The following is a 72089-nucleotide window of genomic DNA, read 5'->3' as shown; positions in this document are numbered from 1 at the left end:
GAGGTTGAAGTGATGCTTCTGTAGATCAGGAAATGCCTAGGTAACCAGAAGCTGGGGAAGCCAGGAAGGATTCTACCCTGAAGGCTTTGGAGGGAGCAGGCCCCTGCCAACATCTTAATTTCTGACTTCTAGCCTCCCCACCTGTGAGACAATAATTTCTGTTGTCTCAAGCCACCTAGTTTGTGGTACTTTGTTACAGTAGCCCTAGCAAACTATGCATTAGCACAGTCCAACCGTACATGAGAGCATCCTTTGCTACCCTTGCCAACACTATTTGGTTCATCTTTGCCAGTATGGCAATCCTTTGTCCATCTTTTCATTAAGGCATTTGGTAATTTCTGATTCATTTATAAAAACTATTCAAACCTACTATTGCTACTTTGTTATATATGATACTAATACTTTTTCAGTTGTCTCTCATTTTTATGGCAGAGGTTCTTTGGAAGGGGTGCTGTATGGCCATACTAAAGGTTTTAATTTTTAGGTGGACAAACTTAGTAGTCTCTTTATTTAAGAATCTGGATTTTTTACCCTAGCTAGGAAAAAAAAAATTCTAGTGTCTGGATGATTTCATTTTTTACATTTTACATTTATTTGTTTTATCCATCTGCAATTTATTAATAGAGTGATGTACAAATACCTTTTTTGCCCCAATGGTTGGTTTTCAATGACATTTATTTGATAAGCCATTTCCTTCCTACAGTTTTGTACTGGCACCTTTATTATATACCAAATTCCCATTATACTTTAGTCTTTTCCTAGCTTATTTTTATTCCATTAATCTCATTTCCCCCTGCACCTGTGACAGAGTGTAGTATGGTAACTTTATGACACATTTTAATATTTGTAAGGGACTTTTTCACCTAATTATTTTCTCCAATTGTCTTCTGGATTAAAATTTTCATGGTTATTCTTGACATTTATTCTTTCCAAATGAAGTTTAGAATACTTTTGTCAAGTTACAAACGCACCTACACATACTCATGAAAATATAGTCAGAAATTCTATTAGTATTAAATTTATAAGTCAATTTAGGAAAAAGTGGCATTTTTACAGTATTGGATCTTCTGTATGAAACTGCACTGCCTCTTTATTTATTGAAAACTTATTTCATGTTCCTTAGAGAATTTATAAGTTTTCTTCATGTGGGTCCTGTGCATTTTTAATTAAATATTACCCAAAGTATTTTATGGGAGTTTATAGTTACTATCAAATAAGAAAAATTGGGCAGCCCCTCTGGCACAGCGGTTTAGTGCTGCCTGCAGCCCAGGGTGTGATCCTGGAGACCCGGGATCTAGTCCCACATCAGGCTCCCTGCATGGGCCTGCTTATCCCTCTGCCTGTGTCTCTGCATGTCTCTCTCTCTCTCTCTGTCTCTCATAAATAAATAAATAAAATCTTTAAAAAAATAAAATAAAATAAGAAAAATTAAATAAAACTAAGGAAATAATAAAATTAGTTAATAACTGACTAATTATACCCACCAATTAATTATAAAAAGCTCATCAATAGGCTTTTAAAAACACTTTATGATTTTTTGATATAATTAATATGTCAAAAAATTCACCCCTTATTTTTTTTTAGTTTTATTGAGATACAATTGGTATATACCATCATATAAGTTTAAGGTATATGATAAAATGATTTGATACATGTTGATATTGTTAAATATTCACCATAATAAGTTTGGTTAACATCCATCACCTCATATAGTTACATATTTTTTCTTGTGATGAGAACATTTAAGATCTATTGTCTTAGCAACTTTCAAATATACAATACAGCATTGCAAATTATAGTTATCATGCTGTACGTTGCATCCCCAGGACTTATTTATCTTATAACTGAAAGTTGGAAACTGTTAAAAGACAAATAAAAACCTTATTTCTGACTTTCAGTTTCTTCTCAGGATCTGGAGACCTAAAAACGGTAGAATTTCCACCCTTATAAGAACAGCAGCAACAGAAAGCTAGACAGACTGCAAGTTTGCAAAGTTTTTTGTGTTGAGGTCACAGGGCAACCTACTAGCCCTAAGTCTAAGAAGACATGGTCATCTACAAGTGAGATGAGGACTAGTATTTGCTTACCTGGGATAGAAGCAGCTGGATACCAGAAAGAATTCAGCAAGGACAGTTAGTGATTTGATGGAGACTGAATACTGGCTGGCAAGAGACTGTGGAGCTCAGTGAGGCAGTAGATACAGGGGGAGTTCCCACCCCCTTGCAGACTTCTCCGTGAACCCCACCAAGAGTTTCACAGAAGGGACTGGTGACTCTCCAGAGAAAACATAATGCAGGCCTTCCTTACAGAGAGCAGCTACCACAGGAGGAGCATGAAACCCTACTCAGACTCCTTTCTCCCCAGTGGAATAAAAGCTTTAATCTGTAGGAGAAAAGAAAATAACATTGCCCTTAAGGTACAGGTGAAAACCCATTGCTGCTGGGGGAAGGGAAATGAAACTATCCTCTGCTCATATGAGAGGCACAGGAACAAGGACTGGGCTCAGAACTATAGCTGGGGTCAGGAGGGGAGGGGGGCAGGAGTCCCAAGAAGGCCGCATCCCAAGACCCAGGAACACAGTATCTGCCTAAGAATAAGGCTTAACCAGAACAGCAAAGAACACCTCCCACCATAAGGTAATAAGCTCTGAGTAATGAGTAACAGTAGAATACTGCTGGGAGAATCGCAAGTGCATTCTTAGGAGGTGCATTACACAGGAAAGACTTAAAGTTGAGGATGGAACAGGAATTGAAAACACCCTCTGGAAAACCGGCTGCTACCCTACAAGGTACTGTTACATTACAAGGTATTGTAAGAGGAATCTGAAGCCTGTGGTGTACTGAGGGTAACCATAGCAACAACAAACCTCAACCCCAGGCCCACTCTGGACGGTCTTAACACTAACTTCCATACAAAAAGGTCTACTAGAAGAAAAAACACATCAACTCCCAGTCACAAAAACTATTTCCTCCAGTTTCTACTATTGTACACAAGATGTTCAGCATTCAACAAAAAGTTATGAAGCATATATAAGGACAATTTTTAAAAATTAGTACGCAGCCAAGAGACAAAGCAATCAACAGAAAAAGACTCAGGTATGGCACAGATGTTGGAACTATATGATGGGAAATTTTAAACTATGATTAATATATTAAAGTCTAAAGGGAATACAGACAATATGTAATATCAAATAGATAATGTCAGCACAGAGATGGAAACCATAAGAAAGAATCAAATGGAAATGCTAGAAATGAGAAATGTAGAAATAGAGATGAAGACCCCCCTTTGATGGATGCATCAGTAGACTTGACACAATCAAGAAAAGAATCAATGAACTTGATGACAGGCCGATAGAAATTAGCCATTTAAAGTAAAACACAAAGAAAAAATAGAGCAGAAAAAAAATGAACAAAACAGAATATCCAAGAGCTGTCTGACAATGTCCAATAAGAAATGTGTACCTGGAATCACAGAAACAGAAGAGGAGAGAACAGGGCAGAAGAAATATTGAAGAAATAATGGCTAAGAATTTCCCAAAGTTGATGCTAGACATCAAACTGTAGATTTAAGAAGCTCAGAGAACATTGGGCAGGATAAATACCAAAATCAAACAAAAGAACACATAAAAACCTCAGTATTATACTCAAACTCCTGGGCAAAAAAAAAAAAAAAGAGAAAATTTTGAAGGCAGCCACAGGGGAAAAAAAAACATACTGCAGAGGAATAAGAATAAAAATTACAGCATTCCTTGTTAGAAACAATGCAAGCAGTAAGGCAATGGAGTAACACCTTTAAAATGTTGAAAACAAAAAAAAATCTAACAAACAAAAATTCTGTACCTAGCAAAAATATCTTGATAAATTAAAGAGAAATAAGCATTCTCCAACAAAAACTGAGAATTCAAAGGTTTTATTGTACTGAGAATAACCCTACCAACAACAAACCCCAAAGCCAGCCCATCTAATGACAAGATTAACATTAACCCTTACACTAAAGTCTACCAGAAGGAAAAGCTTTGGAAATATTAAAGGAATATAGCATCAGACAGAAACTCAGACCTGCACAAAGAAATGAGGAGTTCTGGGAATACAATAAGTAAAGATAACATAAAATTTGATTTTTTTTAAAAGAAAACTACCTGAAAAATAATAGCAATGTATTGTATATGTATAGTGTAGGTAAAAATAAAATGTATAATAATAATAGCACAAAAGAAAGAAGGCAGGAGTTAGGCATATACAATTATAAGATCTTTTTGTTTTTGTTTTTGTTTTGTTTTGTTTTTCAATTATAAGATCTTTAAACTACATAGGACATAGTAAAATATTTGATGGTGGATGTATGTTAATTAAAGATGTATATTGGAGAAACTAAGGCAAGCAAGCACTACAAAATATTTGGAAAAGCAGCATAAATAATAATAGTGAGGACAAAGATGTCATAATAAAAATATGCCGTATTAATCGGCAAGAGAAGATGAAAAAAGAGGAAAAGAGGGAAAAAAGAATATACAAAATAAAATGGAAAACATATCAGAATGGTAAGTTTTAATTGGATCATATAGAAAATCACACTGTGAATGACAGGAGCACACCAATTGAGAAAGAGACTAGCAGATTGGACAAAAAGCAAGTCCAACTATTTGCTATCTACAAGAAACCCATTTTATTTTCTTAATTTTTTAAAGGTTTTTATTTAAATTCCAGTTAGTTAACATACAGTGTACAATACAAGGATTCAATATTTCATGTAACACCCGGTGCTCAACACAGCAAGTGCACTCCTTAATACCCATCCCTTATTTCCCCATCCTCCCCGCCCACAAAATACTAATTCAAAGGGACACATGCTACCTGTTGTTTACAGCAGCACTATCTACAACAGGCAAACTATGGAAACAGCCCAAGCGCCCACTGACTGACAAATGGATAAAGAAGATGTGGTATATACACACACACACACACACACACACACACACACACACACACAAAGTAACCCACTTTGAATGAAAAGACAAAAGTAAAAGGATGGGAAAATACATACCACATAGAAACTAACCAAAAGAAATCCAAAATAGCTACACTAATTTAGACAAGACTTTGGAATATGGAATATTATCAGAATTAAGGAGGGCCAATAAATATATAATGAAAAAAGGGTCAGTTCTTCAGGAGACATAAAAATATATTTGCACTTAACAATACAGCTTCAAAATACAGGATGGGAATGGATTTATGGGACCAAAATGATAAATAAACAGATCCACAGTTACAGTTGGAGACTTGAACATTCCTCTCTCAAATAGAAAATAAGTTAAGATATAGAAGATTTGAACTACAAAAAGGACATAATTGACATTTGAAGTACATACTCATGGTTTCCAGTGTCTGATTTCTGTATCTAGCATGGCAAGGTGTCTGGCACAAAAGACTCTTAAAACAGTTTTCTGAAGTTTAAACTGTAGTAATCATATACCTTAGATTTTCTGGAACAACCCCAATTCACGAAATGTGATTATTTTTTAAGATGATTCTTTAAATGATAACTTCACTTTGTTTTTTAAAGCATTTTATAATATTACATTTAGAAATCACTTTCAGGGGCACCTGGGTGGCTCAGTGGTTGAGTGTCTGCTTTTGGCTCAGGTTGTGATCCCGGGGTCCTGAGATCAAGTCCTGCGTTGGGCTCCCTGCAAGGATCCTGCTTCTCCCTCTGCCTATGTCTCTGCCTCTCTGTCTCTCATGAATAAATAAATAAAATATTTAAAAAAAGAAATATTTCATAGTTGGCCACACAATCTGCTTTTGGTTTTGGTTTTGGTTCAAAAAGGCTGGCTGGTTGCATTGGTTGTATTCTGTTTGGTCCCCAAAGCCCCTTTAATGCCCTTCTCTAGCCTGCTCTGTGCCACTGGAGGCTGACCCTTTGGACTGTATCTCCCTCAATACCTTTCTGGTGGGAGTCCATTGGACTTGTCAATGGGATCCATTGACAGGGGGTCAGATTCCATTAGAGGGCAGGAGAAAAAGAGAGCAGAGTATTTCTTGCCCCATCTTTCCCTGCTGCATGTCTCTGGCAGTGGCTCTATCCCTCCCTGACTACAATCCCCATGGCCCAGGGGCTTCTTCAAGCATCTGAGTCTCACTGGGCTCTGGTCACATTGTCCATCAAGCCTAGAGATGGTAATAGCTTCCTTCCAATGCTAATCCATTTAAATAGCACTCCATTTAAAGCTTTATCATACGAAACAAATGGGGTGTATTCTCTTTCCTACCCAGACCTTGACTGAATTAGCAACTTAACCTTAATAGGTGCAACTTACCAGCTAGGTCACTTCTTTAGGTAAGTGGCTCTTCGTCTTTGCTCAACATTAGAATCCCCTGGGGAAATTTAGAACCAAGTGCTGCTGACTCTCACCCCCAGAATTTCTGATATAATTAGTCCAGGTAGTGGCTTGGACATCAAGATTTTAAAAATCTCTCCAGGTCGTTCTGTTGTGCAGCCAAGGTTGAGCATTGCTCTGGCTCAGAGGCTTCCCCTCTGAGCCAGAGAGATTTTTAGCACGTAATGAAAACTCAACCATAAATGCCCCACTGTGATTTTTCTTTTTTCTATTTCTTTCATATTTTAATAAATTACTGCAGCCTTTAATTTCAAGCAATGTTATTTTTCTACTCTTCCGTTCGTGACAGCACTTTTTAAACAAAATAGAAAAAATTTAAATGTATTTATATCATCGTTTCCTCAGGAGGTTAAAAACAAAGAACAGATGTTTCTGGAAAGCATAGAAACCTGTTATATGTACTTATTTTTTATTACGTGTGTGTGCAGGGGTGAGATTTCCAAGAGAGTAGAAAGGGAATCAAAAAAGCCATCAGGGTACTCCACAAGAGAAACAATTTCAGAATCATTATCTGTGTTGAAACACTATTCTCTTTGAAATATAATAATAGAGGTACTAGTACTACATAATTATCTCATGTCGGATGCATTGATTGATCTGGTCTTGACAGTCCGCTCTGAGAAGGAACCATATTAAAGCAATCATTCATATCCTTTGGCACGTTAAAATAAGCAGTGGCTACTGGCTTCATGAGAACCTTTGAAGTTTTCAATGTTTAAAATGCCTTCACCATTTGGCAGGCTTTAAAATACTAAGGAACCACAACCACACTCTCCTATGTTAAAAGACACTCACTTTTTAAACACTACCCATTGTTAGTGGTGATCAGACTTAATATTTTTAAGAGGGTATACTGATTCTACCAAGCCTTTCATTTCATTTTGAGATTTCCCAAGATGTCTCATCTAAATAAATACTGTGCCTAAATCACTTAGCTATGGCTACATTAATCTCAGTGGCTTGCAACAAAAACCATTTATTTCTCACTAGGATAGGTCAGCTGAGGTAGCTGTATGAGTCCATTTGGGCTGCTATAACAAAATATCATCAACTAGGTAGTACATAAGCAAGAATTATTTATTTCTCAAAGTTCTGGAGGACATAATTCCAAGATCATGGCACCAGCAGATTAGGTATCTGGTAACAGCTTCCTGGTTCAGATGGCTGTCTTTGTGTCCTCAAAGGCAGAAGGGGCTTGGGGGCTCTGTGGGTCCTGTTTTATGAGAGCACTAATCGTAATCATGAGGGCTTTGCTTTCCAAATGCCCCACCTGCTAATAATCACTTCAAGGATTAGGATCTCAATATATGAATCTGGGGACACACAAACATTCAGACTATAGCAGTAGATCTCTTCCCCATGTCTCTCACCCTCCTCCTGGGAGCAGTGGGCAGTTCAGGCTTATGTCTGCTACCATCCTAGTGGCTGAAGCAAGTCATATGGCCAAGCTCACCATCAAAGGCTGAGAAATACATTCCATCCTTGGTAGGAGAGACTACAAAGCTGCACAGGTAAGGGTGTGGATACATACAGAAAGAGATAAAGAATTAGAGACAATAAATACCACAGTTACCACAATGACTAAAGAATAAGTCAGTTAAATGGCACATTTCAAGACTGTATTTACAGGCAGAATTTCTGGCTGTAGAGTGGCAGCCACTTACCTGTTCTACAACTCTGTATGTAGCAAAGTGTCCAGTCTTACGGGTAATACGCATCTGTAGGTTGTCTCCCACAAGGCAATAGATTTGGGGTTGGCTTTTCTTGGTCCTCCTGCCCTTGGAACACCAAAATCATTTCCAAAACAAGTAATGAGAGGTTTGGGAAGGGCAAGGAAGGGTTGAATAGGTGAAGCCTAGGTGATGTTTCCAGGTGGTGAAACTATTCTGTATTATACTGTAATGACACTATGCTTTTGTTGAAGTTCATAGAACTTCACAGAACCAAGAGTAAACTTTCTAAACATTAAAAAAATCATTTAAGAGGGAAGTCAGGGATCCCATTTGGGACTCCCAGAGTGTGGAGCCTGCTCCTTTTGGAGATAGGTAGAAAGCTTAAGATGTATCTACAATGTGGTGTGCAGTAGCTGAGAAACCTAGTCCTTGACAAAGCTTTATCAGCACAGTTTGAAGAGGAGGATCAGCCTTCAACCAAGCCATGGTCATGGGTGATCCATAACTTGAATCAACAGAAATGTATTAAGTAATCTGGAGCACAGAAACAAAAACAAGAGTCTATGCTATGAGGAATCAGTGGCACTCAGGCCATGCATGACCTGAGCCCTGCCCCCTCAGCCTCCTTTTCTATGACTGTCCCTCTGCCCTGTGCCCAGCCAACTCCCCATACTTTAGTCACTCTGCATTCTGCCAGTTTCTAGAACACTTCAAGGTTTTTCCTATCTTCATCTCCTTGCCTTGCTATTTCCCAAGCCTGGAAAGCTATTGCCTCATCTCTTCACCTTGCTTGCTAGTTCTCCTCTTTTTAAAGATTTATTATTTTAGAGAGATAGAGATTGGGACAGGAGCAGAGGGACAAAGAGAGAATCTCAGGCAGACTCTGCAATGAGCACAGAGCCCGGTGTGGGGCTTGATCTCACATTCCTGAGATCCTAACCTGAGCGGAAATCAAGAGTCTGACACTTCATCAACTGAGGCAACCAGGTGCCCCACTTTTTCTCCTCTTAAAGGCTCAGCATAAATGATCCTTCCTCATCGAAGCCTCTCACTCTTCTCTATCACAGCACAATTTATATTGTGTGTAGCATTTATATTCCAGAATTATAATGTTCATTTTTACTTGTTTATGATCTGTCCCTCCCTCTATAATGTATGCTCCATATCTTTCTTTTCATCACTAATGTATTCCTATTACCTAAAGCACTGCTTGGCATATAATAGATGCTCAAAAAATATTAACTGAAGTGGCTACCCATTGTTTAGTATTTGACTCAAGATCCCAATGGAGTGTGGGCCATGCCTTGGACTGAGTCATGAGGATAGTAGGGAAGTCCCACACTGCACACCCTAAACTAAGTGAGAACCTCTAAAGAGCTTCAGACACACTCTAATGCCTCACTACAACCAAACTGCACACTACTGAGAGGGGCCTAGGCTATGTATGAAGCTCCAAATTCTTCAGAGATTTGGGGTAGGTATATATCTTTATTTTCCTTGAACCCTATGCCATGATAGAGCAGTAGGCACAGAGCCATGGGAGAAGGCACTCTGCTGGAGCCAATGGTGAGGATCTGAGACTTCAAGTTTCTCAGATAGGCCCTAGATGGATAGATATGGGATTATGCCTTCTAGAATGGCCATACCTGTCCCCTTGCTCTTATGGTTCTTAGACAAGCTGCCCAAGCCTGATAACCATATAAAACCTGGAAGGGTTTGTAGCAGTGGGATAAATATTTCCCAGCCTGTGCAGGTGAGAAAGAGCTGTCTATCCCCTTCTTGGAGGACCCCAGAGGGAGCAGGGGACACTTGTGTGCACGTCAGCAACAAGTGAACCCCATCTCTGTTAGCTCCTTCACAGCTCATCCAGGAATCATATATTGACCAGCCTTCCCATTGACCAGCTCATTTTTCTTGGCTAAGAGGCCTCAGTGGACTGACCTAACCTGAGGGTACAGACAACCCATGATATCCTCTTTGAGCACTCCATATGTTAAGGGAGAAGACCAGACCCAATGATTAGAAAAGGTTGTTCCAGTGAATACAGAGTCAATGGAGAAGGGAAGGATAATTTTAACAAAATAGAAGTAAATTCTCAAGGAAATTCAATCATAGAGGAAAAAAAGGACTTTCTAAGATTTATGATAAAATAAAATTTGATGCCTCGATATTAAAATAGGATAAACAGACCATTTATTGCTAAGAACCAAACTGATATTCTGAGTGGACAAAAGGAAGAAATATACAACAGAGTCAAAACATTTTTTTTGAGTCAAAACATTTTTTAAAATGGAAACTATATACAAAAAGTAAAAGAGACTCCAAGAACAGATCCAGGAGGCCTCTGCTGCAAATATTATATTCAGAAGGAGAAAAAGTCTCATAGAGAGTAACATAGTGAAGAAAGGCCATAATAAAAAATATGAAATAAAAGAAATTACCTGAAGTTAAAGAAAATGAAACAGCATAGCCTCGAAAAGTTACTGAAATATTCCAAAGGTAAAGAAACAATCTTATAAGCTTCCAGAAAAGCAAAACCAAAAACTCAGATAACTTATGGCAGTAATTGAACCAGACTAATATCTGACTTACAAATTATACTCTCAACCAAAAGACAATGGAATGACTGTGGACTATTGAGAAAATCAAAGTTCCAAGAATTCTACACACACACAAGATATCATTTAATGCAAAAGAATGACATTTGGGGACAAGTAAGGATTCAATGTGTTGCCACCCTTGCAACCCATGTGAGGAAATACATAGAAACTATTCTATCCAAATAAAAATCAGATCATGGATCTGATCATTTGGGAAAACAAGAAATGCATGAACAAGTGATAGTTAAGTATAAATGGATGATACTAACATAAATATGTGACCCAAAGTTTATATCTTAAGTCTTCTTTAAATAGGACAAGAAATTGTAAGGAAATCCCTAAGAAAAGCTTGAAGCAAAAATTTCCAAACTATCTGAGCCATGAAGTGAATATGAATGTATGTGTCCATGAGTGTGCAGGGATGGAGTAGGATGTACAATATGGGATGGAAAATTAAAGATCTCCTCTCAGCAAAGAAGGGAGGGACTATGAAGGTAAATATACTGGAAGCATAGGAACTGTGTAATCTTTATATATTAATAGAAAAATCCAAATTTAGCAATGGTCATATGTGATTTTTTAAAAATTGCTAGTATAGAAATAGAATAATTTAAAAATTGACAGTGTAAGGGCCATCTCAGTGGCTTAGTCAGCTACGCATCTAACTCTTGATTTTGGTTCAGGTCATGATCTCAGGGTCATGTAATTGAGCCCCAAGTTGGGCTCTACACTCAGCAGGGAGTTTGTTTGAGATTCTCTCCCTCTGTCCCTCCCCCCACTCACATTCTTGTGCTTGCTGTCTCTCTCTCTCGCTCAAAAAAAAAAAAAAATTAACAGTGTAAGAAAAAATAAGGAAAATTAGGAAAGAGTAAAAAGAACAACAAAGAATAACCAAAAAATGTAAATCATAAAAACAAGTATGTCAAGCACTGTAATTATTGAGTACAGGCTAAATTCTCATATCAGTTATAATATAAAACCCAAAAATAATATATTTCTGGAAGCACACTGAAAGAAAGTTACAAAAAAAGATTGGAAATTAAGGGAAGGCAAATATATACCAAGGAAAGATAAGGAGGAGCACCTAGGTGGCTCAGTGGTTGAGCATCTGCCTTTGGCTCAGATCATCATCCTGGGGACCTGGGATCAAGTCCCACATTAGGCTTGCCATAGGGAGCCTGCTTCTCCCTCTGCCTATGTCTCTGCCTCTCTCTGTGTCTCTTAATTATTTATGAATAAATAAATAAAATATTTTTTTAATAAAGAAAAGGTAAAGAAAAAAACCCAGTATGAATGGCAACCTTAATTAAAATCAGTTAAAACGTAATTCTTGGTCAAAATTATTAATGAAGCCAGAGAGAAATAGCACATAATGAGGAAAAATTAATCAGTGATAAAGCTCTATGTGAATCATAAGCATTGATAAACATAGCAGCCATATATATTATATATATTTACATATATAGATATAAATATATACATAATATATATTGTATAAATACATATGAAATCCTCAAAATACAGAAAAAATTGGTGAAAACATTTTTACTGTGGGATGTTTTTAATATTATGCTTTCAGAATTTGACAGTTCAAGTATACAATTAAAGTGAAGTATCATATAAGAGATTTGAGAAATAGCATAAACTATATATTTTTTTCCCTTCTTTTTTTTTTTAGAATCAACTATTTAATTTTTTTTTTAATTTTTTTTTTATTTTTTATTTTTTATTTTTTTTATTTTTTTTTTAATTTTAATTAATTTTTATTGGTGTTCAATTTACCAACATACAGAAAAACACCCAGTGCTCATCCCGTCAAGTGTCCACCTCAGTGCCCCTCACCCATTCCCCTCCAACACCCGCCCTCCTCCCCCCTTCCACCACCCCTAGTTCGTTTCCCTGAGTTAGGAGTCTTTATGTTCTGTCTCCCTTCCTGATATTTCCCAACATTTCTTCTCCCTTCCTTTATATTCCCTTTCACTATTATTTATATTCCCCAAATGAATGAGAACATACACTGCTTGTCCTTCTCCAATTGACTTATTTCACTCAGCATAATACCCTCCAGTTCCATCCACGTTGAAGCAAATGGTGGGTATTTGTCATTTCTAATGGCTGAGTAATATTCCATTGTATACATAAACCACATCTTCTTTATCCATTCATCTTTCGATGGACACCGAGGCTCCTTCCACAGTTTGGCTATTGTGGCCATTGCTGATAGAAACATCGGGGTGCAGGTGTCCCGACGTTTCATTGCATCTGAATCTTTGGGGTAAATCCCCAACAGTGCAATTGCTTCTTGTATTCATGTAATATACAAATTAATCACACACTTGCATAAAAGAAAACTTTGCTAAATATCCCAAAACAAAGATTTGTTTTAAAACTTTTGAACAGAAGATCAATAATAAAAAGTTCTTTAAAAATCTTCTAATTATTGGAAAATTAAGAAGCCTTTTCCACATAATTTCTGGGTCAAAGAAGAAATCAATATTGAAACTATAAATCAAGTATCCAGAGAATAGGAAAAAACATTATAGCAAAGCCTATTGGATACATTGGGGGTGAGAGGGGAAGGATTTATGGCCTTAAATGATTTTATTGTTTAAAAACAAAAAAAAGCAAAACAAGATTAAACAAACCCAGGAATAGATTATTTGGAACAATTTAGATTTTTTTTTTCATTATTGAGAAAATGATCCAGTGTTTTCACCGATTTTCAATTTTCTTCATTTCAACAGTTTCCTTTATTTTTCTGCTCCAAACCAAAGTCACAGTGAGAGCGGATAAAGCGATCAAGAATTTGTCTGTCTGAAAAACAGGATGAAATTTTCCATTTAACTATCTAAGTACTAAATAGAGAAATTCTAGAAAGGAGGCAAGTATCAGATAATAGTACTCTATATACAAATTTGATGAGACAAAAATAATCAATGGGCATATGTCTAACACATAAAATGCACAATTGTGTAATTATTGATTTAAAACAGTAAACTTAGTATTCAAAGGATCAGCAGGGCTTCTTGGAAAGAGCAGAGCGTTTTGAATGAAACTGACTTAGCTTTTCCATTCTGCACTGGCAAGCTTTAGCAAGTCATGTGACCTCTCCATTTCCTCATTTCCTCCTCTTTGAATATATTCAAGAGGACTTACCTTGCACACCTACTGGATTGGATTAGGAATGCTATGTGTTAAGCACATAGATAGGACCTGGTCCATAAGAGACAATAAATAGGACAGCATTACTCTTTATTATTGAGAACACAGTCATAAATAGTGATGACCAAAAAACAACACAGGCTATCTTTCCCAGGGCTTCATCGAAGCTGGCGCTGTTTTGCTGCTCACCAATGTTGGTGTGCTTTGCTATCTTTGACTGATAACTGACCATAAGAGGGCCCTTCAACTCCCTGGCCTCCATTTCCTCATCTGGAAAGTAAAGGAAGCTTGTCTGGTTCTGAATATCTACAGGTCCCTGATTCTCATGACGTATATGTACTAACATTACAGAGTGAAGCTGTAGAATTTTTCTCACTCTTAGAATTGTCATCTGTGCAGCAAAAACCATAAGAGAGGAAGAATGCAAGTGGTACCTTGTTATCATGTTCAATGTCTGTGTTACCATACTCAGTGTTACAAATGTCAGCTGAGGTCTAAAGATCAGGAGTGTGTGTGTGTGTGTGTGTGTGTGTGTGTGTGTGTGCGTGGTCTTGGTTTACTCTCCAGTCCTTCGTGGTTCTTTGTTTTTGTGACCTAACATCCCCTCCCTACTCTATATCTTTTATAACCTCTGCATTTTTAAAAATTGAGGTATATTTTTCATGAAGTGAAACACACTGATCTTTCATGTGCGGTTCAATGGCTTACACTTCCATGCATGTAACCCATACCCATATAATAAGATCATTGCCACCACTCCAGAAAAACCTATCCTGCTCCTTCCCAGTCAACATCTCCTACCTCAAGAAAGTCAGTGTTCTGGGATCCCTGGGTGGCGCAGCGGTTTGGCGCCTGCCTTTGGCCCGGGGCCCGATCCTGGAGACCCGGGATCGACTCCCACGTCAGGCTCCCTGCATGGAGCCTGCTTCTCCCTCTGCCTGTGTCTCTGCCTCTCTGTCTCTCTGTGTGACTATCATGAATAAATAAAATCTTAAAAAAACCAAACCTTTAAAAAAAAAAAAAAAAAAAAAAAGAAAGTCAGTGTTCTGATTCCCTTCATCACAGAGATGTGTTGCTTGTTGTAGCCCTTTGAATAAATGCAACCACACAAAATGTAAGATTTTATGTCTGGCTTCTTACACTTAGCATGTTTTTGAAGTTCATGTTGTTGAATGCAACAATAGCTGGTTCTTTTTTATTACCTAGTAGTATTTCATTTTGTGAATAAACCAGGTTGTTTATATTCTGCTGGAAAGTCAGGTAGTATCCAGTTTGGGACTCCTAAGAAAACAATGGCTGTGGACATTTTTGTATAAGTCCTTCAGTGGACACATGTTTTCTTTTCTCCTGGTAAATACCCAGAAATAGAATTTTTGGGTCATGGAGTAGGTATAGGTTTAACTTTATGGGAAACTGCCAGAAATGTTACAGTGATACTACTACTATTTGATACGCCTACCAGCAACATATTGTTTCATATTCTCAACATTTAAATCTTACAACAAAGAGTTAATTTTAAATAAGCAAGTAAACAAATTTAAAAAATCCTTCTTATGCCAAAGATAAGCATACAAGATGAATCAAGTAGGGAGATGACAGTCTATAGCAATAGATAACAGAGGCACAAAGAGTAAGCTGTTGGTTGGACTGAATCACTCAGAGATTAAAACAGTTACAAAAACAGAATGGCCACCAAAAACATTTAGTTCAAATACCTCATGTTATAATGGAGGAACTCAATACCAAATAGTGATACACAGAACTATTAGAAACAAAAGGTTTGTCTTCAGTTGCTCCTCCTTTCTTACTTCCCCAGCTTCATTTTGTCTTCCTGGAGTCTTCTCTATCCCACATCACTCCACCATCTCCCTAGCCATCTGGCTCAGGCCATGATGTTCATCTTTCCTCTTCCTCTCTCTCTTTCAAAATGTACCTGTTCTGGGCCCCAGGACTGTCTAAGATGGATAACCTAGTAAAATACTTTAAGCAAGATGGTAATAATTCATTCAGCCTAGTATATCTGCCAAGTTTTTTATTCTCTTGCATACTGGCTCAGCCCTACCACAAATGAGCTCTGCTGAGGCACTCGCCATCTGAAAAGTATTAGTGTCATCCCAAACACTAATGACAATTAAATGACAAGAAAATGACAAGAGTTTTTGGACATAAGAATTCAAAGGGAATCTCCTACTTGCTTGTCAGACTCTAGCATAGCTGGCTGATGCTTAGGTCATTCTAAAGCAAAACTAGGAAAAAGAAACTAAAACCCATAATAAGCAGATCCTACAAACACCCAAGTCAGTGCAAAATGGCAAAGCTCTGGAGCCTGAGCATCCGGGTACCTGCCCCCAGTGCCATCCTGAGTTCACCAGAAAAGCAGGATACCTGAAAAGCAACCAAGGCCTAGATTGGCTCTAAAGATACCTTGTTGGTAACAGATCAAGTCTCACTTGTTTGAGGAAAAAACCCAGTTCGAAAAACCCAGTTGAATCAGCTTATGCTAGGAATCTTGGAGAAGGTAGATCTGAGTCGAGCAGAGGCTGTCAAAGCACCTGCGGAGTCCTTAGTTCACCCTTGAAAGATACCACTAAGGCTCAATTACAAATCACACACACACACACACACACACACACACACACACACACAATAAAGAAAAGAGGTGCCAGCAGCCACCATGGTTTTTCCAGGCAGGCAGAGAAGCAGCAACTCTGCCTATATTTCCAGTCCCTGGGCAGATGGGAGCACCTGCTTTGGGAGCACTCTGTAGAGTCAAACAGATGTGGCTCTAAAAGTAAAAATGCAGACTATGGTTTTATATATATGAACCCAAGTTGGGAAAAAGAATTGAATGCAGGCTGCTGCTTGATGGGTAGCTTCTGCTCTGCCTCCCTGAAAGATCTGAGCTGCCAACCTCAAGGAGCCTCTTGGTTTTCTTCGGAAGTATCAAACTGGCCCAGAAGCATCTGTCAAGAGGAATGAGGTACTCTCCCAAAGGCAAATACGGCTTCTGCTTGTTCTTTAGATTGAGGTAAAACATCTGCTTCTGGTACTTTGTGAAACCCAACATTCAAGCTCTTTTAAGGGCCTTTGGGCCATCAACCTTCAGTCTGTAATAATGGAAAGTATCCTCTTTCCCTCCTTGCACACACATACACACAACATGCACACCCCCTTTCCAGTCTCGCCCACAGTAGGGTTTCAGTTTTGTGTGGGGCACAAGATCCTAGCATAAAAGAGTTTCAGTGAGGATTTCAGAGGGTCAAGCTCTTCTCATTGTAGCTGGGGACAGATAAAGGACAGAGATGGGGGACCAAAGGCAGGGAGGAGGCAGGGAGCAGTTGGAGGGTTACCAAGCAGCTGGTGGAAGTTCTAAATTAAGCCTGACCTCAGGGCACAAAACAAGGCAGTGATCACCACATAGCCCACAGCCCCAATGGCATGTAGATGATCCATTGTGTGCATATTTATGTTATATAGGATTATATTGTATCACTATCTAGTTTATTTGGCATTTAGTATGTTTTATAACTTACATAATACATTAGCTTAGTGGAGTATGAATATACTTTATAGAAATAAATATGTCTGCATTGAGGCATGTGCTAAAAAATGCAGAGCAATGGAGTGTGATGACTAGCAACGGATGCTGAGGGCAGCCATTGGAAGAATTTAGTACCCTCTCCTCCAACTTCTATTCTCTGAGTTGACATTTTACACATACACAGACTGACCAGTTGCCCCTGAGATGCTCCCAAGCAGATACCAATGTTGGTGTCCCTGACCCCAGCGCTGGGATAAGTCTTTGTTAAACAGAATTAACTAACACTGTCCTGAGAATGGAGGATATTATACACAGAGATTCTCATGTACCTAAAAAGCCTGTCACAAAAAGTACCATCAAACAGGAAATAAAGATTATGTAAGATAAAACTGTGAGACGGTATAAACACCCACAGAAGAAATCACTTAACGGCAATAAATATTGAAGTCATCCCAGAGCAATTCAACCATGGTCTGAATGAGTGAAAAACTAGATGTTTCTTTTTTAATAAGTAGGGATACAGTCACTAGTGCGGCCTCTTTTAGGAAAAATTTATTTTCATTGGGGTTGAGGTTTGCCCAAAACTATGGCATTTCTTTGAGGCAATGTTTATCTTTTTTTGTGAACATTTTTTTTAAAGATTTGGTTTATTTATTCATGAGAGACAGACAGAGAGAGAGAGAGAATGAGAGAGAGAGAGGCAGAGACACAAGCAGAGGGAGAAGCAGGCTCCATGCAGGGAGCCTGAAGTGGGACTTGATCCTGGGTCTCTAGGATCAGGCCCTGGGCTGAAGGTGGCGCTAAACCACTGAGCCACCCGGGCTGCCCTTTTGTGGACATTTAACTCCAGTGGCTAAAAGTTGGAACATTTTCTATTTGGCATAAAGCAATGTGTTGCGATCTGTAAATTCATTCAATAGTGTCTCAAAGCCTCCTCTTACCTTTGTAGGAAACATTCTGAAGGTACTCTGTGACTTGAGAAGGAGTAAATGAGTTTAAGATCATTAAGAAATCCAGGTAGGCTTTCCCGTAATCACTTTGGTAAATAGTCTGCTTCTTTGTACGCTCTTGATTCCTCATGTGGCTGAACAGCACGGAAGGGACTAGGAGGGACAGAAGAGAAGGAAAGACATGGAGGCTCTTGCTGAGCAAAGAATTCCTGTCCTTTGTCAAACAAGCCCCCAACAACCCTGAGCCCAACTTGGAGCTTAGTCAGGATCCTGAAGGTACTAGAAAGTGAGGCACTGTAGGAGTGACTCCTCCTATGATTCGGGCTATGCAGAGCTTCTGGGACCCAGGACTGTAGTTGCTAGCAGTGGGGGTGGTTGGGGTTGATGGCCAGAAACTCAGGTTTGACTACCATTTTCAGAAAAGTTCTCCCTGAAATTGACTCTTCTACAGGTCAGCATGTTGGGATGGTAGCAGTCACTATCTCCTTAGTAAACAAATGCCTTCATAGAAGCTTCTTTCCCTTTTGTGCAATCTCCTGTGCAGACGTGGGCTCACACACTAAGAGCAGTCCCTTAGGGATCCAGATGTGTTCAGATGAGCAGTGATGATATGTCCAGCCAGCACTTATTACATTTTCAGGCTAATAGAAGTATCAGGTGCAAGAAAACCAAAATCATTTATGTCTGATTCTGAGTATTGTTCATTTAATGTGGGTTCTGATAGTGATGGAATTATCATGACCAAAAAAAGCAATGAAAATATGATGTGAGAACCTAATTTCCAAAACATGCCCAAACTTTGTAAATCTTAAGGACATCTTAAATACTACTTTCAGCCCCAGGTGTCTCCTTTACAGGCACCACTGGCCAGTGGGAAGAAGCAGGCTGACGAGGGGATTTTGATGCTACGTCCTGAGAATAGTGTTATTATAAGGTCTGGAAATGCATTAAGTAGAGAATATGGAAAGTATATAGTAAAATTTTTGTATATAGTAAGAATAATTTATATTAGTTAACCTCTGTAGGAAGAAGTAGAACCAAAGACAAAGTTTAGCAAGGAAGGTTCTAGCTGTTGGGAACTTTCAAACAATATCTAAGAATGAAAAAGCTGCCTTGGGGTAATGCACTGCCCCAAAGAGTGATGACATCATCCCTTAGCAAAGGGGATGGGATAGAGGGGATTCCCACATCGTGTGAGGGTCTAGATGAGGTAACTTCTAGACTGTCTTCTAACCTCTAGATGCTAAGCTTCTATCCTGTGGTTTGTTTGTTTGTTTCACTACAGCACTACTCGATTCCAACTCCTTGCCAGGAATCTATCACTAATCCCAGACAGATACTAAATTATATTCTTTTTTTTTTTTAATTTTTATTTATTTATGATAGTCACACAGAGAGAGAGAGAGGCAGAGACACAAGCAGAGGGAGAAGCAGGCTCCATGCACCGGGAGCCCGACGTGGGATTCGATCCCGGGCCTCCAGGATCGCGCCCTGGGCCAAAGGCAGGTGCTAAACTGCTGCGCCACCCAAGGATTCCCCCTAAATTATATTCTTGACCAGTAGCTTCAAGGTGGCTTGATCACGAAACTTTTAAAAACCTTTCTGTGAAAGCAACAGGAATCAGGATCATAAAAGAACACTTGAATAGAATGGTTGTCAAATCTGAAGATGCTTACCATGCGGTTAAGCTCCAGTGGATAATTGACAACTCTAATTTGAGTCCTACCCAGTCTCTTTTTTGGTCAATTTATAACAACTAAATCCTTCCTTTTTGTTTTATAAGGGGGAAGCATCTTCTAATCCCAACAACTGCTCCTCCCTGATCCCACCCTCAGAAAGAGCAGGCATTCATTTCATAAGCATAAACAATCAGTTCTTTTCAAAGACTTACTCATTCCCTGGGTTTGAAGCTAGGCATAGTTTTGATTCCTTGCAGGGATGCAGGGATCACTGGCATTCTTCATGATTGTTACCAAGATTACCTGCAAGGGCCCTGTGCGCCAAAGAATCTTAGAACAAGGACAGAATCTATGGTATCACTTTAAAAGCTACAGGTGTACTTACCTAGACCCTGAGAAGCAACTGGTAGGCTTGAGTAGCATCCGTATTTGAAACTAAAATCCCGTAGCTCAGGAATTTTAGCTGGAACTTGGTAATTCCTTCGAAATTCAGTGTCTGCAGGTCGAGGAAGTAACTTTTTCCGTTCCAGAGGCACCTGAGAACTTTCCTTAATCTTCTGAGCTGGGGTGGGGGTACAAATGCAAAAGTTCTTGTAAGCTATTTAAAATAGCATCGTACTTTCATTCCATTTTGCTTCTGGCAGTAGAATCCAATTTATCACACTAAACCTGCTCTTCTTGTGTTAAGAGGTACAATCAATGTAGTTTTTATGGCTATTTCAACCAAGAAATAATTTTCTGCTTTATCAGGCACAGGAAGTATATGCTCCAATGATTAAAAGCAGCTTCTAATGAAGATATTGTATGTCAGTTTGGAGTACTGTTTTGCTCTGCTGGGTAGACACAGAGGCATTCCTCATTCCAGTAGGCCTGCCTACTACCTAGGACAGAGGTGGGGAGCAGAGTGAGAGATTTTTAGGTAAGGCCAGGGTTGACATATAAAACATAAGATACCAGTTAAATTTGAATTTCAGATAAATAATGAATAATTTCTTAGTTTAAGTGTATATAAGTGCTCATTGTTTATCTACTTTATATCTTTAGTCAAATTTAACAGATCATCCTATGTTTTATGTTTGTTAAATCTGGTAGCCCCAGATGGGCAGTACATATCATTCCCATTACCTGGAAAAGAACCACTTGAAGCTTATCCCTTACCGATGAAGGGGTAAGTAGCATTGTCCTCATTGGTGGACAATAGCACTATCATTTCTTTGAAATCACTCTGCTAACAAATATTAATTAAACAAAAAATCATTAAATAGCTATGAAGCACTAAATGTCAGGTTCCACAAGCACTACCAGATTATAGAGGAGTCACATGCCGTCTCCCTTAGAATGACTTCATCCTTAATTCTTGCTACTAAGTGTTGGTTCAGAGGCACATTATGTAACACCAACTTTATTCAGAACAAAAATGTTAAGACCATGGATATCATGCACAGTATCCAAATAGTGCCAATTACTATTAAAACTAAACTCGAATCTTGTTCTGAATTCATTTTTCAATAGGTCTTTTCAAAATAAATTCAGATATGTATCAAACAATATGTGACATCATCCACTGGCATCCAAGAGCATTTTAATATTGATTTTTAAAAGATGATCTCTGTCTAGACCAGCACAGTGAGAGAAAGTTTCACTATATGCTGCCTCTTTATTTAGATGACTCAAGAAAAGAGGACGTGGGTACTCAAAGGGCCTTATAATGACCTCATAAACTGCCCAAGGAGAAGACAAGGTTATAGAGAAGAGGCAACTCTGTGGCTTAAAATTAGGACATCTCTTAAGATTAAAAAAAAAAAAAAAGATATTTTGGAAAATCATCTGGTATTGTTCCTGGTAAGCACCATCTATAACTTGGCTTTTTGTACATTACTAATAGCTTTATAGGAAGAAAACAAATTCCTGTTGAAGTACGTGCTACATATGCTTATCCTTCTTCCCTAGAGCTACCACTCATTAGCAAATGTCTTCAGTTCCTAATTGTGCTCTGTGCCAAAATTAAAAATAATGTAGTCACTGTTCTACCTTGAGACAACCTCAAACTAGTGTGATTAGAAAGATATACACAGGAGAAACAGACATGGAATGTGATGTCTTGTACTTGGAACCATGGTACTCATAAGGAGATAATACATCAGACTTACCTGGGAAGGTTTTTCCAAACCATATTTGCTGAACCTCATCCCAGACATTGAGAATCTCTAGAAGTAGGGCTGAGGCACTTAAACTGTGAACAAACTTCCTATGTGCTTAAGAATCACTCCCTCAGAGGCTTTGATAGGTGCTATAGAAGCCCAGAAAGTGTACAATGAGCTCAGTGAGGGGAAGGGAAGGAAAGACAAGAATTAAAAGGATATGCTTTGATGATGAGTCAACACTAAAGCAAAAGGTACATAGTGTGTTTGTGAAGTATGGTCTGGCTGGCAGAAGTATAAGGTATGCAGGGCAGGGAGAAATAGCTGAGGGTAAAGCAGGAGAGGTGAGGAACCAGTTGGCAAAGGGTCCTGAGGGGCTAGTTCACATAGACCATAATGAATCAGTACAGTGGAGCATTTGGGGATGAAGACCCAGAAAAGGCAAAAATCGGGGCCTAGACCTACTGAGTTCCTTTGAAGATAAAGATTAAGCCTTACTCTTCATTGATACCTTAGCACTTATCACAGTAACAGACTTCATTAAATGTTTATTAAATTAATGAGGGAATTTAAGAAAAAAATCAGAAACAATCTGAACCACATGCTAGTGACTACGTGATATATGCTTACAGTAATCTGTAGTTCTTCTCAACTTTATTGCCTTTATAAAATTTATAAAATTTCATGTTAATGAGTTTCTTCAGCATTATTAAGAAGAGAAATTCTTTATACAAAGGGACCCAACAACCCCTGAAGTCCCCATAGTGGTATCGAAGTTTGGACAGGTGGATAACCATGACTCAGAGCTAACCAGACCCAATACTAATCACACCTCCAGGCCCTGGACTCCTCCCAGGGAGCCATCCCTGTTCCTCAGGAGCTCAGTTCCCACTGTTTCTTTTCCTCTTGATAACAGAGATACTACACTAATGTAGCTATAGCCCAAAGAGAGAAACTGGCCCATTGAAGATTAGTATGGCATTTGCAGAAAGACCCAATTCAAAAGTATATCTGCAGCAAGGACTATTCAAAACCACTGGGACTACTGAGAACTAGTTCTGCTGTCTTTGTCTGCTGTTCCAATTCATCAGAGCCAAATTCTCCAAGCCTGAATGTGAAAACAAATACCTTTTAGTGCTTTTCACTCATTTGCCTTACTACAATAATGAAGATACAAAGATAAGATATGGCCTCTGCATTTCAAGCTTAAAGCTTTAGAGAAACAGATACAAAAAATGAGAATTACAATATTAGGTGATAAACACTGCAAAAGAGATAAGAATAAGATCTATAAAAACATATGAAAGGGCCACCAATCCAAACTGGGGGATCAGAGAAGACTCCCAGGAGAGAAATGAAGTTAATGGATAGACATAGGCTAAAAGAAGGGAGGGACAGGTGTTCCACAGGAAGGAAGCAATGTGTGCAAAAGGCACAAGGCTGCTGGGGGCATGGTGAGTCTGAGGAAGGAAGGCAGTCGGTGTCACAGAGAGCGTGGAGAGTGGTGAGGGAGAATGCTGGTACAGTGGGAAGGGACCAGATTGTACAGGCTCACATTGCAGCATTTAGCTTCTATCCTGTGGACAATAGGGAGTCACTGAAGGGTTTTCATCTGGAAGGTGACATCATTTTGCACATCTGGAAACTTGCAATGACTATAGTATGGGCTGTGGGTTGGAGGCAACAAAAGTGGAAAAAGGAGCTGGATTAGAGGTCATCTAAGGAGGAGACATGATAGCAGTGGCTTTGGGGAGGAAGAGAAGCAGATGGAGCTAAAAGATTTAGGAGAGACTTTTGGCAGGTCTTGGGTATTTATCTACACATGGGGAAATGGTAATTTGTGCACATTGAAAGGACTTTGATTAGAAGCTTGAAGATATCTTTTAAGAATGCTGACATTTCAAATGTCTTCCCATCACCCTTAATGTTTATCTGAAGTATGGAGGTCTTTTGATTCTATACTCATCTAACTTCAGAAAGTGCACTTCCCATATATTTTTTTCCATCATTCAGCAAATATTTACAGAGCATCTCCTATACACCAAGATTAGACTCTATATACTGAGCTAGATTCTGAGTGAACAAAGGCATTTGGGGAACCCGCTGAAGAGTGGAGGAGGAGCAAAACAAAAACAACAAAAAACAAGACTCAGTAAACAAATGACTGGAAAATGCAAGGTACTAGAATGAGGTGATGGCACAGCTCTTTAGACAAAATAGTAAGAAAAGCTCTCACAGGCAAGGTGACATTTAAGCTGGAGTCTATAGATGACACAGCCAAATCACAGAAGAAGCTTGGAGAAGAGCAATGCAGGCAAAGGGGACAGCCTGCACACTGGCTGAAGGTGGGGGAAAATTAGCATCTTATAGGAATTTTTAAAAGGCCATGTGGCTGGAGCCTGGTGAATGAGAGGGAGAAGGAACAGTTAGGAGGGAAGCAAAGTCCAGGCCAGCCTTGCAGGATGTGATGAACAAAGAGAAAGAACTGAAAAACTGAAACTTGGATTCAAACTGCAATGCAAACCCAGTGAAATAAAGCAATAGAATAATATGATCCAGTTTAGATTCATAAAAGATCATCTATATCATATTTGACTACTCCTTCCCCAAACTCCACTAAAATGATAGATTAGAAGTTAACACATTTTTAGAAGATGGAAATCAAATACAGATGTGCCAACTGAATTAGCAAAATAGAGGAAGCTAAAACGAAATGACTGTCAAAAGGGATAACAAAACCGTGAGCTATTATACACAATAGAACCCCAATAAGTTTCTGTAACAGGTACTGGAAAAGGCAAGTACTGTAGCTCAGACTGAAAACAAGAGGCTTGGGTGAAAGCTTATATACAGAGTGGATAGAGTTTCTGCACCATCTTCTTAAGCTTATGCAGTTATTTGATTGTCCTTTCTTAACCAGAAGTGTATTAGGTACAAAACTGTACCAAAGAAGCTCTGGATGCCAGCACATGAGGCAGAGTGAAATGTGGGCATAGTGTGATGCTGAACAAAAAAAAGAGAGGGGTTCAGTGAGAATTTGCACAGCAAGCAGGAAGATCCCAGTTTCCTCCCTTATCCTGCTCTCAAAATGCCAATAGCCAAATGTTTATCTCCCTGGAGAAACTGACCTATAAATAGAAGCATTTAGGGGTTTCCTAACAAAAAGAGAGCTTATGACCTAACCACCTAAATCAAGCACCAGCTAACAAGCCCCATCTCTGTATGTAGTTTCCAATCGTATTTTAGTATCTCCCTTGTAAGTTTGTGAAACTTAGAGATTAATATTTTGCATACACTCACTTCAAGAAAAAGAAGAGTCCGTGGAATGAGACAATTTTATTAGCATCATAGTAAATCTGTCTCTACTATCTTGTAAATATGAATAGAAGATCAAATTTTCATTAGACCATTAAAACTCTCAAAGAAAATGGAGACAACACAATAGATGAAAATGTTGAAGATTAGGTCTATCATAAATATACTAAATTTTGTAAGAGAATTACTACATGTATAAAACAAGAACAGAAGACTTTTAAAAAATAATCATGTTGAAGGCAGGAGTCTATATATTGCAGTAAGTAGAACTTATTAATTTTATTCTGCAAACAAAAAATCGGCAAGAGGAGGAACAAGAGCTTGGAAATTAAAATTCAATAGAAGATCTACATTAAAAGGTAAAGAATTTTTCAAGTTAGCAGAACAAAAATATAAAGAGAAAGATACTAGCAGAGAAAAGGTAAGAAAATTGGAGGGTCAATCCAACTAATCTAGGAGTCCTAGAAGAGAATAGAGAAAAGAAATGGGAGAAAAGTAAGAAAGGACTATGCAGGAAACAATGCCAAGAATTGAAGGACATGACTCTAGCCTCTATAGCCCCTGATTATCCAGCATAATCAAAGACAAAAGATTATTACTAATGTATACAATTGTGAAATTTGGAATGTCAGGAATAAAGAAAGGATCTTAAGAGCTTCCAGAAGAATAAAATACAAAAGGGTCAGGAATCAAAATGGCATCAGTTTTCTACAAAGAAATCCTGGATGCTAGAAGACATTGGGAGGAATGCATTCTGAGGGGAAGTGATTATCATCCTAGAATTTTATATCCAGCCAAACTATCAGACAAGTGTAAGGAATTAAGAAGGACATTTCCAAATTGGGAAGAATACACTCAGAAAAGTTCTTCCTGTGCACTCTTGCTTAGGAAACTGCTGGAGATGGGCTTCAGCAAAACTGAGGAAGAGGAAACAAGATCCAATGCAGGCAGAGGCCAAAGCAATTCCCAGAATGATAAGAAAGGAAGTCCCAGGGCACGGTTGGGCTGCAAACCCACAGAATAACTAGTCTAGATTAGAGGATAATGATGGAGGGTGTCAGAAACATCTCTGGGAAAAATACTAGAAGTAGTAGAGTGTTTGAAACTGTGTTTTGAAAAAAATCTTGGTAAGTATGTGACAAAGTATTTGGAAAAGATTAGTGACAGGTACATCAAAAACTAAGGATGTGAAACAAAGTCAATTATTAACTCTGATAAGTACAAAACAAAAAAAAAGAAAAGGAAAGGAAAAGAAAAGGAAACAATCATAAAATACCACCTGGCTCAGCAGTGAATATTTACATAATCATATCATCACAATATAAACATTAGCAACTGAATTGAACAGAAATTGTAATATAATTATTGAGTGAATGGATGGAAGGGGTATAAGAAAGAGTTTCAGGAGAGCCAAATCCTCAACCACCATAATAGGAAATCAATAATAATACCTAAAATTGATGAATCAAAAGTAGTAGTTATATGCATATTATTTTAAAATATGGAGGATTACATAAGAAACAGATGAAAGGATTGAATTGACTGCTAGTGGGGAGTAGGGTTAAAGAACTGCTGTTATTTTGAAATAAGCCTTTATTTGATTTCTGTGTATGCATGCATTCGTTTAATGAAAGTTTTAATTTTTTAAAATAGCAATAATTGGAAACAGCATGTTTAACTTTACCTCTTCATCTTTGCCAGGCTCTTTTATATTCATTCTTCATACCCAGGAAGCCTTTCCTGGTCCTTCCCCTCACTTTAGGTTACATGTTCTTCTGTGCGCACCCACAGCATTACCCACACGCTGCACCTTTTTATACTTGACTATTTTTGTTTGCTAAATTGCCTTTTTCTGAGTCTATACTGTGAGTTCCCTGATGGAAGAGACTGAATCTGTGCTGTTCACCACTACAACTCCAGTGCACAACATATAACCAGAGAAAGGAGAAATATGAACACATTTACCTTTTGCTCTGTCCACAAAGTCTCTTCTAGTATTGGAAATAAACTGATTTGATATTGCCTTCTTAACCTCTTCTTCTGTAGCAGCGATTTTCCAAGGGAGGTAGCTCTTTATTGATGCTGCTGATTGACCTTGAGGTAGTGTCCAGAGAAAGAGGTCCTATCAATACAGACACAATTTTCAGGAAAATCCATATGGGTTCACCTAATGCAATGAAGAGTATGTGTGCTTGTGTGTACATATTCTTCTGTATCCTTTACATCCAGATATCACACTGCAGTGTATACAGGAGCCTATTCCAACAGGAGCCATCAGTTTACCCAGCTGTAACACAGGTACTTCATAATTTCTTTGATTTTTCTTATGGAGACAAGAAAAAGTGATTGCAAAGTCCAAAGAGTTATACCTGCAACCAGAAATCTCCAGCTGAAACCAGAGAAGACCCATGTGAGTGCTAGCTCTAGCTGTAAGTCCCCAAGAAGCAGACAGCCACTGCTTCCCCTCAGAGCCCCAGGCTTCAAGAGATACCCTGCCTCCCATGGAAAGGCCTCAGAATCAGCCTATAGGAGGCAGGAGGGCAGGTCCTCTCTCCTGCAAAGAAATGTTATGATTATGATGCTTGAAACCTCCAGCATCTCTCTCCATCTTTTCACTCTCTCATGACCTTATTTCCTATTTCCCTGAGAAAATTGAAGCCATCTGATGAGAACCTCCACACACACACAACCCACCATGCCACCACCCAGCTACCATACCCACACTCCCTTATGCTGTGATGGGAGTGGAGCAGCAGGTGCTCCTAGCAGGGCCCATGGGCCCTGGTGTGCCACAGGCCACACATTTAGTCTACTCTGGCACATGACCCCTACAATTTTCACTTCTCTCTTACAACTTCAATTTCTCCCTCTCTTTGGGATCATGGCCGTCAATATCCAAGCTTGCCTTCACTTCTCTTAAAAAGAAAACTCCCTCTTCACCCTACTTTCCCCTCTAATTATTAAGATATGTCTCAATTTGCCTTTATATTGAAATTCCCCAAAATAGTTACATATATTCCTTGTCCCCAAAATGTGTCTTTTAAGTGTCTTTAATCTTCAGGGTCCCTCTCCATCCTCTTCTTTCCCTTTAAATCCCTCTATTGAAGAAACCAAGACATTCAATGTGTAGAGGTTCCCACACTCTGGATTTTGTGGAATGCATACTCATTGTGTAGTTTAGCAAGTTTCTCTATTCCCTGTATTTCCTGCAATTGACAACTAGATCCGGAGACTGACTTACACTCAGAATACATCCGTCTGGCAAGACTATTTGGCAAGGAGGATTATAACATACAGCTGTTTCTCTTTGTGTGCTGTTACCAGCTGTTAATGTTTAATGCCTAGATTAATAGATGCAAAGGGGTGATATTCCAACTTTTTTTCATTTATTTGCTAGAATATGTTTATAAAGACACATTTTCCCTCATCTATCATTTAGTTTACACACAAATGTGTTTATAAAGACACATTTTCCCTCATCTATCATTTAGTTTACCAGTGGCATAGTTCATATAAGGCAAGGGATAAAAGCTTGATCTTTTCCCCATTGTCAGTTTTTAAGATAATGAATTGGTTTCTTATCCTCTGAAAGTGTCCCCAATTTTTTAACAGAACTCACAGATTTAAGCATGTTTGATGTACTTCAATCTATTGCATATATTATCCTTATAGAAACTCAAATTCTGGGCAGCCCGGGTGACTCAGCGGTTTAGCACCACCTTTAGCCCAGGGCATGATCCTGAAGACCTGGGATCAAGTCCCACGTCGGCTCCCTGCATGGAGCCTGCTTCTCCCTCTGCCTGTGTCTCTGCCTCTCTCTCTCTCTCTCTCTCTCTCTCTCCCTGTCTCTCATGAATAAATAAATAAAATCTTTAAAAAAAAACCCTCAAATTCTTTTTGGCCTGTGAGCAAAATTTCATTATAACTCTAGTAGTTTTTTTATGGATATTTTGCTCTGTGGCATGACAAGATGTTCCAGACTCATTTTGCACATTTCCCACCCCAGATCTGGAATTTAGCCAGTTCTCCAAGAAGCCCTCCATCTCACACTAATCAAGCATTCTTCCACCACAACAGCTCTTTCCAAGGCAACCAATGACCTCCATTCTGCTAAAGCCAATGGCCAATCTATCCTCATCTTCTTAAACCTAGCAGCATTTCACACAATGGTCAGTCCTTTCTCTTCATTTTCTTCACTTAGCTTCCAGTACAACACACTCAGTTAGATTTTCTCCTTTACAACTGACTGCCCCTTCTCAGTCCATTTTGCTACTTCTTCCACTGGCCTCTTAATAGTTAAGTGCCCCAAGGTTCATTCCTTGAACCTCCTCTGTTTTCTAGCTTGATGACCTCATCCAGTCTCATTTTATTTCGAATACATGAATAACTCCTATACATCTTCGGCTTAGACGTCTCCCTCAACTCAGATCCCTATATCCAATGTCCTCCTGTAGATCTCCTGTTGGAGTTTTACCAAGACACCTCTAACTTCACATTCCCACACCTGAACTCCTGAGTGTCCTCTTCAGTCTTAAATATTCTACATTTTGTTAATGACCACTCTATCCTTACCACTGTTTAGACCTAAATCCCTGGAGTCATTCTTGGCCCATCTCTCTGCTCCCCATCTCACATTTTTTACATCAGAAAATCTTATTTACCTATAAAATATATTTAGAATCCGACCATTTCTCCCAACCATGCCTACCACCCTAGTCTGAGCCATCAGTGTTTATCTCCTGTACTATTGCAATAGCTTCCTAACCAGTATCTCGCCTTCCACCTCTACTCTCTTATACTCTACTCCTGACCAGAGCGATCCTGTTAAAGCCATAATCATGTAACCCCTCTTCTCAAAATCCTGCAGTGGCTCCTCATATCTTTCAAAATAATAGTCACAGTCCATACAATGGCCTATAGTGCTCTACATGATTTATTCCCCCCACTTCGGCACACATCTATCCCTCACCCCCTCCCAACCCTCCTCCTCTTTGTTTTCTGTTCTCACCTCCTCCTCCTTCTCACTGAACTCCAGCTACCAGAACTTCCTTGCAATTCCTTAAACATCAGACACACTTCTGCCTAAAGGCTTTGCCTTTGAAAGGATGAGAAGTTCTCACCAGAAATATCAGCATGGCTTTCTCTCTCGCCTCCTTCAAATCTTAGTTTGAAGGTCACCATCTAAATGACTCCTCCCTAAATTATCCCACATAAAATTGCAGACCCTTACCCCATCCACTCCACTCTGGATCCCCCTTTCCCTGATCATTTTTTCCCCCATAAAACTAACACTTTCTAACCTTTTATGGCACATTAAAGTTTGCCTGTTTGTTATATTTATTATCAGTTGTCTGTCTCCCCCTACAAACTTGTAAGATCCACAAAGATAAGGGTTTTTTCCTGTTTTGTTCACTGCTACATCCCCAGGCTCAGAAGAGGGCCTGGCACATGCTGGGCACTCAATAAATATTGGCTGCTTAAACAAGTAAATAAAAAGGTAGTACAGATAACCAGCCACTGCCTGAAGGTTTTGCCCTCCCAGAACACTGCTAGGCCCAGGTAAATTGTTTTTTTTTTTTTCTAGTATCCTGAACAGGAATTGCAGCACCAGTGACCTCTGGTGGGATACTCCATGGATAGCAGAGATAATTTGCATGATGATAGATCACTCTATATCTCTTTCCCAGGCATTTCAGATACCACATCCTTTAGGCTTTCCTCTAGGAATGCTCCTTTGTCTCCATTTACTGCTTCCTTCTTCACCCTACACCTCAAACCTACGGATTCCCCAGGACTTCATCAGGCACACATCTTTATCCTCTACATGCTCTCCTTGGTAGTGCTAGTCTTCTGAGGGCCCTCCTATATATGTAAGCCTTGCAAGCAAAAGGTGCCAGTGAACAGAAGCAGCTGCAGAGTCCTGTGGTCACTGATTAAACACTGACCCACCTCCAGCCCATTTTCCACCTGACTGTCCACACTGGGATACATCACAATTGCCACCCATATATATCAGCCGGCCCGTTGTTTCCCACCACCCTTTCCTTGAAGGAGCTCCAAACCACTAGTCTACACTTTAACTCACAAGGCAACTGTTCTTTAGAGGCAGATCCTCTCTCTTAGCAAAGAAGGGGCACCTTGCTAGCCTCATCCTAGGTCAGGCCCTGAGCCACAGCCAAAACCATTCAACCAAAACAAATAAGTAGCAGGTAGAGAGGGTGCAGCAGAGTAAACACGGCAGCACACGCTCAACGCAGGTCGAGGGGAAGGGCATTTAGGTGCTGGAGCTGCCGCCACCTGGTGTGTAACCCTCATTGTTTGAAAGTGCACAAGGCAGTCTGCCCTGCTACCACTCATTGGCTGAGAATGCACAGGACGCCCTACCACTCGAGCTCTCATTGGCTGAGAGCCTTCAACAACACCTAAATGGAAAATAAATGCTTTGTGTGTATGTGTGGATATAACACATACATAGTATAATATTGTAACTGACTCCTTTACATAATTTTAAAATCTTAAGGCAAATATTTAAGAGGTAAACTCATTAAAATAAATGGTAGCATGAGGAACCAAATTAAATCGGGTATGTGTTTATGTTCTAATTACTCCCAAGTCTACATCTATAGCTCTCCTCTTCCACACAAACTCCAGACCTACATACTCAACTGCCTGTTGGACATATTTTCAACCAACATGTCTTTAACTGAACTCACATTTCCCCCATGCCTTTCACACCAAACCTGGTCCTAACCCATGTTCCAGCTCAGCAAACAGCTGCAGCATACACCCAGCCATCCAAGTCAAAAACAGAAACTCCATCCTTCATTCTTTCCTCTTCCTGTCTTTTATTTCTTTTCAGTCACCAAATCCTGCCCATTCTACCACTTTAGTGTCTACTGAATGCATCCAGGTGGCTCCATCCCACATGGCACCATACCAAGGGGGTAGCCAAGTAAATGAAACCCTTTACTATAACTGAATATTGCTTTCTATGGTAGGAGAAGGGTATACGGAAGTCAGAGGGAATATTAGTTGCTTCCATCTGGAGGAGAAGGGAATTAGAGATAGCTGCACCTTGGGGAATGTCTGAATTTCCTTGGTGGACAGGAGAAGGGATTCCAGACAGAGTAAACAAAATGACAAAAGACCTGGTAGCTGGAGAACACATAATACCAAACACAAATATTTGTGAGCGCCAGCATTATTGACAATATAGCCAAAAGCTGGAAACAGCCCAAATGTCCACCAATAGATAAATGAAGGAACAAAATGTGGTATACACACACAATAGAATATTCTTCAACCATAAAAGGGAGCCATAAAAAGAAATGAAGTACTGATAGATACTACAATGTGAATGAACATTGAAAGGATTATACTAATTGAAGAAGCCAGACACGAAAGGTCATATATTGTATGTTTCCTCATAAAAAAATATCCAGAATAGGTAATCCATAGAGCTAGAAAGCAGATTGGTAATTATCAGAGGCTAAGGAAGAGGAAAGCTGGATGTAATTTCTTAATGGGTGTGGAGTTTCCTTTTGGGATGATGAAAATGTTTTGGGATGAGATAAAGGTGGTCGTTCCAGAACATTATGAATGTACTAATTGTCAATGAATTCTGTATGTTAAAATGGCTAATGTTATGCCCCATGAATTTAATTTCAATTTTTAAAAGTCTTTTTAAAATTTTGGAGGATACGGGAAAAGTGGTTACAAATAAATGTGAAAAGGTGGACAAAAGTAGTATAAGAAGGACCATAAGTATAGATGAAAGAATTGGGCACATATTCAAATTCTCATTCTGTATGGATTACTGATACTGTATTAAATTCAATGGATATGTAGATATTATCTTACTTGACTGGGGTGAAATTTGTGGCTCCTGGTTCTTCTTGAAGTCCCTGTTTTGATCAAATCTTCTTTAGAAGGTGATTTCCAAACATACTCATCATTGTACTGTGTCTGATTGGGAATAGGATCACTAAGGGAATATGTATATCCTAGTCTTCTGATACTTTTTTGGCTACAAGAAAAGACAGTGAAAATCAGAATGAGGGGTTAAATACCAAATCTTACAGCAGTACACATGTCAAATAATTTTCTTGTTACATTTTTTTTTAAGATTGGTTAGTTTAAGACTTTATGCCAGAAATCACTTAACTTCCAGATTCCCTTGAAAAGAAACAATTTTGTGTCTTAGGATGGCTCTTCACAAAAAATATGGGAAACCTAAAATGGAATTTAAAAGAACAACCATCTGAAGTTCATTAATTCACTTAATTTTTTAAAGAGCTTGTACTCTCCTGTATAAACAGTATTTCAATGTAATCAAATACTTGGTGAAGAAATGTTTCTCTCTATGGAAGTATTCCAGTTAATAAAAGGAAGATACATAAGAACTGAGATACCACTGGTTTGCAAGGCCCTAATAAAACCATCCATCCAGGCAATGATCACCAGTTCCTACTCACAGTCCAAGAAGAGAGTCCACCAGCTACTATGTGCCCTGGATGGACATACACAAAACCTATTAAATATTTTTGTCAAAATACCCAACTTGAATCACATGAATTTGGAATATTAGATTACAGGAAATACAGGAAAAGAGAAATATTATTTAAAATATATATGGAAATATATGGGAATGAAATATATATGGGAATGAAATTGGAAAAATCCAGAACAATTATCTGTTTCAAGAAAGAAATTCTTAGGGGGAAAAAAGGGGAGAACCTATAGATGAAATGAGGTTAAAAAATATAATGACCAAGTGCAATGTGTAGAATTTATTTGGATTTAATTTCTATCTGACTAATTATTTCTTTTTAATTATGAGACATTAGTGGGAAATTTGATTGCTGACTGACCATTTGATATTAAGAAACTATTCCTTTTTTAGCTGAGACAGTAGTATTGTTGCATATTTTTAAAGAGTCCTTTTCTTTTAGAGACACATAAAAATAATATTTAGAATTAAAATGATATGATGCCTGGAATTTGCTTCAACATTACCCAGCGGGAAGACTGGGTGGAAGATATATATAAAAAGTGTCCATGTGTTGATTATTGCAGCTGGATAATAGCTAGGGATTCATTGCATATTCTTTTGTGTATGTCTAAAATATTTCATACTGGCTTTTTTTTTTAAAGAAGGCTGAGTTGAACTCAGGTACTGTCTATAAGAAACCAAACATCTGGAAAGTGGGATACATCTGGATGATGGACTATTTTACTTGTCATTCAGATATGTAGGTTCAGCTAAAGTAATCAAAGGGACATGAAGATTTTCCAAAGGCAACACAGTACAAATAAAATCGCTTTAAGGGAATTGATTTTCAGATCTCCACCCCTCAATGTACTCTTTCTTAATGCGCCTCTGCCTGAGAACAAACCTCCAGATCTCCACAGGTGTTTTCTATCCCACACCTTTCACCCTTCTGCACATCATGATAGGATCTTACATCAGTGCAAGACACCTCTGGGTATAACCCTCTGAAGTCAAGAAGGTTGCCTCATGAAGAGAAACTTTGTTAGTGGTTCCAAGGAGTTGAACCTTGTAATCCGAATTCCATACCCCTATCTCCTGCTTGCCTTTGGAGGTCTGAGAGGGTGAGGAGGGGTGGGTAAGAGGGAGGGGGATGCCATATTCTAACCAGGGCATGTGGTCTATGTGGGATGTCCTGAATTTAGGTATGCTGTAGAGTGCTATAGCTAAGAGCAAAGTCTAGTTTTTCATTTCCTAACAATTACAGAATGTTCAGCTCCCTTTAGGGAGAAGCATCTGAGAAGAGAACAGGGAATAGAGAGTGCTTCAAAATGGCCCTTTCCCCCACATATTTAAAATTAAACATTTTTCCAGCTTAAAAAAAAAATCCCTAGGACATGTCATTCACTAGAAAGAAAAGCATCTCTGAATAGGTAAAGCAGTACAGGGTGGTAATGCTGATTCTTTTGAACACAACCAGAATCTTTTCTGGGACCAGAAAAAGACTACCAGATTCATAAAGACTCACTGGATAAAACTGGTACATAAAAATGTTATTTTTTTCCTTCAGATTTTGTATTCATCATTCAATAAGGTACTTAAGTCTCATTTTTTAACCCAAACATATTATGAAATATTTACTCTAATACAGCCAGTCCTCATTTTATTTTATATTGTAAAATATGTAACAATACATGGAAGTAATATGCTGGCTTGCCAGACCAATTCATTTTCAGCATGTAGAACTTTCTCTTTCATTAAGTGCATAATAAATGTTTGATTTGTATCTATAAGGGAAGATAGATGTTACCTGAATCTATTGTGGTAATCATTTCACAATGTATGTAAACCAAACATCATACCATATGCCTTAAACTTATATGTAGTGATGCATGTTAATTATTCCTTAATAAAACTGGGAAAAAATATTAAACAAGTTTCTTCCAAGTGAAAGAGTAACTGATGTAATTTAATAGTCATTTGTTAAGACGTAGCTTTTCAGTATACTTCTCAGAAAATGAGTTAGCAAATAACTCAGTAACTGGATGACATATCATCTAATTATTTGCTTTCAATAAAATCGAAAGAGTACCCAACCAAGTTGTCAGCTGCTCAATCATAAAAATCACCTTGTAATTTTTGGCATATAACTCAGAAAGAGTTCAAAGTCTTGAATGACAATCCCACACTTAACTCCTTTCATTCACAGTTCCTCATGTGAACAAGATTGCTCAACAGTAGCATCTATAAATTGAAAAATAAACACCAGAAGCAGAAAAAAAATTGATGCTGAATGCAGTCTCGTTCCAAAAATGATAACACTTAAAACTGGATACATAAATTAATTTCAAACAGAACAGTCACATTTATCTCATTAAGATACAATTTCAAAAAATTTACTTTCTGTGTTTAGTAACTATTAACATTTGTAATGTATTTATTGCTTTGAGCAATCATGTACTAAAAATAATTGTGATAACTCAATACTTAGGGTCACATAACATGTTTAAAAATTAATTTCAATTAATATACTAAAAGAATTTCAACAAAGTATAATGGAGTGATCAATAAATTGCTTTCAAACAAAATATATTACAGCAGATTAAAATTCTTTGGAGGAAGTGGAGTGGAATAAGAGAGTTCAAGAAGCAAAGGGAATGAAAAATGAAATAAATGGCCTATTAAAGAAGGTGCGTATTTTTCAAAAAGATCATACCAACTATCAATTTGTTAAAGTGTTTAGATTACCCATTGGCTATATTTTGTTTCTGCTGACTTCATAGTTTCATTTTAAAATGTCAATCTTTTAGGATGGGCTATGCATTTTCTCTCTCACAATTATTTTACAATGAAAACTTTTCTGTGAACTTAAAAAAATATGCGATTTTGAAGACCACTGACCTAGACTCCATTAGGACCCATTTGTTTTTGGAATTTTTCCCAAATGTTTCTTCTTGAGACAACTGTTACTGACTGGGAAGCTGGCATGATCATTCCCGTCAGATGATAAATCTCCCAGTTAGGGGACATAATGTAACTCAGTGGGATAGACAGTAACTCAGATATCAAGAGTCTTGCAGGCTTGTCATTTCTGAAAGTCTATCAGATATATACTGAGAAAAAAATTAATGAAAAATTCGGAGTAATTTCTTAGTGCTAGTCACTGTACTAGTGCTTTTATTCCATCCTTAGAAAAACCCCTAAGGCAGGGATCATCATTCCCACTTCGCCAACCATAAAACTGAGCCACGGATGGCTTGTAACCTGCTGAAGGTAGCAGCGATCATAGCAGGTAGAGCAGGGGAGCAGAGGGTAAAATCGACTTCTGCCGTACTCTTTAGCCGTGCTCTCGCCCTTACGACATTTGGCTTCTCAATAATTTGGACTTTTTTTTAAAGAGATTTTTTATTTATGTATTCATGAGAAAACGCACAGAGAGACAGACAGATGGAAGAGACATAGGCAAGAGAGAAGCAGGGAGCCCTATGCAGAACTCGATCCCGGCACTCTGGGGTCAGCCCTGAGCAGAAGGCAGATGCTCAACCACTGAGCCAGCCAAGCGTCCCAGCAACTTGAACTTTTAAGGTGAAAAGATCCTCTTTGTGGGAAACACTTCACAGAGGAAACACAGGCAGGCAGAAGGCTCTCCATGCTGGTTTCCCACCCACCACAGATGCAATGAACAATGACAGGGCTTTCCTGATCTCACTCTTCCTCACCCACCAATGAGTTTAAAGAGGCGGCTGATGGATAGAAATTCTCAACATTCACAATTCAGGTGGAAATGGAGCTGTTGCAAGCCATTTTAGGAAACAGTAAGTGGAGCAGTGAAGGTAAGGGTGAGTACTGGTGGCCCTCCAGCTTCCAAGACCAATGTTGGTGATGGAAGTGCTAACAATTCTTCATTCAGCCACTTATTCAATTGTCATTGCCTGCCTACTCTATACCAGATAATGGATTTGATTCCTACTCCATGTTCAGGTAGCACAATTCAGTGAACCCATATACTGGCTCTATCATAAAGCATGACCTGCATCAACTTTGTGAAGGATCCATGTGTTCCCTTCCTTAGTTCTCCTGTAAGAGGTCTGGATACTGTCTTAAGAGGGGAAGCCTGTCTGGTGCTTGGAGAAGCACTATGCACTGTACCTGGGTGCATTTTCATAAGCCTTCTCTGATTACTCTTTGTCTTGGTTTTAGACTCTGAATAATAGAATACAGGTGAACAGTTTAAGGTGTGCACATCAACCTGACATAAATCAAGATCTACCGAATTAGAGCAGGTGCCGCTCCTGTCTTGGGCGTGAATGCAGTCCTCATAGTGGTGGCATAGGAATCCCAGATGGCATCACCTGTCAAAAGTACGACAAAACAGTTTGAAATGTGTCAGACCAGAAAAGTTCCATCATATGTTGTTTTAATAATTAAAATAATTTGGAACGCCTGGGTGGCTCAGCGGTTTAGCGTCTGCCTTCTGCCCAGGGCGTGATCCTGGAGTCCCGGGATCGAGTCCCAAATCGGGCTCCCTCAAGGAGCCTGATTCTCCCTCTGCCAGTGTGTCTGCCTCTCTATCTCTCTGTGTCTCTCATAAATAAATAAAATGTTTAAAATAATAATAATAATAATAATTAAAATAACTTTTCAAGAGAAAAATATTTCTTGATAATAATTTAAAGTCTAAAGGAATAAAGACCAATTTGCAGCCTCTTGTAGGAAAGAGGAAAGCTCAAGTGAATTATCTAAATAAAAATAGGTCCATTGTTTTTCCTGAGAATTCATACAGGCTATTTTAAAGAGTTCACACAACACATAAAAATATGAAACAGAAAAGTCTGAGGTGCTATCACCTTAAGATGTCCACTATGACTTTAGTGACCAACCTCTCATGTATCATAGTAGATAAACCTATACACACATGAAACAACTTCACATAAAGTTTACATATTCCATTTTATCCCAAGCACCTTTTCTCTCCTTCCTCCCTCAGCTCATCATTACTCCCCTCCCCAACCCCCCCCCCCCCCACGTTAATAACTGTGCTGGTTTCTTTCCATGCTTTAACAACTGCAGATACAATAATCTAGAGACTTACATATACAAGTATGTTGACATTGGGTTTTAGTTTTCACCATCTTGTTTTACAAAAATGGGCTCATAATTCACGAAGTGTCTTTTCTTCTGTCACTGAACAGGGTCCTATAGGAAAGCCTTCCAACTCATCTGGGGCAGCTCTAATGTGTTTTTCGTCACAATTGCTCATGATTCTGTAGCTTAGGTGAGATTTACATTACGAGAGCGAGTGGGATCCATAGGAGGAGTATAGCTAGAGGAGACCAGTCCAAAGGTCGAAGCCTCTGGCGTGCCAATGTCAAGAGCCTGGGGAAAAGGGGAGTCCGGGGAGGAGACCAAGAAGAGCAGTCAGCAAGGGCAGGGAAACACCAGGGGCATGTGTGACTGGAAGGCCACACGAAGGAGGGGTTTCCAGGAAGCAAGTGGGAGGGATGGCCTATGGCAATGCTGGCCAGGTCCAGGAGGATGAAGACAGAGAAGTAACCATCAGGCACACACTCACAACAGCAGCATTTATCTGCCCAACCTCCCATTGTCCACAGAGTACCACTGAAGTTCTTGCGAGTAAAGATTTTAAATGTAACTGAGTCATTCTCTCATTATTCTTTTCTGGGCCATTAACCTGTTTACATTTCACTACAACCTGGGTTAAAACAGTCCCCTTTCACGTATGAACACTGCCGGCTGGGGGAAAGCACCTCACTGCTAGACACCTGTAGCCACCTCATTGCCTGTGACATTCCTGCTTGTGCATCAAATACAAGTGCTGGAAAATACTTTCCTCAAATATGTCTACAATTTCCAAATAGTCTTAAACTCTATATGCACTGTCCAGCCTATAGGGCCCTGACCAAACATTGAATTTTTGCTGTCTACCCACTTCTTCCTATTTCATCTCCACATCTCCCAACCAGGTCTTGTTTCTGATTTAACAGGCCCTTGGGTGCAGCCTGGCAGCTGGACCTGCTCATCCATGACTGTCTCCCCACGGCCTTTTCACTGGTTGAGATTCACCTCCACTAGCTTCCCCAGTCTAACAAAAGTCTAGCCCCTGAATGCTACACTCGGGGCCTCTGCTTACACACACTTCGGGGGCCCACGCCCTGATCCCATTCTGTGAGAAATGACATCATGCTCTGATGCCACTGCTTTTAGTGGGAGTCACTTCATGCTTTCAAGCATTTTGTTCCAATGGCAGAATTAAATGTTCTTTGTTCAGAGAATTCCAAGTATGGACAAGTAAGTGGGAAGAAATTGGGAGGCAGTGCTGCTCTTAAAAGAAACCTTCACTTAACCTGATTTGAACCTCGGAATACGTCTCTTGCAAGGATCAGGAAGGATCCTCTGCATAGACACCACACATCATTTCAGCCTCTTCTTCCTAAAGCAAAGGATACTAACCCCGTCCAGATCAATGTCCTGTAAGGCCCAAATATGCCTAAAAAACCCTGGCAACACAGCTTCCAGGTAACATCTCCCAATCCATCACATGGACAAGCCAGACTATGGCTTGGGTGTCCCTCCTCTGGATGTCCCTGCCTACGGCCTTTCCCCTTTCTGAGGACAGTCTGGGGGCTGGCAGCTGGCAGCCTCTTTTTGCTGAGATCCTATTCCAGAAGGCATCAGGTGCAGGAGGGGCCATGCCCAGCTGCTTCTAGGATCTGAGACCAAGTGTACCTCCTTCTCCCTAACTCTAACCCACTTGGATGACTAAAATGATTACATGTGCAATTTCCAGTAGCTCTTTCTACAATTTTTTGTTTAATGACTTTTCTTACTAGATGTCAGGTCAGTGTCTATGCTTCATATTTCCATTGACAAAGCTTCTGAAAATAAAATGTTATTCGAATTAATCCTCTTTCAGATGCCTGGGTGGCTCAGTCAGTTAAGCACCTGCCTTCAGTTCAGGTTATGATGCCGCAGTCTTAGGATCAAGCCCTGCGTGGGGCTCCCTGCTCAACGGTGAGTCTACTTGTCCCTCTTCCTCTGCCCCTCCCCACATTTGTACTCTCTCTCTCTCTCAAATAAATAAATAAATAAATGAATAAATAAAGTCTTTTTAAAAAGTAGAACAAATCCTCTTCATTAACAGAAATAATAACTTAAAAATCTATAATTATAATATTTTAAACACCTATTGCCAGCATGTCCCCCTGCTCCCTTTTGTATTCATTCCTGGTAAGTATCTCAGTGTTTCTCCCTATAACTCTGTGTCCACCTCTCCTAGGATTCTGTCTTCCTATTTCTACCTTCTCTCATTTTCTGTCCATTCTATAGTCAAGTCCTACATCACTCCCATGGATGAACCCCTCTGCTAGGCCTTAGGACATACAGACCCTGTTCTGGACTTAGGGAACTCACAGGTGAGTAGAGGAGATGACAAATATCCAATGAGCACAAGCTTATAGATGTACTGCTGTGCTGTGTGCCATAGGAGATTTCTAAGGAGGGTGTAATTCTTTCTGGTTGGATGAGAGAAAAGACACTGAGGGTGGGTCCAGGAGGTACTTCATAGAATAGGTGGCGTCTGAGCCAGGACTTAAAGTGGGAGTGTGAGGGATGCTTGGGTGGCTCAGCGGTTGAGCGTCTGCCGTTGCCTCAGGTCATCATCCTGGGATCCTGAGATTGAGTCCTGCATTGGGTTTCCTGCAGGGAGCCTGCTTCTCCCTCTGCCTGTGTCTCTCATGAATAAAGAAATAAATAAAATCTTTAAAAAAAAAAAAGTGGGAGTTTGACAGTAACCACAGGAGGACACAGAGTGAAACATTTTTCAGACAAAGTGCCATGACGTATAAAAGTCTGAGACACAACAAATGGTCCAGGTGAGGAAGGCAGAGGAAGTGGCCAATGACAGGTCAGTGATGCCTGGTTAGCCCTGCTATACCCTTGTGCTTTATCACCCCTGGAGGTATTCACAATTATGAAAACTTATTATGAGGTTTTGAAAATATTATAAAACAGTAGCTAGCATGTGCATATTATATTACACTTTACAAAGTGTTTCCATGTATGGAATTTCATTTTAGCTTCACAACAGCCCAATAGATGGGCAGGTATAAACAATACCTGATAGTTCTAAGTTTGCCTTGTATTTGGGAGGACTAAAGGGGATGGTAAATTCAAGCATTTTTAGTAGGTTGAAAGGGGACCCAAAAGATAAATCTACATCCAAACCCCAGAGCCTGTGAATGGTACCAAATAAGGGGCCGTTGCAGATACAGTTAAGGATCTTGAGATAAGGAGATCATGCTGGATTATCAGTGGGGCCCAAATGCAATTTCACCCCCCTTAGGAGAGGCAGAGGGAGATTTCACACAGAAGAGCAGGTGTTGTGACCACAGAGACTCAGGCTGCAGTGATGGGCCCCAGGTCAGGAACGCTGACAGCTCCCAGAAGTTGCAAGAGGCAAGGAAGGATCCTGCCCCAGAACTACCGCTGAGAGTGCAGCCACGCCAGCACCTTGATTTTGACCTTTTGGTCCCAGAATGTGAGATAATAAATGTCCTTTGTTTCAAGCCACCAGTTCACGGTTATTTATGATGGTCCTTCAAACTGACACGGCAATTATAAGCCCATATACAATAATAGTTCGATTACTATATAGCAAGTAGCCCAGGATAGTCATTGTCAACCTCACCTTATTTTTGGACCAAAGCTGGGCAGTGACACATCAGTCCCACCTTTTGGAGCATGACATTTCTAGCAGTGGAAGAGAGAGTGGCACTCTATTAGAGCCCCAAGACTAGGCATGGAGAGTCAAACTTCCCCACTAGAAGAGGAACTTTGGGGGCAAAATCAATGAGTCTTACTAATCAAAGTGGGGCATCAGTGTAGCTGCTCTCCTTTTTACCTTGAGGAGCTGGCATCTTCCTAACTGATCCTGCAAAGTCAAGGATGAACAAGGGGTGGAACTTTGTATATATTAGCCCTCTGTGACATCCAAATGAACTATCTGGTAGGCAGTTGGATACTTCGGTATGAAAATGAAGAAGAGAGAGTGTGACATAAAATTAGGAAGCCATTGGCACGTTTCAGTAGACTCGAAGCCCTTGGTAGGACATGGCCACTACACAGAAGATGTAAATCAAAAAGGATAGATCTTGGAGGACTCACATCCCCAGACAAGGCAGAGAGGAGACAGTGAAAGGCACCAAGACAGGTGGCTGGAAAGAGAGGAGGAGATTCAAACAGAATGCAGTGGGGAAACCCTGGGGAGGAGGTTCTCCCTATCTCTCTTCTTTGCCTTGTCGTCATACAGAAACAGTGTTTTCAATATTTTTTGTACGAATTAAGTATTTTAATTTTCCATCTTTAATTTACAAAGAGGTAAACAGAATGAAAATATGCATTTCATTCTGGTGGGTCTGCAATTCTAGAGACTTTGCAGTTGAACGGTTCCCACTGCTCTGTAGCCACCACAGAACCACAATTACCCAGCTGGAGGGCTGTGGTGGGTTATTACTGCCATGAGAAAGGCCAGGATGGAGCTGACTACACAGTAATCATGCCACTAGCATCACAGTTAGAATGGCTCTCCCTCCACTAACACAAAAAGCTGACTTTGTAAACCTGCTGCATTTGCATGCAAAATTAGCATTAAAAGCTCTACCTCAGTTAAATACAAAATCACTTTGAAAAAAATCAGCAAAGGTTGGATAGAAGTGGCAGCTGAATGCCTAGTTTCCAGCCTCTGCTACAGCTACGTGGGGGGATGCTACTTCCGCAGATCCGCTTAGGAGCCCCTGCATTCTGCATCTCCAGTTTTCTGGGCTGTTCTCTAAATCCTGGATGGGGATCAGATCTCTGCTGGATCTGCTGTCTTCAGAGCATCTGACCTCTCTGTACCTGGTTTGTCTTTGACCTTGTTCTCCTGGAAATGCACTATTCCCTCCTTTCTCCTATCCCTTCCTAGGCACGTTGCGGGGTGTTTAAAAACACCTGAGCGGTTCAGGGAGAGGTTCTGCAGAAATGCAGCGAAGGGCTGTAAAGGACAAGTCATGAACATCTCTTGCTCTCTGACTCCCAGACTCTCCATGAATTGAGTCCCGCCCATAAGAGGGAGGCAAAGAGCCTTGCAGACCAAAGCAGCCTTTGCTCTAGAGCACCCCCTTCCCAGGAAAAAGCCCGCCGGCCCCCACCCGTCCCCGCCGCTCCTCCGCCGCTCGCAGCCCGCAGGGGCCGCAGCCTTACTTGGCTGCCTCTTGAAGCGGTCTTGAGAGGCGCTCGCGGCCTCGGGCCCAGGCAATGCCATTCTTGCTCAAAAGAAGCCCTAGCGGTGCCCTCTGCCCCTGCTGGACTGGGTGCTCTGGGCAGCAGCTCGGGGCTGCTTTGTGACGCGTCGCTATGGAGACGTGGGTCGCTCTCCGCAGCTCAGCGGGGGGCCGACAGGTGCGGGAGGCGCCTGCGCGCTCCACCAGGCAGGCTGGAGACCGGGTGCGGAAAGCAGAGTTGTGCTTCCAGGAATATGGATCCTTCCTTCCTTCCGTGTATTCCTGTAGTTCTTGCAACGAGCTTTCCTGTGCATTGTCTTGTATATCTGGGGAGAAGAGCATAAAGACAAGTGTTGAAGAGAAAGTCATATTGTCAGATTTGCAATTGCAAATTTTCATCTGTTCCTAACTTTCAACTTAAGTGACTGTGGGCAGAGTTGTCTAGATCTTTGCATTAAGTAGGAAACAAGAGTGGGCAGGGTTGTGTGTGACACCTTTCCCCTCACCAGGGGAGGTTTCTGGCACAAACCGTTGTGTTTTGTGATTGTCAATTTAATTGTTCAATTCCCACAGACTGAACTGTCTCTCACCGCCCCTCCCCCTCCGCCTCTGAGTGTGTCATAGTTTTTCCAGAATGTGGAGGGTTTCTATCTTCGTATTCTTGACAAGAATCTTGGTAGTTTGACACATAGTAGGTGCTTAGTAAAATTGAATGCCTCTAGGCTAGGACATAGCTATTAGCCACTTACCTGGGTGCAAAGAAAAGAGAGGAAGTACTCATTAGAGGCGTTGGCAATATATTTAGAAAGCAATTTACAACCATTCCTTCTCTGCAAAGGGGTTATTCCAAAGTAGGACCTAAGGTGAAGGTGTGACATTTTAAAAAAGGAGTTTATCAAAGGTCACAGAATACATATCAAAGTAAGCATCCCACGTGTGTATGCAGGGCATTGCTTAAAAATTAAAAACTAAAGTAGAATTTTCTGAGAGGAGTCCTATCCATATAGTGGAACACATATAATGCATTTTTTGGACTCTCTAATTTTATAGTTATGAATGATAGTGGAACACTTAGAAGGTTTAGAGTTCTGTCAATGTTATTAAAAGGAATGAGTTTAAACGAGGATTTAGTAGTGGCATCTAAATGGGAGAAATAACACCCAATAACAGATTATGGTCTGAAAATGGCAGAGCTCATTAGGATAACATAAGTTAAGAAAAAAAATTTTTTTAATGAAACAGTGAGTCTTTAGAATGTTGAGAGTGAATTCTTATTAATATCTTATATTTGTCTCTTCTTAGGCAAGCTGAAAAATTGTGGTCCCACGCACCCAATCGGGAGTTGGGAGATCTCTTTGTACTTTCTACCTGGGGGCCCTTGGGATCAAGCAGATACTTTTCTGAGCCCCAATTTATCTATAAAACGAGTATACCAGTGCCCACCTCACCGGGCTGTAAAGATGAATAATTCTAACAATAATTTATCAATTATAAAGCCACATAAACCTAAGATATTACTCTATTGTCTTATTTATTATTTTTATAGGCTTTCCTTTCTGTTTCACAATGGATTTTTGGTACAAGTCCATTTTATTGTGAGCAGTATAGCACTATTCCTGCCTCTGAATTTGGGTTGCTTGAGGCAACCCCTTTCAATGATTAAGTTGATTTTTTTTCCTTTCTTCTTCCTCCCAACAAACACTGCACTGAAAATGAGCTGCATGATGACATTGAGGGCAATGCCCTGGATATTGATGGGAGCTTGGGGAGCTGGTCCTAGCTCCTCCTAGTGCCTGTGCTGAGTTCTCAAGGATGCCTAAGAGGAAACCAAGAGAGGGAGAGCTGCCACCAGGTGGAGCAAAGGCCCAGGAGGCAGGGAACATGGGATTGCCACACTGGAAAGAGTGAAGGCAGAGCCTAGGAAACTGCAGCAAAAGGCCCTGCAGGCTGTGCTAGGAAGTTGGGCCTCTCCTGAGCAGTGGAGTGGGTTAAAGCAACAGAGTGAAGGGATCAGGTCAGAAGTTTATACAGATCCCAGCCTCTTTTTCCAGGGAAAAGAGAAGCACAGTTATCCATAGCACCTACCGGTGAAGGTTAATCATTCAGAAATTAAAACGTCTAGGTTACTAATATATGCCTTTTACAAGGTCTTGAATCGATCATCAAACAATTGAAAGTAGTCATAGTGAACGGGCTAAATGTTAAATGGTCGTCTCCAATTTAAAGTATTATAATAAATTTCTTTCTGTGTACATACACGCACAAACACATGCATGCTGCAGGAATGTGATGTGAAGGAGTAGCGACAGGTGGGTGGGAGATGGAGGGGACGGCAAGGATAGAACTACCCAGCTTTTGGCTGTGAAGGAGAAGGGAGTCTCCAGCTGGAGGAGAGAGAATGGGTCAGGAGAGGGAGTGGGTCAGGTTAATACCCAAACAAGAGAGAAGTAACCAAGTTCACAGGCCATGGCGGATGAAGCAGGGAGAGAGATGGGGCTTGCCGCTGTGTAAAAAGCTGATTGGACCTAGACTTGGAGAAGACAGACATGCTTCTCCTCAAACTGGGCATGCCCACCAATACCTGGGCATCTCGAGAGCACAGATTCTGACTCAACTGGTCTGGAAGGGCCTGAGATTCTCCTTTTCTAACAAGATGCCTACGAGATTCATAAAGTTTGAGATGGACAGATCCAGAGCCTTGTCCTAGGACGAGCAGATTCTGCATCACCCAGATTATTAGAACACAGGCCTGATGACTCAGAGTCTGCAGCTTTAGCAAGACCTCCAAGAGGGTCCTAGACATAATCAAGTTGGCAAAGCTCTGCTCCAGGAACTACCATAGGCCAAGGTGTCTCCTGAATGAGAAGGAATATGAAAAATTAGTTGATGGGAGAATTCAAAGAGCAAGCCAACAAAGGATGTGTAAAAGATTCAGCAGCAGGAGACTGCTTCCAAGAGCCTTGGAGGGGGCTCCTGAGTGGCTCAGTGGTTGAGCATCTGCCTTTGGCTCAGGTCGTGAGCCTGGGGTCCTGGATCCAGTCCCATATCAGGTTCCCCAGAGGGAGCCTGCTTCTCCCCCTGCCTATGTCTCTGCCTCTTTCTGTGCATCTCTCATGAATAAATAAAATCTTTAAAGAAAAAAAAAAAGCCCACGAGAGGCCACAGGTGATCTCCTGTGTACTTTGGATATGGGTGTACTGAATGAAGTTTCTCCAGCTTACTGCATTTGGGCAAAAGTTTTTCTATTACTAAGTGTATGCAGTGCTTTTATTATTCACATATCTTCATGTTAAAAAAAAAAGGAACCAAAAAAAGCATGTTGCTTCTTCTCCTTTGTTTTAGCTGATTGATTAATTCATTAAACATTTTCTCAATTTCTGTAATGAAATCTGTATTATTCGGGGTTCTCTAGGGAGACACACAATAGAGTCTGTGTATGTGTATGTAGAGGGAGAGTGAGAGGAGAGACTTATTTCATTTTAAGGAGTTGGCTCGCACAGTTGTGCAGCCTGACAAGTCCAAAATCTGCAAAGGAAGCCAGTATGTAGGAGGCCAGGGCAGGATGGACATTGCAGTTCATTTTTGAAGGCCACCTGTGCAGAATCCTCTCTTGCTCAGAGGAAGTCAGTCTTTTGTTCTATTCAGGCCTTCAATTGATCTAAGAGGCCCTCTGACATTGTAGAGGACAGTTCTTCTCTTCTTAAAGCCCACCAATTTAAATATTGGACTCATCCAAAAATACTCTCCTAGAAATACCAAGAGTAATGTTTGGACACCATGGCCCAGACACATTGGTACATAAAATTAGTCATGACGGACCCAGATCTTTTTGAAGTCAACTAATTCATATCTGCCACTCAGAGGGGTTGTTGTTAAGTAGTCAAGAATGATTGCCATCCTTTTATTGAAAGCTCAAGAAAAGAAAATTCTACAATGTTCTCTATTGTATTAGGACAGTCCAATCCAATGGGGCAGATTCTAAGTACTGCTTCTAATATGCCACTCACTAAACTTACTTGCATTTTATCCAAACAAAGCCATAGCAGCAAGTTCAGACTGCTGATTCCGTCAAAACCTTGTCAATCCAGTACAAATGTCACTTTACTTCTGAGCCAGCTCTGCCCTCCCTGGTTTTTCTGTGTTCCTCTTCTCTGAACTCTTGAGAGGTTAAGTGGGCCAGGCCAGCCATTGGGTAATTACTAATGCTTTACACTGTCTGTTCTTTCAAGTGTATTCAAGTAGTGAATATCAAGTGTGAACACTCCTTTTAAATCTGTTATACCAGCATTTACCCATCCAAATGAATGTTCTCTTCTTCAAAGTAATAATTTATTCTAATGACACTGCCATTGCTTAAAGCATTTTCGAAATTCTTTAAAAACTCCCTTCAGAACTAGATGCATATTCTTTTGAATTTCTTAAATAGGGGCATAACTTGGCTCTTTGAAGATAGATTGGGAATTTGAAACAGTAAAATGACATTCACATTCGAGCTGATAATTAAGGTAGGCAATCAAGTTGGGCAATGTTATCCTTTAGCCAAAAATCAAACTATAACCATGAGGTAATGAGAAAAAAAAATCTCCTCATTCTACAGATGTCTGGATTTGCATTCTTGTTGGAATAAATTAATAGCCTCCAAGGTGACTCTTGTACTGAGGGCTTCAATAAATCAATCACTTGAATAAATCAATCCTCATATATTGGTTTTAAAACTAAGTTTTATAGTTTGTTATTAATTTTACATCCAAAACTGTATCCTAAGTGTTTTAGATGTTCTCTTTTTGGAACTTCTCTCCTAGCACTCATTTTATAATTATTCTTAGCTTGCACACCTATCTTCTAAGACTGGATGCTCCTTGAAAGCAGGGGCCATACTTTAAATATCTTTCTGTTCCAGACCCACCTGAGTGCACTGCACAGAGCAGGCACTCAATCATTCTGCTGAATGAGTTGAATGAATGGATGAACTGAATAAATGAATGAATTGTTTAGATCATTGTTGTCCCATAGATTTGCATGGATCTTCAATCTTCAAAATATCTGAATTGGGCTGCAATTATACCCAGATTGAAGCCTCCTTTACCCAGAAAGATCTGTCCCCATATACTTTTCACCAATTTTAAAGATTGCTCAGTATCACTTCCTTGTGACACATGTTAACAAATACATCAGCACAGTGTATATTCCCTTAGAAGCAGTTCATAAAACTGCTGAGTGAATACTGAATGAGTGAATGTATTCAGTGAAAATTGCTTTTAATTCAATGAAAAAAAGTTTTTAATTATGAAAGTAACCTTCCAGATCTTTAGTCCATTCCGGAGTGATTACTGACATTTTTTCCTCAGTTCAACTACTTTCAAAAAAATCTTCTTTGTGATCAGAGTCTCTATTTCCTTGGGGAAGCATTTAATATTTGATATCCACCTAAGGTTTGTTTGCACTGTTATAAAACTTATTTTATTGTGAATACCTTTCATTTTGCACTAAGTTGAATAACAAATGCTTAGCCTCTTCTTTATTAAGGAACTTTTTTCCTTTTGTGAAAGATCATGATCGAATTATTTTTCTTTTCTCCAAACGCTTCTTAGACCCATTCTTCAAAAAGCTCTTCTGGAGAAAGTAGCTGTGAAAACCCAATTCTTATTATAATTTGGTAAGTTATAAGGCAAATATACCACCTGCAAAGCACAATGGAAAGATCACACATACACAAATTTAATTGATTCCATGTTGAATGCTAAGAAAAGTTTTAATTGCACAAATACAGTACCCAACATATCAATATAAATGAAGGGACAATCAGTAGTGCTATCAAAATGTATAATACAGGAAGTTGTTTAGAAAAGATAGGAAAATTATACTCGGACCCATAAATCTTCCTCATTATAAGGATATGTAGTGATTTGTTCATGCAAGTTTTTATATGTAAACAGGATTTTTTTTTTCTTTTTGAAGAACTCCATTGTACCTATGAGATGAAAAATGTATTGATGTAACAATGTATTGTGGTAATGTTATAGCTTTCTTCTATTTTGCTTTTAGTGTTAAGATTGCTAAAAGCTTATTTAAAATACCCAACTGACATAATGTGCTTCCAGTAGAGGACACTGCCATGTACATTATCCTTCCCCTGTCACTGGTACCACATCATCTGGCCTTTTTCTATGCAGGCCACTCTGATGAGAGAGAGACAGCAAGAGAGCTCAAATTTCAGGCAGTGAGTGGCAAGGTTACCGTCCTCTCAACCTGGCCAATCCTCCACTCCCCTTACCTAGAATGTTTCTCCTAAGAACGAAACATATCTTTCAGTGAAAGATGTTCTAGGCTTTTCTGTCCAGCCATGTTCACAAGAAAATAGCACTGCTAACCGCCTGCTTTATGGGTTTGGGTTCAGACAAGGAGGTCCCAAGCAGAGGGCCAGTGATTTACATGGTATTGAGAGTCAACACCCAAGTCAGACTGGTCCCTCAAAGGGAGCTTTCCTGGATGCCAGGATACTAAGCAAAGCATTCACGGAGGCAGGACTCTGCTGTTCCCTCTGCCTCTTTGGAGGAATGTTAAAAAGAAAGGCTACCCCTCCAGGCCATCGGACCAAAGCCCTCCCTTCCTGAAGCCAGCTGCATCAGGTCTGCCGGGGCATCACTCCGGAAATGGAAGACAGGAACCTTCTGTGGGAGTAGAGGGGTTGACTGACAGGTTGGAGTGCCTGCCTCCCACCGCGTCTCACGTCCCCTCAGCCTCCTGTCCTCACATGCCTGGCAGGTAGCAGTGACCACAGAATGTTCAAGCCCATCACATAAATTGGTTAGGTGTCTCTTCAGATTCCAGGACACTTGCAACTGGCAATTCTGCCAAAAGAGCCTCCGTCAGAGATGATCTGGGTGACAGACTGCAGTTGAAAACTTCATCTATTGAACCTGAGAAAAGTAACAGGCACATTATTATCGTCACTGGAAAAACAAAAACAAAAGCAAAACAACAATGACTTAAAACTCACACAACATACAATGTAACCATTTCAATAATTAGTAGAGAATCCTGACTTCCTCAGAAAAACTCAAAACGCTAAACAGTTTTTTGTGTGTCTGTCTACTAGCAGGACGTGGACCAGGTGCTTTTCCGTGGGCCAGAGCAGATGTGCAGACAGTTTTCTCACTTGTGGCAAAAGGCCCACAGTTGAGGAGCAGAGGCCTAGGACAAAGGTAAATTTAGGCAAAGTAGATAGAGCTGAGGTGATTCACCAGGACAGAGCCAGTAGAGGCCAGGCCTGGCCTGCCTGCCAGGGCAGCTCATGCATCTTGGCTGTTCCACTTGTGGTGCATAATGAAGGCTCAGGAGGTCTTGCTGTGGAGTGCAAGTGGCCCTGGGCATGGCTTCTAGTAAACTTGCAAGCAAGCACTGCCCAACTTCACATCCTTCTTGGTTTCCCCTGGATGGCAGTGGACATCTCAGGCAGCCACACGCAGAGCAGGGAGGAGGACGGATGTACAACTGTACCCCCCCCACACACCACCCCCACCCCACACCCACACAGGCTGCCAAGTCCAGTGGGTGGGGCTGGAGGGACCAGGCAAACCAGCAAGTTAATCTTTCCCCAAAAGAATCAGTGTATGATCCCCCGCATGCTCCAATGGAGCAAAGCACAAAGTATCTTTGTAAGAAACACCCCCAGACAGAGAAAGCTAAAGCGACAGGGAGGGGGAGAAAGAGAGAGGGTGTTAGAAAGGGGGAGAACAAGAGGGAAAGACAGAAATGGTGGCAGGTGGAGGAGCAAGGAAGGAGGGAGAAAGAGACTGAGGAGTCAGGGAGAAAAGGGGAAAGAAAAAGGAGTAGAAGGGTGAGGGAGTGCATGTGCGCATGCACAGGAGTAGGGGCTACTTCCAGGAAAAGAAATTCTTAGGAGTAAGCATTTTTGCTATAAATATTGGAAGGAAGCAACTCTCATTAAATATAACTAATGAAGACTCTGTTTTTTTACATCTGAGCATTTTTTATACTGCAGGTTCATAGAGGTTGGTGTGTTTTTGTTTGTTTCTTTTCTTCTTGTGATTAACCTCAAGAGTCCTGGTTCAGGGAAGTGGCTTTCGGCAGAGACTAGCACGGGACAGAAGAATGGGCTCAGCAGAAGACAAACCCAGACAAGACTTAATTGATGTCATCTGCCTTGGCCACAAAGCAGACTGCAAAGTCTCACGCACTGCTGGGGAGGAGGCCCTGAATATTAGCATCTAGATTAAAATCTGTTAGGTAAAGCGTTCTCAAGAGTTATTATTTTGTGGTCTTACAAACTCTGGAGAACCCTTTCAAATATTCTTAAAGATAGATACCTTGACCATGTACAACCCTCCCCCAGCTGACGCTATTAACATTCTGTTGCCTTGAATATGCACATCAGCAAAGGATCATTCTTTCATAATATTTACATTATTAATATTTAAATGAGTAGTGATATGTATTTGAACTAATAATATATTTTGAAATTATATTCTGGGTATGCTGCATGCTGTAAGTGCTCTGTCACAAAACTTTAAGGAACCTCACAAGAAAAGTCACTGTATTTCTTGGTAGCATACACTTCTTGCTTTTTACGTTCTGAATTATGTGATGTTATATTCCCCCTTTATCAAGAGACCTTTCTTTTTCATTTAATTGACTCTCCACTCCTGTGATATTATTCTACCCTTTCATTTAACTGCCCTCCTCGAGTACTTGAGAATTTTTAACACACCTCTAGAAGTTACACTGAATTTCCGGTCAGAGAAACTGCTCCTTCGGATTAAAGGTTCACTCATTTTTTCCAGGAATAGTTTAATTGTCTCCTTCTTTTCTGGACTTGTACTTGACAAATTCAGAACTTTTCCTTTCACCTTTACAGTAGAATTGCTGAGCCCAAACCAATAGAAGAAATCAAATAATGCATCAGCTTTGAATTCATACGCAAAGCTCAAATTTTCTCCATTAACCACCTCATTTCCTGGCGGGAAAAAGTTTTTTACTGCCTCTTGAAAATCAAACTGAAAGAGAGAGAAGCATTTCATTAATGCCATGGAAATAACTATAATGGTATATTACAGAATTATATATTACTATAGAATTATATCATTGAATTAACAACGGCCCCAGTATCCAAAATATCACACCCTTTATTTCTTTTTCATTCAGACAGGTATTTTTGAACAGTTGGCTCTCATTTTTTAAAACAGACCTTTGCTTTTGCATCCTAGCCATTTGAAGCCCTTGAACTGCTTGGTTAAATTGACATTTATTGTTTCTAGATTAGTTGCTAGAAACCAAGTTTATTTTCTTGAAATAATAAAACAAGCTCTAGGGACTCAGCCTTGCACAAGATGCGCAGACCCCTTTCTGTGTGGTTAACCATCCCTGGATTCAGATTGATGGAAGCTTACCTGAAGCCGGTAGCTTTCCCCAATCACCGAGGAGATGATCATGTCCATCCCTTGCTCTATCTGTCTTCTTATTTTGGGGTGCCTTGTGTTCACAAGAAATGCATATGTTCTTTCTAAAAATTAGGAAGCAGAATTCAGATAGAAGTGTGCATGTGTGACATAAATATACTTCTCAGCATTTGATAAAGCAGTGATTCCTACCTTATTCGGAGATTTTATTCATTTACAACTTCCCTCATGGGCCCCTCAGACTCTCACTGCACAGCTGAACCAGATTTCTAGAAATATTCCTGAGAACTTTGTAGATGTGAAGGAAGCTCTGAGATACTGCAACAGCCAGTTAGAAAGTCAGCTCCCCCAAGTGCACTCTGTCACTCTAATGGTCACAGATGAGAACAGAGTACCATGGCATGCACCCAGTATGGGGTGGCGGGGGCTAAAGCCAAAACAGTCTTACTGGGTATTTAAACAGCAACTTGGTTCTCACCAGCATTTCCTCATTTGCAAAGCAGAAAATCAGCCAAGTCCAGGGAAGGAGGCTACCCCATGCCTTCTCCTCCTATCACCCATCTCTCCCCATCCTCCCTCCCCCAAAGACCTGGCATGCATTCTGCAAAAGGCTAGTCTAGTGTTTTAAAGATCAAGGCAATCTGAGACTGAGTCTCCTTTACACCTCACCCCAATACAATCCCCCGCAGAGGAGCAGTCCTTCGCATTGTTTAAATAATACTATTGCCTCTGCCCTAGCAAACAGTTGTCTTGTTGTTGGTGGTGGTTTGATTTGGGGTTTCTTTCTTTTCCTTTTTTTTTTTTTAAGATTTTATTTATTTATTTATTTATTTATTTATTTATTTATTTATTTGAGACAGATATATATATATATATAGAGAGAGAGAGAGAGAGGGAGAGAGAGAGAGAGAGAGGGAGGGAGAGAGAGAGAGAGGCAGAAACACAGGCAGAGGGAGAAGCAGGCTCCATGCAGGGAGCCCGATGTGGGACTCTATCCGGGGTCTCCAGGATCACACCCTGGGCCGAAGGCAGGTGCCAAACCGCTGAGCCACCATGGCTGCCCTCTTTCTTTTTTTTAATTCCTTATGTCCAATTCTATCTAATTCTATACAATCTAGGCAAAGATGAGATTCTTTGCTCATTAGGAAATTCGAAATACTATAAGCCAACAATTTCTTACTTTCTTACCTTTTCCAGTCCCCAGAATCAAGCTCCATGGACTTAATTAGTCAAGTGTTTTTTTCTAGACAGACACATAACATAGATGGGCACTCTCTGTTTAAAGGCTACAGACCTGCCATAATGTGATTTTGAGAACTGAACATTTTGCTTTGGCTTTGAGAGCCAAACCTGTGGTCCACCAATAATGAATCTTACATCCCTGAAGATTATATTTTGAGCTAACTTTTCCACTAGCCTTATTCATCTCATTTTTCCTACCCTTGCTTCCCTTCTCTCAAATTACCATTTCGGGGGGGGGGGTATTTTAAATATAAATTTCTTATATCCTCTTTGAGATAAGAGATAAACAAAGCAAGCAAGCTATTTGGTACCTTGAGTTAACTTTCACACAAACCAAACTAAGATCTTTAGGTTCATTAGATACCAAGGACTACCACCCTCCACACTGTGCTGGTTGGGCAGGTTGTGCACTGCACAACTCTAGAGGTACCACTGACATTCATAGACATTGTCTATTTGCATAGTTACTAGGACAGACCTCTGCGAAGGATTAGTAGATTGTGTTAAGTTACTGGTGGCTTTTTCTAATTTGCACAAAAGTGCAGTTTAGCAGCAAGGTTGGATGCGTTACCTCACTTATAATTCTCATAATCTAAATTTGACCATTTTAAGCTTCTGTGTCATAGAAGCTCTTAGTTTCACGGCTCTGTTCACAATTGCACAGCACAAGGTCTCTGTACCTCCCTCCATGATAGTTGTCATACAACTGTGTACCTTTTGTAGGCCACCCACAAATCCACAAATACCTCCTGTACCATTCCCTGCACTTTCATTAAAATGCTAAAATGGAGAGGCTCTTATTCTTTCCTCAGATTCCTCCTGAGAGATCGACGCAGGAGGTGTACTTGATATGTCTGTGAATTACATTGCTGGAGAACTCTCTGGCTTTCTGGTCATCATCAGCCAAATAACATCAGGGGCTCAGATGCTCTAACAAGCACCGCTTGTTACCTTGTGTTCTGTTCCCAGCCCCTCCTGCCGAGAGAGCATTGTGACTGAATTACCAAGTGAGCAGAGAATCTGAATGATTCCGAATGAAATGAACAGAGAATCAACTCCACCGAATCTGAATGAGAATGAATGTTTGAGAAAGTCTATTTGGAATTTGTAGATGGTTTCTTATTACCTTGGACTCATTTTAAGAATGTTATTTAGAAGTAGAATTATGAAATTCTGTCTCTATCACAGAGCAATATGCCCATGACTTCCCCCACATAACACTAAGCAGGAAGAAGGAAAAATGGAGGCATTTCCATATTGGAACTGGAGTTAGAGTTGTTAGCAGTTATTCTGATTTCTTGGAAGAAACAATGAAGATGTACCCCTAAAATTAGAATTTGAAGACCACAGCATGAAACATAAAAGCATCTACAACTCCTATTTATTTCTTTACCTTAGTTTCCTTATCTATAAAATGGGTATAAGCACCTCATAGGTAGGATGACTATGCATCATAGTGCCCTTGGGTCAGTGCCATTTTATACCTCAGTCCCAGCATAATTATTAATAGTAATAATTAATGAAACTATTAGATACAAAAATAATAATAATGAAATCATGTGATAATAATGAAAGTAGTTTCATGCTCGAGAATGTTCCCCCTTGGATGAAAGCCCTGCAGGGCTGCTGTGTCAATTAATGACCTGAGAGTACACCTCACAAACAAAAGTGTTTGTTACATGGTGCAAAGTATTATATATCACCATCATTCCAGTCATTTTGGCAACCCCTGCAGACTCGGAACATGATAGCACTTCCTGCCTAGACAGGGAATATAAGACAAAACCCAGAGACAGATGGCTTTTGCCCTCAAATCATTTAAAGGTTCTGCAAGCTTGTGCTGTGCTTCAGATGGTCTAACGCTCCAGGCTTCTCGCTCCCAGCCTATTCACAGCTGACATCCACCCTGCTCACTCCATGCACAACTTCTACCTCATTAGCCTGCCATAGTCCACAGCCCCAAGAGGCAGAATCAAGCCAAAAATATTTATATACCTACCTCTCGAGGTGTCTTTTTTGGTCTGTACGTTAACAAAGAAGAGCATTGGTTTGCTCAGTATAGTTTCCCTGTAGTCTTTATAATCGCAGTAGTTGGTCAGTTCCACATATCTATGAAAAAAGCAGAGATCATTGTAAACGTAATACACCCTCCCATCTAGGTCAGGAAGGGATGTACTGGACAGGGGCCTGCCATATCCACAGATCTCACAAGGGAGGCTCCCTAAAATGTGTCCCATGGAGGCGATCATATTTTGTACCATATAAATAATTCCCCTCCCTGGTCAGATGAGAGATCAGGATACAAGCCGAAGGTGGCCATGGTCTTTAGGGTAGCCTGGCACCAATGCTTGGCTCTCAGGGGCAGCCCTCATTAGATGATGGCCAGTACCATCTATCTTTTGGGCTATAAGAGTTTATTTGAAGCAATAAGAGCTCTCTGTCTCTCCAGATTGAGAATAAATTACGCTCTACAAGTGGCATAAGTTAGGTCTTCTCCGAAGAAAATTTCCCTTTTCTTCTCCTCCCCTCTTCCGTCCTCTAATCCTGAGATAAGACCCCAGCCCCTCTATAAATTACACAATCAACCAATATTCATATGAACTAATTCATATCTCCCTGATCCTGAGATTTGTGCGACGAAGAAAAAAGAAAAAAAAGAAAAGAAAAGAAAAGAAAAGAAAAGAAAGAAAAGAAAAGAAAAGAAAAGAAAAGAAAAGAAAAGAAAAGAAAAGAAAAGAAAAGAAAAGAAAAATACCAGACTAATTTTGGACTTTTGCCCATGATCCTATTCAATTTCACCTCTTTGGTTTTCATTCATTATTCCACCCTGGGAAGTTCTTTTTTTTTGCATTTTGACTCTGTCATTCAGCATGTCAGCTATCTCCTCCTAGTTTATGAATATTCCAAGTAGTCTTTCTACCTGCATTGTTGATAAAAAGAGAGATCTGAGTACAAACCGGCTTCCCTCGAGAAGATGGCTTATTTCTGATCCACACCCAAGCTCAGACACCACACGGACGCAGGCAGGCTGAATGGCACCCAGCAAGCTGGAGAATGTGTCTGCCACTGTCCCTCTTCAACACAGGACTGGTTCCCCACGGACAGGCACAGCTGTGCACATCTGCATAGAGTGAATGGCTGGCCTGGCTGACAGCACAGGCTGTTTTGCTGTGCTGTGGTGTGTTTGCTTCTTACATCTAGTCACCGGCAGAGACAGCTCAAGAGTCGCTTTCTGGTTTGTTATCTGCCCGGTGCCTGACATGAAAATCACAGCCTTGGAGGGAGCCCTGCTGCAGGGAGCTGTGACCACACAGGCCTCTCACCGGCCCCGTCCCACTTCCCACAACCCGCTCAGAGGGCCCAGCAAACCAGACCCGGACCCCGGTGTGGGGCGGGAGCACGTGGGAGACTACGTACCCCTCCAAGGCAGAAAACCACAGCTTCGGCTTGTCTGTCTCCCAGCTTGGTTTCTTAGTAATCTGTATCATTATCTTTTCTCAGGGATTGTCAGACCTGATTTCGAGAGCTTTTAAAACCTGACCCCTGGTGGGGCCTCAAAAACACTTCCTGCCTTGTCTTTCACCAGGCTTTTAATATAGCCTCTGCCTCCCACGCCAGGGGCACTGAGGGTGGTCAGGGGGCTCGTCCTGGGGTGGGGAAGGGGATACAGGGCTCGTGTATTCCAGAGGAGGGCAGGGGATGCGGTTGTTCATGTTCAGGGGTGAGGTGAGGAGGGCAGGTGTTAGGAAGAAGGGTTGGGGGGGACCAGCAGAGATAACAAGGAAACGGACTGTGGAAGACAATGCAGACCAGGGATTCTGTATGGTTCTTCCGATGTCCACTCCTGCCCTCATCCTCACCTAAGCACAGGGCCCAGTGAGAATGGGGAGAGGTGGGACACCTGAAGGGGACTAGTCCTCATGTTCCACATCAGCAGGGAGAGAACGTTCCTGTTCCTTTTTGTCCTAACTGGCCACCTGCCAAAAGGCGCTGAAGAAAGGAAGCAAAAGAGAAGGGCGGAGAAAGAGGATCATCATGTTTGGAGTTTATTTGCTCCCATTCATGCATTCATTCAACAGCATTCGCTGGGTCCTGATTATGGGCTGGGCACCAGGTAGGCACCAAACATGCTTTATCACAGTGGAGGGGCTCAGGGCCTGTGAAATGGGGCTGGGGTAGAAGGTGGCAGCACAGGGGTTCCCTGTGTCCCCCCAGCCCCTCTGCCATCACATCTCTTCAACTGTCCAGGACCTCGCACGGGCAGACAAGAGTGGCCCGGGAGAGGCCGCATAGAACCAGTGAGGTCTGTGGTAGCAGGGGGTACAGGGAGAGGCACAGAGGAAGAAAAAAGGAAGAAAAGTCTTATAGCCATGGAAGAAGAAAAGGATGAGTCGGCATGCAGTAAACACCAACAAGATAGATGCATGATGCTGGGGCAGAGTCACGTACCACCTGTGTCCCATCCAAGGCAGATTTTCATATTCTCCTGCCTTGTTCACCATGGAGTTAATTCATAGTCACTTAAACATTTTCCTCAGGCTGACTCCTCTGCTCTCTCAATATCCATGGTCTGAGTGTCATTCTCTAGGGTGCACACACAGCATTGGTGTACAGCCTGTCTGGAAAATCTGCCATTCCAATTACTATTCTGATGTTGCAAATGACAGCGCAGTACTTGCCTGTGCCTGTGAGACCAATCAACATCCAATCAGAGGGACCATCGATTTTATTCTGATGAATCCACAGCTTATATGAAAAGATGAAAATCTCAATTTAACAATGACCACTGGTTGGGAAAATAATCAGTTTTCCCCAGAATTCTGTGGCGGGTTTTGTGGAATGCTTTGAGGCTCCAAGAGCTGTTGTTTCTCATGATCAGAGTAGGGGTATCAGGCCAGGGGTGGCGAGGGGCTTCCAGATAGTCACGCAATTAGTTTAATATATAGCCTATACATGAGTCATCCTTTTCGGAGTCTGAATTTAATAAGATGCCCTGAATATTAAAACTATGCTCGACATAATTTAATCTTTCTTTGATGATTTAGAGGCACTTTTAGGATCTTAACGGGGCTGTAAACATCACCACAGAGCATGTCAGTTATCAGGATGCCACAGATGTGTGAAAATGCTATTTATACAAGATCTCCGTAACAGAATTTACAGACAAGATATTGTGGCAAGATCCCTACTTAATGAACTCTCTATTTAAACCAGGTCACAAATAAGAAATACCTTCCTAATTCATCATTCCCAGCCTCCCAGTACAATTGTTTAACACCTGGAAATTCCAGTGAAATTAATAAACATGAGCATTCTTTGGAATTCACTGTTAAAAAATTTGTGTATGTAAGTCACTAAAATACAAAAAGACTGAGGACCTGTTGTGAAGTCTCACAGGTATTTAAGTATCTGACATTGAATCACTGGCTTTGTTTTAAGATGAACCTTACTAGATGACATTAGAGACTAGTTATTTCATCTTTAATCATGCATATTTCTGAATTACTAATGCAAGTACTGCTTCTTGTGTGCTGGATGTTTATTATATTTGCTGAAGTTATTAAGGATGAAAAGCAAAGGGTTTAAGAGAGCTCTTTTAAACTCTCATTTCTTCATTGCTTTTACCCTGGCCTCAAGATGCTTCTAGGCTGAAACTTTGGCTTCAAACCAAAGATTGAAAGGCAGATACAGTGTGACACAATGCATAGTGATTCGAAATAAGAAGATATAATTCATTCCCTAATTGACTGGCTGTATGAACTCAGCTGCAGAGCCACAGCTCACTGTGACCTTGAGTGAGTTACTTAACCCATCTGAACCTGTGCCCTCATCTGTAGAAGGGATAATAACAATATCTCCTGTGAGAGGACTCAATGCAGTGCAAGTAATAGAGACGTGTTCTTGAGCCCATGTAGATGTTCAACAAACATGGTTAGTATATTCAAACCTGGCCAACTCTGCTGGCCATACGGTGAAGTTCTATAAACTTGCAAAACACAATCAGGACTGTGTTCATGTGAGTGACCAGGAAAAAAGACAACATGAGCATCTGAAAAATACACGAGCAAGAGTTTCTCCGTCCTTGCTCCAATTTCTTTCCTCCATTTTTCAGTGTGGAAGGCTAAAGCAAAGCTTAATGAAGGTGATACCTGGAAGAGGAGACCAAGAAAGAACACTATATTTTTGCTTCTAGCAAATCTAGAGTGGCTGAGAGATCATTCCCCTCTGAGATGCCTACCTTTCTCTGGAGGTTCCTTTAGGTTTCACATCATTTCTGGCACAATTCTTGAAAAGTTGCCCCAAATTTCCCTTGGCTCTGGTGATTTAATGCTCAGAGGCAAATAAGAATGCAAACCTACAGCTTCCATCTGAGGGTGTGTGTGTGCGCGTACGTGTCTCTGTGTGTGTGTTGATTTAAAAAAATACGGAGCGTGGAGCACAGAAAAAAAGAGGAACACATAGGAAACTGTCCTTGCATAGAAGGTCCAGAAATTGCTTATAGCTCATAATCCTTTGCTGTGACAGTAAGCAAAAGCATTCTGCCCTTGGGAGCGAGCAGGATGGCCCTGCTGTGTTTCCAGTGTTAACTTGACAGCTTTATGTGAGGCCTCAGCCTGAGCTGTCAGATGGTCCTTTTCTTTCACTTCCTCTCTTCCCTCTGCCCCTACTTGAGGGAAATTAAACAAAATTTTCTGATTTCTCACTCTACTGTCTGGTGACTGGAATCAAGGACACAAATGTTTATCTACTCATTCATTCACTCATTCATTATTGATGCTCAGTACATGCCCCCACCCCCACTGCCACCCCGGGTCTTGGGGCAGAAACGATGCGTTCAAGCATACATTTACTCATAAGCACTAAGCATAGGCGCTGAGCTCCAGGGACATAAAAAAAGCAAAAAGAAATAGTGTTGCTTTCAAGAAGCATCTACTCTATTAGAAAGACACTACAAAATGCACCACTTCGATATAAAATGATAGGCAAAACCTTGTTGCTCAAAGCATGGTCACTGGACTATCCGAATTGGTATCAACTAGGAACTGGTAAAACTGCTGAGTCCTGGGCTTCCCTCAGTTTTATTCAACTTAAAAACTGTGTTTTAATAAGATCCCCAGGGGATCTGCATGCTTATTTCAAGTTTGAGAAGCACTGATCTAAGACATGGTCCTTCTCTGCCATTAAGAGGCTTACAAACTAGTTAATGATTCAAACGTGCAAATGCCAAAGAAATGCATAGCTCTCTGCCTTCCTGTGTTCCAGCTCCAGTTATTTAAATAAGAAAGAGCAAGACAGGAGGGGTCTGGAGTTAGAACCATTTACTGAGCTGAGACAGACAAGAGGAATTGTTCTGTTGGGCCAAATGTCCCATCACTGAGTGGGCCAAAGCCAGAGGGAGGCGTCCCCAGCAGAAGTCACGTCATGGGTTAGCCAAGCCTTGGGGACTGTCAAGTGGCTGCACTGGGGCCTGCAGGCGGGCATTTGGCAAGGACCAGGTGAGCTGAGGGTAAGGAATGGCTGGAAGTCCAGAGCAAGGCTCCTAAAGAAAGAAGGCAGTAATGGCACGTGGCTTTTGAATCATCAGATCTGGGTTACATTTCTATCTCTGTGACCTCAGCGAGCTTTTTTTGGTTTTGCTGAGATTAATTTCCACACCTGTAAAATCTGGCTAACAAAAGGTACCTCATCAGGTGGCTGGCTAACAGATTAAATCATGTGTGTGAGCCACTTGGCTTATGGGGCTGCTTAATAATATTATAGGCTAACATTTGTCAAGTGATTCATTCATGCCAGCAACTGCTTTAAGGACCTTATAAATTTGAATTCTGAACAAGAACCCTGTAAGGTTGTCGGTGCTATTATTTCCATTATACACGGAGGATACTGAGTCACAGAGATTAAGAAATCTCCCGAAGCCCTCAGCTAGTAAGCGGTAGGACTAGAATTCAAACCAAGGCAGTCTGGTCCCGGCCCCCAATGCTGCTCCACACTAACTCTAGGCTGCATCTCATGCACACCATAGCTCCACACGTAAATGATGATTACTTCACCGTTATTGTTACACGTCCCAGTAAGGGGCTGCTGTCCCAGGCAGGTCACCAGATCTGAGACTCAGACACCAGGATCAAGGCAGAGGACCAGTCAGAAGGACCGTATGGGAGCCACCCAGTACTACACATTGCAAATGGGGCTGCAATTGCTTCTCTGCCTCCCATCAGCAATCAGGGTCACCTCAGAAAGGTGAGCTAGGGGTCAGCAGACATAGCCCAACACTTCCCCTGGTGGGTGGGAGCAAGGCCTCCCCAGGCTCCAGCCCTGACTCCTCCTCACCTGCCCCCTGTGTCTCCCCATTGCCCCCTGCACCCCCTGCCGTGGGTGACTGAGCTCCAGGCAGGTGTCCCTGTCACCAGCTAACAGCTGGGTCGGATATGGGAAGGAGCAGCTCACACCTCTGCTTTTGGTGGCTTCCTCAAGGCCACTGGATTTACCCTCCCCTTTCACCTAAATATGTAAGATGCCTTCTGTCTGCTGTAATTCCCGGTATTTAGGTGTTGATTTGGGAGAAGTGTGAGAAAGCTGCCTCTGTCTACACTAAGCCAGAATCCTTTCAGCCTCGAGGCAGCTGGCTGCAAGCACAGGCCTACAGTTAGCCAAGGCCACACAGAAGACCTGGTTCTACCACTACTACTCACCAGCATCTTGCTTAGGTAAGTTATTTAATCTGAGTCCTAATTTCCTCACCTATAAAAAGAAGGGAAATACCACGAGTGCCAACTTTGTGAGCTCTTGTGAAGTAACAGCTGTGGAATACTTTGTGCCATTCTTGGTACTCGAGTAAACAGGAGCTGGCACCACTATTATGGTGTACTTGTGTTTATCACCCCAACAGCCTCCGTCGTGCTCAGGGGACCCCTGAAAGGAAGGCTGGTGCACCTGTTTGCAAAGCACGTGCCACTATATCTCACTAAGCAGCTGTATCGCATCACAGGGAAAAATGTGTGTGCGTTATTAGTTATTTACACTGGGTGTTCCATGTAGATTTTGTTTGTGACACAGATGGAAATTATGAGCTTGAAAGAAAAAAGGAACAATAAAGATCTTGCCATTCACTCTCCCCAAGTTAGGACAAACTTTTCAAGAAGTCTCCCAGGAGCTCTATAGCCCTGGTGGCCATCCCTAAACCTCCCGGCCACCCCAAGTTCCCTTAGGTTTATTTAATAGAGATGAATTTCCAAAATGTTCAAGTATCAGAAGACATATCAGCATAACTTAAGCCATCCTCCCATCATCCTCTTATTGTCTGAATGAGTGAATCATATGAATGTCAGGGGCAACAGTCCTAAGCCTTTTCCTGAGGAAAGGACCTCATGAAAGACACAGCACACATTTTTGAGGCTGCAAAAAGGAAATGCTGTTTACACTGTAAGCTTACCCACACCAAGAAATAATTGTTGAATGAAAAAAAAAAAAAAAGAACTAAATTAATTAATTGAACAAGGATCTTCAAGCTGGATCCAAATAGCTCACTCATAAACTACCTGGACAGTTAGCAACATCAGCACATATATATGCCTCTGGGAGAGATGGCCTACATAAATTCTGAAAAGCTCTGTAGTCTAAAATGATTAAGAATCATTACTTGCCTCTCTCATGCCCTGGCTATCTTGACAGCTGTTCTTGGTAGGAGGCCATTCCACACCTAAAGTAGGAAAGCGGTGGCTGCAGAAAAGATGAAAAAGTTGCTGGAGTCCATCAACTCTAGGTCCTAACTGGACATGAAAAGTGGGAAGTACGTGCTGGAGTTCAAGCTGATGGTGATGTTTTACAAGGCAAAGCAGAACTGGTCATCCTCAACAACTGCCCAATCTTGAGGAAGTCTGAAATAGAGTACTATGCCCTGTTGGCCAAAACTGCTGTCCAGCAGGACAGTGGCAGTAATGTTGAATTGGGCATAGATGCAGAAAATAAATATGCACCCTGGCTCTTATTGATCCAAGCGAATGAATCACTGCTTTGGAGTAATGTTCTGAGAGAGAAAGCTGGATGTTATCCCCAAAGCCAAAGACAGCTGGGTAAATTTGGCAGATCTGAGAGGCAACTCTGATGTCTGCATTCTGACTATGTGCCCACCTTCTGATACATGAAGACAAAACCTCTCCCTGTTGCCCACAACCCAGTCTTCCCTTCTTTTCTAGAATGCTCTCTCCATCTAGATCAGGTTCCTTCAGGACTGCACACACACCTATAAAAGCCTACTTCCCACATGCCACAGCACGTCCCCTGAGAGAAAGACAGATCATTCCTTCTACCACCCTAATTATTCTCAGATGTTCCTCGCTATGTCTCAGGGTCCAAAGGCCCTCACTCAACTGCTTTGACAATGAGAACCTTGTGGTTGCATCCTCACTGCATTCTGCTGTGTGTCACCTGGTCATTGTTTATTTTATTTCCTCTTCACTGCCAGGGGACCACTGCTATTTAATAGTATTTTGTGTAGGAGGTGTTCAAAGCAAGAGTTTAATGACCAGACTTCGACATTCTAAATTCTGCCGCACTGGTTGCTAAGATTGAGGAAGCTGGCTCTGTCAAAAGCCTAACCTATGGCTTCAATTAATCCTGGACATTTAGGGATCCCTGGGTGGCGCAGCGGTTTGGTGCCTGCCTTTGGCCCAGGGCGTGATCCTGGAGATCTGGGATCAAGTCCCACATCGGGCTCCCGGTGCATGGAGCCTGCTTCTCCCTCTGCCTATGTCTCTGCCTCTCTCTCTCTCTCTCTCTATCATAAATAAATAAAAAATTTTTTAAAAATCCTGGACATTTGAATTTTTCATACTCTGTTCTCAAATACAATGGTTACCTTTTCTTTTTTTAAAAAAAAATCTTCACAAATAATGATTTCTAACTCCGTTCCTCCCATCATCCCCTGATGCGGGTTAGAATATTCAATCCACTGAAAAAGGAAGAAATTCTTGCTGCAGAATGGTTTTTCAGGCATTGGAAGCCCTCACTCTCTCTGTGTGGAAAAGCAGCTTTGAAGAAGGCATTTTAAATATCTCATTTTGTTTGCTTGCCCTCCTTGGATCCATCCCACTTACAGGATACCACAGTGCTGCTGTCCTTCCCAGTAGCAAAGGCTTTATATCCTCCTAGCTGGCCAGCTTACTCATCTCTGATTCAAACTCTAGACTGCGCTGTCCATTTCCCGACACTGTTTGGCAGCACAAGTATAAGACACCCCCCTCCACACACAAGTACAAGGTGACCTCTGGAAGGCATGAGGCCGTGTAAAATCCAGCATGAGGCTTCGTCTTCCTTCATCCCGTGATGATCAAAGCCTGCTTCAGATGGACTACAGCCTGCTGGCTGCAAGTTTGCTACGAAGTGCCTCAGACACTTTGGCCACAACAGCTAAGCATATCCTGGGCACTCGCCATCAAATGAGGTTTGGGCCCAGCTCTGTGCAAGAATCCTGGAAGCTACACTCATTGCACCTATTTCCCAGAACTTACCTGCCCACATCACAGCCCACATGGCCCCGGGTTGGATTTCACGGGGCTTCGTTTGTTTCTCAGGCATGGTTTTTATTTCTCTATTTTTTGAAAACAAAGGCAGGCCGAAGATGGGAAACTTTGAACCTTTGCACGCTTTTTCACTGAGTCTCCTCACTGGATCAGGCCAACAATACCCAGAATTGAGCATCCTCTCCCCTCCCCACAAATCCAAAGCCAGGGCATGAATCTCTCCTCTGCAAACATCCCCTGAAGGGTGTGTCCCGATTTGAGCTCATCTGACCCAGTTAAGGAGCCAGAAAGGGAAAACCACCCCCCAGTTCAGCTCCCCACCCAGCCCTACGCCACGCGCCTGCCCTGATGCCCTCCCGGGCGGCTTCAAGCGGCAGCTGCAAGATGCCACGCAGAGGGCGGAAAAGGCCAGGCTGCAGGAGCCACGCACCCTCAGGTGCCCTCTGCAATGAGGCGAGCCTAGAAGTGGCACGAAAGATGGGGGGTCCCCCTGGGGAGGGGTGGCGGGAGGCCGGCCAGCCCGGTCCCGGGGACGACAGCCTGGTGGAGGCCTCCGCGGGGACCCGGCGAGGCCACCCACCTCTTGATGTAGCTGCTGAGGCGGTAGAGCTGCCCGTCGAGGCGCACGCGGCCATCGCCGAAGACGTTGAAGCCGCCGCGCGCCGCCGCGGGGCCCCCGGGCCCGGGCAGCACGAGCTGGTCGCCGCGCAGCTGGAAGGCGCCGGGCTGCAGGCGCAGCAGCTGAGCCAGGGGCAGCAGGGCCAGCTCGCAGTCGCACGTCCACAGGCTGCGCAGCTCCCCCGACGAAATGGAGGTCAGGCTGGGCCGCGCGCACGCCGCCCCCGCCGCCCCCGCCGCCCCCGCCATGCCCCGCCCGCCCGCCGCCCGCTCCCGCTCCCGCTCCCGCTCCCGCTCCCGCGTCGGGCCCGCCCGCGAGCAGCGCCGCACGCCCGGCCCGGCCCGGCGCGGAGAAAGCGGGTCCCGGGCCGCGCCGCCTTTTATCCGCCGCGGGTGCGGCCGCCCGCCCCTCCCCGGCCTCGGGCGCGACCCCGGACGCTCCGGCCCCGCGCGCCCCGGGCTGGAACTTGGCACGCTCCGGGGCGCCGCGCCTGCTCGCCGCCGAGGGTTACTCATCCCCCTCGGGCCCGCGGCTCCACGCCCCGCGCCGGGCCGCCCCCGCCTGGCCGACACCACCGGGGCCCGGGGCGGGGGGGGGGGGACGGCCTCGGGGCAGACGGGAGCAGGACCCGCACCGCCGCGGACCCAGGGCAGGGAGCGCCCCTCCCCGCGCTCTCCCCGAGGGCGCCCAGGGGTGCGCGGGCGGTGCCCACCCCCGGCCTCCGCCCCCAGGCGGCCGAGGAGGAGTCCCTTACCCACCGGCCTCCCAGCTTGTTAACTTTCTTCTTTTTTCCTCCACGCCATACCCTGCACTTTTGCTCCGCTCACTGATTCCCTCCCCCTGGATCCCGTTTCATGTGCCAAGTCCACTGATCTTCACGTCACTTCTCCGTAAGGCCTCCCTGAGTCCACCGCGGGTTTTGTCTCTGCTTCGGGGAGCTTCTCCTGCACGTGGACCACAGGCCCCGGGGCGCAGAGTCGGGCACTCCCGCCGCCTCCACCGCCTCCACCGCCTCCACCTCGGCCTCCGCAGAGGCCCGGAATCTGTCGGTTGAGTCAGTCTGTAGAAGTTGGAGCGAACATACTGACTGAATGTGCTGGGTCGCCCGAGGTACGAAAGGACTGCTCCACTCAATTAAACAACTGTTTCCGAAACACCCACTAGGAGCCCCACAATAGGTACATTCTGAGCATACTAGGATGAATAAGCACAAGCCCTGTCTCCACCTAACTTACACTGTGGTTACAGATGGTACACGACATTTCAGCAGCCGCCATGCACTGAATACAGAGCCCTGCTGAGGACAACCTTGAACTTATGGGGGTACAAGTCAGCCCAGTTTTGGGAAGCTGGGATGGCTTCCTGAAGTATTGTAATTTAGGACACTGAACTAGATCCTGAAAGTTGACTAGAACTTAGAAAATATTTTTAATTCGTCTTCATGCACACCTGGCATGGACCCCCGCATAGGTTTAATCAAGTTGAATGCAGAGCCTTTCTGTCATATCTTTTGGCAATCCCAGAATATAAATGAACTCCATTCGCTCCCTTCTCCAGACCCAGGTCCATTTGCCCCACGATCAATTCCCATTGCTGACTGTCTCTGAACAATCACCCAAGATGCATTGACTACTACTGAACCAATATTTTGTGGGAAGGAAGGGGGAATGTGCCCATGAAATAAGCACTCGGGGGGGGTTCTCTCACAAAGTGAAATCTGAGGAGCACTGCCCAGAGAAGAGGTGTGGAGTGGCTGAGGCTCTAGGCAATACTCAGAGGCTGGGGTTGTGTTCACAGGGACAGATATGGCACCAGGTGTAGACCTATCACACTCCAGTGAGGCATTCATCCTTGCCCCCAAAGAGATCAAGATGAGTGCTATAATAGATATATTGACTAAGTACTGCGAGAGCAGGGTCAAGGGAGTGGTTGGAAGGCTCCAGGAAGGGTTTTCAGAAGAGGGGACAAGTGGGTTGGACTTTGAATACAGAATAGGAACTTCCAGGTGAAGGAGCACCATGGACAAGAAGTTGGGAGAGAAGATCCTGGACTGACCTATGCAAAGAGAGAAAGTATGGTTTATTGGGGGAAGAATGGGAATTCTGTATGGCTAAAACAGACAAGGCCCATTTAGGGTGAGAGGGGTGAGTTTTATAGGAGATGAGGCCAAAAAGGGAAGTTGGAGCCAGATTATGATAGGCTCTCTGAGTTGTCTAAGAATTTAGATCCTTAAGGCAATGTGGAGCCTTTGAAGGTTTTGAAGGAAGGAAGTGGTATAATTATGCCTGATCTTGGATAGACACCTTTGATTATGGCCACATAGAAGGGGTTTTAAAACAGGAAGATTGAAGGCAAAGAAACTAGGTAGGAGACTGATGTAACAATCCAGGTAAGATATAATGAGAGTCTGAACTAAGTCACACAGCAGCTATGGCGATGGAGATGACAGGATGAATTGGGGACATTTCTGAACTAAAATCCAGCAGGACTTTATGAGCAAAAAATGGAAGAGGGAAGAGAAAGACAAAGCAGTAGAGTGAGACATTTAGTCTCTCACTGGGGTACCTACAAAGATGGTATAGATTTTGAGCCATTTATGGGACATCCAAGTGCAAAAGTGTGGAAGACAGCTTATTAGCTGGGTCTGGAGTTTTGGACAGAAGATGAGGCTAAAAATTGAAATTTGAAACCAATTAGCTCAAAGACAGGAGCTAAAACCAAAGAAATGGATGGGAGCATCTAGCTGATAAGTGATTGGTAGGAATTTGAGCCCAAGCCTTTAGTTTACTTCCACAAATGTTTATGGAGCACCTGCTATACTCTAGGGCCAGCAGTGTGCTGAAGATGAAGGGGGGAACAGACTGCAAATGAATAAAGGAAAATGAGGTCAGGAAGACTGGCAGGGGGAGCTTTTATACAGGTATCACATATACCATTAATTACTTTAAAAAAATTTTTTTTTAATTTTTATTTATTTATGATAGTCACAGAGAGAGAGAGAGGCAGAGACACAGGCAGAGGGAGAAGCAGGCTCCATGCACCGGGAGCCCGATGTGGGATTCAATCCTGGGTCTCCAGGATCGCGCCCTGGGCTAAAGGCAGGCGCCAAACTGCTGCGCCACTCAGGGATCCCCCATTCATTACTTTATACCCCATCAGGAAGACACTTACTTTCCGTACCCTGGCAGGAGGAACATTTTCTCCTGACCTAGCAACAAACCCAGCCAATGAGAAACCGCCACAACGCAGCCAATGAGAGGACACCACAACCCCATTGGAGGAGAGTTTAGGACTCTCACTCTCCTCCAATGAACTTTTTTTATTTCCTAAATGACCTTTCATTCAAAAACAGCCCTCCCAACTCCCTCCTTTCCTCTATGATAGCAAATCCCTCTCCTTTGTTCTCTGTACATGCACACAGTTTGCCATAGTTTGGTTATCCCAAAGTGCAATTCCTCTACTATTCCAGAATAAAGTCATCTGCTACTTGATAACTTTCCTAGTTTAATTTTTAAGGTTTACAGGAGGCTGGTTCTGACCTCAAGTAACAGGGGAAAATGCAGGAAACAGCCTGGCTAGTTTTCTGACACCACGCCCAGAAGTATTAATGAATTCTAGCTGTATTTTGCTTATTGCCTGTCTCTGATCTCTGATCTACTCAACAAGAGTAACAGCTACAAAAGTTGCTTTTGTAAGGTCAATGAGAGCAGGTCCAGTGCAGAACCCCACCCAGATTCACATAGACTGAGCTCAACCTTGTTGATCACCCTTAAACCTGCACTGTCTGTGGATGATTTGGCTTTATTGGGGGGTAAAATGTAGCATAAGAGTTTTATGTCACAATTATATGCAATTGGTTAAGATGAGCATAGCAGTTTCTCCCACCAAGATATGTTTCCTTTACAGTAAAGTATCAACATTTATTATTGAAATAGAAGGATTAAATGAAATTCTTCTTTGCTTCTCTGTACTTTGATTTACAATTTTTCTACATTTTCCAAATGAGTGTGTATTGTTTTGTACAGAAAAATGGTGTAGAGCATAATAAAAACATTATAAAGTTGCTTTCTTGGTGTGTTATCTAGAGGTTTCATTTGATGTGTTTTCAGTAAAACACCTGCATTTCTTTATGGATAATTTATGCACTACCAAAATGCCAGAGAATGGTATCAAAAAGTGAACTGAAAAAAAAAAAGCATTCCTTGTAATGTCAGCCATTGCTAATCAGTGGAGAGCTATAGAGATCTTTTCTTGGTTAGTATCTTTCTTATTATCAGAGAACCAAGCAAGCAAGCATAATCACTGCAAGTGAAGATCTTTTTGGTCTTTTTTTATACTGGTGGCTTATTTACACAGTTGTGTTCATATTGTAGAATTGTTATTCGGCTTATCTCGCTTAACACCATATATATATCAAGTATCAAAAACTGTCTTTGTAAGTAGCATTTGAAGCCACTTTGTTGGCTTCAAGAGAATTTACTATTGTTTGTGGGGACATGTGTTTACTCATGACTACTCAAACCATTTCCAGTTTTTCCTTATTATAAACAATGCTTCAATGAACGTCTTTGCACTTTAGCTTGTTTATGTATCCTGAACTCTGGGAAATGGAGTTACTGAGACAAGTGATATGACAATGTTTAAGGTTATTGAAACATGCACCATTATTTTCGAAAAGAATTTTACCAAGTTGTCTTTTCACCAGCAGGGAATTCTCGTGGTTTTAAATCTTTGGTATTGGTTGTATGGTAACCTCGTGGCTATTTACATTTGTATGTTTCAGATTACAAGTGAAATTAACAGTTTAGCTGTGATGTTACTGTTCAGATTTAGAGACTGTTTATAGCAGAACAATCACCCCATTGATGAATCAGTGGCTATGTCTGCAGTTAAAGCTAGGCAAAGGAAAGATGGGGGCCATCCCCATGTGCCCCCATTGGGGTGACTGTGCTTTGGCAACTTCACCAGCTTATAGACTCAGTCTCTCAGTGGAAGTCCAAAGTTAGAGACCCTGGTTCAAATGAACCAAACTCACAGCAAACTGAAAACCAGAGCTTC

At 41.5% G+C, this 72089-nt stretch overlaps 2 protein-coding genes across 2 annotated transcripts; both read right to left on the bottom strand.

Moving 5' to 3' along the window:
- Positions 1 to 13273: 13273 nt before the first annotated feature.
- On the bottom strand, positions 13274 to 44431 carry TEX26 (testis expressed 26). Its single transcript, XM_072722436.1, has 7 exons — positions 44210 to 44431; positions 38220 to 38301; positions 33322 to 33487; positions 27427 to 27583; positions 20391 to 20567; positions 18318 to 18479; positions 13274 to 13487 (listed from the first exon to the last, which is right to left on the bottom strand). Exons 1-7 carry the CDS (start codon positions 44268 to 44270, stop codon positions 13411 to 13413), a joined length of 882 nt encoding a protein of 293 aa, XP_072578537.1. The 5' UTR covers positions 44271 to 44431; the 3' UTR covers positions 13274 to 13410.
- Positions 44432 to 49946: 5515 nt separating this feature from the next.
- MEDAG (mesenteric estrogen dependent adipogenesis) lies at positions 49947 to 67779 on the bottom strand. The gene is made up of 5 exons (XM_025996590.2): positions 66993 to 67779; positions 56890 to 56999; positions 53640 to 53752; positions 52961 to 53246; positions 49947 to 51149 (listed from the first exon to the last, which is right to left on the bottom strand). Exons 1-5 carry the CDS (start codon positions 67544 to 67546, stop codon positions 51025 to 51027), a joined length of 1188 nt encoding a protein of 395 aa, XP_025852375.2. The 5' UTR covers positions 67547 to 67779; the 3' UTR covers positions 49947 to 51024.
- Positions 67780 to 72089: the final 4310 nt, after the last annotated feature.

Source organism: Vulpes vulpes, chromosome 9, assembly GCF_048418805.1.
Source record: "Vulpes vulpes isolate BD-2025 chromosome 9, VulVul3, whole genome shotgun sequence".
In the NCBI taxonomy this organism is placed as follows: domain Eukaryota; kingdom Metazoa; phylum Chordata; class Mammalia; order Carnivora; family Canidae; genus Vulpes; species Vulpes vulpes.
This window is presented reverse-complemented; position numbering and strand designations above follow the sequence as displayed.

Excerpts from the sequence above, each read along its gene's own strand:
- TEX26 (XM_072722436.1), bottom strand. The coding sequence starts at position 44,270 with ATGGCATTGCCTGGGCCCGAGGCCGCGAGCGCCTCTCAAGACCGCTTC. Across the intron at positions 38,302-44,209 it reads CCGCTTCAAGAGGCAGCCAA|GTGATGCCATCTGGGATTCC; the intron begins GTAAGGCTGCGG and ends TACTTTTGACAG. Across the intron at positions 18,480-20,390 it reads AGTTGCTTCTCAGGGTCTAG|TCCCTTCCGTGCTGTTCAGC; the intron begins GTAAGTACACCT and ends TGTCCCTCCTAG.
- MEDAG (XM_025996590.2), bottom strand. The coding sequence starts at position 67,546 with ATGAGTAACCCTCGGCGGCGAGCAGGCGCGGCGCCCCGGAGCGTGCCA. Across the intron at positions 53,247-53,639 it reads GGGAAAGCTACCGGCTTCAG|TTTGATTTTCAAGAGGCAGT; the intron begins GTAAGCTTCCAT and ends TCTCTCTTTCAG. Across the intron at positions 51,150-52,960 it reads ATTCAGTGTAACTTCTAGAG|GTTCAATAGATGAAGTTTTC; the intron begins GTGTGTTAAAAA and ends TACTTTTCTCAG.